Genomic DNA, 72,089 nt, shown 5'->3' on the forward strand with positions numbered 1-72,089 from the left:
ACAGAGTAAATAAGTACAAGAATTCATGCATGTCACCTATAAATAAATAGCTATACACACAGAGGGGTCTATGCTGAATACTTAAAATAATAGCATGAACAAAAATATTTGGAGAACCTTGGTATAATTGTAGTTGAAGCTATAGGTTGAAAGAAGTCACCTGGAAGGTGTTTCTAGAATAAGAGGAGCAGAGGGTCTCGAATGGAAGCACAGGGAAGCCTCAACCCTCAGGACACAAGGAAAGGACTAAAGTAGACCCCTAGAAAGGGCACTAAGAGAAAGGCAGCCAAGAAGTAGGAGATAAACTTGGGAGAGTGGTGTTATCAAAACACACAGAGTGGTGGAAATGTCAGCAGTTCCAAATACTGAAGAGAAGCTAAGGAAGAGAGGCCCGGAATGTGTCCACTTGACTTGGCAATATGGAGACCATCACGCTGCTGACTGATTGCAGTGTAGAAAGTGAGGACGACTCCAGAGCTGTGCCTGTGAAGGGAAGGAGAGAGATCAGAGAGGTCCTGGAAGAGTGTGCGGGACCGGCTACTGCAATAGTCGTGTCAGCTGCTGCAACAAATAGCCCCAGCTGTGAAGTGAGGATGATGCTAGAATACTGTGTGGACTCTTGAGGGGCGTGTGAAATAGTCTAAAGGGCTCGAGAGAAAGGGGCTGTGGGAGTCTGACTTGACACGGCTGATGGCAGAGGGCGGCACAAACACACAGTGGGCACGTATTTTGACAGCACGGTGCCGGGCACAGAGTACGTGCTCAATCAGTGTTCGCTGAATAACGATGGCCTTCAATTTTCCCCCACTGTGGCTGGACCCAGTCTGAAGTATTCCGGTGCTGCCCGAGGTAAGCCCAGACTGGTCTGCAGCAAAGCTGTAATGGACGTGTCTGTCTTTAACACAGCCCGTCGTCCATCTGGGGTCCTCTCCAGTCCTGCTGGAGTGTCACTTCCATTCCAGGGCACACGGTCCCGTTCTGTGCCCCACCTGGCCCTTTCCCCGATTCCCCACCTGAGCAGAACCTTTCACTCTGAACCTCTCCATCTATTTCATCCATCAGCATCAGCTACTCTTGGGAGCCTCATTCTTTGCCAGGTAAAAATAGGAAAATAATCTGTGTTAGGGGGTGAGCGCGCTAATGCGCTCATAGGAAATCAGCTTTGGTCCCGTCTCGGGTGAGGAGTCAGGAAAAGGGACCATGTGCAGGGGCCAAAGAGGCTTTACTTGTTATCTGGGCTCTGCTGTCTCCTATAGGTGAGGCCTGGGGCAGGTGCCTACGTCTGCCGGGTGCCGTTTCCTCACCCATAAAACGCTGATAATCATATCTAGCCTGTAGGTCATGATGAGAATTAATCGAAAGAATTCTCACAAAGTTCTTAGCATGTAATAGTAAACATGTTAATCAACCTTTTCATTCCCTATGTATTGAGCGTGTACTTGGGGCCAGGCATTGTCCCAGGCACTGGGGATCTGGCGGTGGGGGTGGTGGTGGTGGGGAGAAAGAATCCAGTCCTTGCCCCCACGGAGCCCGCACTCTAGTGAGGGAGGGAAGAGCAAACAGGTAAGTGTGTAACATGCTGTCAGATAATGAGTTCTGTGAAGGGAAAGAAAGGAAGGTGGGGCCTAGGGAATGTGTGGGAGGGTGAATTGAGGTGGGGGCTTGGCAAGACCCCTCTGAGGCCAGACGGTGAGCCCACCGCAATGGAGGTGGGAGCGCTCTAGGCACAGGGACGAGCAAGTTCCGGGGGACCTCGGCTGGGAGCACACTAGGAGAGCACCGTGAGAGTCTGTGCGCGTGCGTGCATGAGTGCCCATGCGCGTGCGTATGTATGGGTAAAAGGGGACGAGATCAGAGGGGTGAGCAGAGGCTAGATCATTTGAGTCTTGGCGGCCACGGTAGGAACTTTTGATTCGGTTTTATTCTGAAGCCGTTAGAAACCATTGGACAGTGAGAACAGAGAGAGAGGACTTGTTTTGAAGTGAGCCCTTTGGCCGCTGTACGGAGAGTGGATGGCAGGGTGGGTACGAATGGAGCAGGGCGACCTATTAGGCGGCTCTCCCAGGGTCAGGCAGGAGAGGCGGTGGCATGTGCCAGGGTGAGAAGCGGTCAGGCTCAGGGTCTGTTTTACAGTTAGAGCTGGCAACATTTGCTGACGGACGGAGAGTAGAACAGAGAGAACAGAATCGAGGATGGCGCGCAGGCTTTCTGCCTGAGCAACTAGGTCTGTGGTGGTATCATTTTTTATATTGGGCATATTAGATGTTAGCAGCGGCAGCAGGAGCAGAAGCACCTTGACCGTCGAACCTGTTTAACGACTATCTGGAACACAGCCTGGAGAACAGAAGGGTCGCAAGGCCATGATCAGGGTTAGTAGACTAGTGAATGTTGACTGATTAGTAACACCGTGGGCATAGAAGCAGGGCAAGGTGGCTTAAATACTCAGTAGTGATCAACTCGGGCCTACACCAGCAGCAGCGGCACCCGAGAACTTGTTGGAAATGCAAATTCTTGGGTCCTGCCCCTGACTTACTGAATCAGAAACTGTGCAGCCGGGCTCCGTGTTCTGTTCCAGGGGATTCTCATGCGCGCTGCAGTGTGACAACCACTGGCCTAAGGTATTTCTTTGCTGCTGGGAATCTGAAGAAGGCTGCAGAGGTCCCCAGGAATGGATCATCAAGCCCCAGAAGGTCTGGGTGACAGGAGACCTACACTTGGGAAAGGAAAAGGAAGTCAAGAAGGTGGGAGGGGGGTGGTGGGCGGGGAGGCAAAAGGAGGAATTGAAAAAGGGTACTGCTTGGGGGTGTTGAAGCCCCTGGAAATGGGCCCAAGGGCTGCGTGAAGAATCAGCTAGAAGCTTAGTAAACATAGCTTGTTGATACTTGTGTGTATATTCATTTAACTTGGTTGGCCCTTGGCATTTTAGGAGATTTTACTTTGAGAATTTGTAACCTTCCCAGCAGTCTGAATAGTTTAAAAGAAAAGGCCTTTTGAGTTGCCTGGGCGGCTCAGTTGATTAAGCAGCTGCCTCCTGATTTCAGTTCAGGTCAAGACCTCATGGTTTGTGAGTTCGAGCCCCACGTCAGGCTCTGTATTGATGGCGTGGAACCTGCTTAGGATTCTCTCTCTCTCCCTCTCTCTCTGACCCTCCCCTGCTCTCTCTCTCTCTCTCTCTCTCTCTCTCCCTCTCTCAAAATAAATAAGCATTTAAAAAAGAAAGGAGAAGGCATTTTTGGCACTCTTATGCATGCCGGTGCTAGAGTTTTAAAGGGACACCACCTCCAAGACTAGCTGCTGAGGTAAAGATAAAGGATCACTCCCCCATCCCCAAACCTATTCTACAGATGTTCCTCCTAGACGGTGGACTGACTTTGAACTTTGGAGGGGCAGAGGCCTTATTTTTATAAGAGAGGCCTCTTTTCCTCCCCCACCCCCCGAGACAAAAAGCCAAAAAAGGCACCTCTCTAAAAGAAGGTCTTAAAATTGGGAAGTTTGAAGTGTTCCGGGCAATGTCAGGCCTAGCACTGTCGGCTTCCCCTTCGTGCCACGGCCTCCTGGCCGGGGGTGGGGAGGGCTCTCTGATCCCTTACCCCGCCTGGGCAGGCAGCTGCGGGCCTTGTGATCGGCTGACCCATTAGTTCCCGTTCCCTGAGAGTGCTCACCAGATGACTGGATACATGTGCGTCCCAAGGTGCCGAGGAACACCTGGGGACGCACAAGGCCCGCATCGTCTCTTGGACCGGAATTGAGTTCAGTGTCAGGGAAACGGCTTTCCAGTCGAAAGCTTCCGGCGTGCGTTGCCGTGGACCGGGTTGCCTTCTGTGCTCTGGGCAGGGTCTCTGTGCCTGGCTCGTTGGCCCCCACGGGCCCCTGCTTTGCTTCAAGACTTTCTGCCGCTCCCGCCTTTGAGGTCGGCCACATGCCATCGGCCCTACCAGGGTCACTTTCCATTTCTCTGCCCATGTGATCCACCCCTGACCTCCCTGGCTGCTAGCAGGCTCCTCCCACTCTGGCTGTTTCTTAAGAGTTAACACTCCAGATTCTGCCCCCGGGCCCTCTTGTCTCGGTGGTCTTATCCGTTCCCGGGATTTCAACCGCTATCTGCCTATATTCTCATGTGTCCCAATCTCCACCGCCAGCCCAGACCTCTTTCCTGAATTTTAGACCCTGTGCTCCCCTGGAGTCCCATGGCCCTTTCCACTGCAGCCTGTTGAAAGTGTGTTCCTCCCCTGCCCCTGGAGGCCTGCTCCCGGCCCTTGTCCCTAATAACAATGAATTGCTCCTGACCTTGAATTGCTGCACCATCCTCAGGTCCCTCAAGCCTGACACCTGCGCACCGTCCTTACCTGCCTCTCCCTCCTCCCTCCCCATAGCCAGTCACTCACCGAGTCTGCTTCTGTGAAATATCTCCAGATTCATGACTTCTCTTGCCTCCAGCTCTAAAATCATTCAGATCACTGTGCCGCCTCCTCTCTTGGTAACCCTTGGATCTTCGCCACCTCACCACCGGCCCCCTGTGTCGGCTCACCCGTCAGCCTTCTCGGACAGAGAAGCTCTTCTCAGCAGACCCTTCCACCAGGTCTGGAGCTGGTCTGGGGTTGAGAGCCGGGCGGGTTCACACGGGGCCCCTCAGCAGAAACTCCAGGCGTACCTGCACACTCCCCACCCTGGAGCCGATGACCCCCGCGAGCTGGTGGACTGTACGTCGACCCCCATTAGCCAGCATATTATAAATGAACGTGCACTGATGAGACACGGTCCCATCTGGCTCGGTAATCTTCAGCCGTGAGCAAAGTGAGAAAATAGCACCTGTTTCCAAACCCTTATCTGTGGAGCCTGGAACCTCCTCCCTCCATCGAGTCCCTTGGGCAGCGGGTCTTGCTGCAATGGATCAGAGTGTGTTGCAAGGGCCGCTCTGAGACACGGGGCAAGGATGAAGTGGCACGAGTGGACACAGGGAGGATGCCCCTGGCCGGGGTCGAGGACTTTAAGGCGTGTGTGCTTCGGGGAGTCTATGTCAGTGTCGTGTGAGCGTCCCAAACCTGCGTGTCCTGTCTGGAAAGGAAGGAATTCAGACGCGCCACAGTATTGGGACAGTGGTAAAACTGGACTCAACGGATTGTCCCTTCACTTTGCCAGAAGGTAACTGCCTAAGCTGTGGGCATTCGGGAAGGAAACTGTTCCCCGTCCATTGAGCACGGTTCCTTTACCTAGGGATGCAGTCTTTCTGGTCGGTCCCTAAAAGAAATGAGGTATCTTAGTTTGGGTTTCCTGGGAGAGACACTTTGAGTCAGAGAGGCGCGTGTGGAAAGTCTATCGGGAGCACCCTTTGCCCTCTGCCCTCAGGAGCAACACCTATAGGGAGGGAGGGAAGCAGGATGAGGCAGAGGGATAGCCTTATAGAACTGTCCTGAATAGAGGTAAAGGGGCTGGGTCTCTGTACCGCCTCCCGCTCACCCTGCAAGGCCGTGTGACCTTGGCCAAAGAGGCCTCCCCATCAGCCAAGAGCAGTCTCCAGAGTGGGACTCGGCCTCTGCCAGTCCCGGTGGCTGAAGGCCAGAGTGCCTGGGGGGGGCGGGGGGGGCGGGGGGCGGGGAATGTGGACACCATGGTACCCGCCACGTATGGCTGAAAATGCAAACCCACCCGAGAAAAGCAACAGACTGTATTTTTCACGGCTACCAAGGAGTAAATGACTGATACCACAGTGTCTTTTGGTAAGGTTTGGATAAGGGTCATGGAAGTGGATTTGAGGTTGAGAGGAACAGGGACCAGGGTCGGGGAAGAGCAGAAGAGATCGTGAGGAAGGACAAGGAAGGGGAATCTGGATGGCTGGGGGCTTCTTGCTCATGCAGTTCTGCTAGCAGGGAAGCCCCCATCCCCTGCCCAAGGATTGGTGACGACCCAGAGTTTCAGCTTGCCTGGAGAGAGACCCTGGGCGGGAGAAGATCTCTCTGTTCCTGCTCTCCCACTTGGCAAGCGGGGACTAGTGACGGCCACCTAATCTGGGGGCTTCAGTCTTTAGGGGAAAAAAGGGGAAAATACACATCGATGGCTGCTGCGAGGGATGCACCGATAAAAACGAGCGCTTCAGTAATTGGAAGTGAGATGTAAATTATCATGAGAATCGCGGTGCTCAGGGGTGGGAGAGGTGATTCAAGGCACTCCCTTTACAGATGAGGCAACGGGTTCAGGGAGCAGAAGTGACTTGCCCGAGGTCCCCAGCTTGTCAGTGGCAAAATCAAAACTAGGCGCAAGGTCTCTCTGACTTGTGGTTCAGTGCTCATTCAGAACACCCAGCTTCTGTAGTCTTTGTGGGCTGCCTGCCTTCAAAGCAGCCCCAGGGCCCGGCAGACTTGGGGTTTTGGAAGCTCCTGTACTATGCAGAGTTCTGGTGCTGGTGCTCCTGCCAGCCGGAAGGCTGGCCAGCCAGAGAGGCCTCGAAGACATTTGCATTTGGGTGAAAGGGGCCGATGGTCTTGGACTCACAGCTGAAGGTTTTCTGGGGTGGAAATTAAAGTGGCAGCAGGAAGCAGAATGCGACCTAATTAGCAGTTTGGTCTCCGAGGCTGACCTCCTTTCGGGAAAGCTGGCACTCGTAGGAGCATAAAGCAGCTGTCGCCTCTTCCCTGCCTGGCCAGGTGGGCTCAGAGCAGTGCCAGCCCAGCCGTCACCCCACGCCAGATGCCCTCCTGGAAAGAAGTCTCACCTCGCCCCCTAGAGCTCTCCATCCTATGGCTCCAAGGGGCTATGAAAACAAGCCACACTCCCAGCACGAAACCCCTTTAAAAGGCGGGAAGGAAGAGAGGGAACAAAAGCCTTTCATGTCTCTGGGGGCAGGGGGGAGGCTGGAGGACTTGAACTGTGCTCAGGAGGCGAAGGGGTGGGGGGGGAGGAGAGAGGGGGCAGAGGGCGGCGCCATGCGTTCACCAGCGTCTCGCACCTGTTGTCTGCTGTGACCACACGTGCGGGCGACCCCGGGAGCTGCAGCTAAACAGGCGAGCAGTGTAATTAATCCATTGTTTAGCATTATTGGAGCTCACTGCTGCGCGGATTCTTCCTGGCAGTTCTCCCAGCCCCACACGGGAGGTTGGGAGGTTCGTCAGCCTGACGGTGGTGGTGGTGGTGGTGGCGGAGGCGGTGGAAGGAGCAGCAGGGAGGGAGCAGGGAGGGAGCTTGGAAGGATTGAGACGTCAGGTCCAGGGAAAGAATCCCCCCCCTTCCCCCAAGGAGGGACACTGCGTAGCTCTCCTCACCCCGCCCCCCACTTCCGACAGCTAGGAAGTCGGTTGTCTGCCTCCTGCTGAGAAAGCTGGTTTCCACCTTGGTCCTTGGAGGCCGGCTGAGCTGTGGATACTGAGTGGTTGAGGTTTGCCCAGAGGCCGGGCCGCTTCCTGCTGCCTGGCTTCTCCGCTGGTGTGTGGTCAGCGGCTTTCCCTGACATAAGTGCCCCAAGCATCATGACACGATCTTAATGGCCTCACCTGGGGGTAAGAGGCACCATTTTCACAGTTCTTACTAAGCACCAGGCACTGGTGTAAGCGCGAGGCTTCTATTATATCATTGAATCTTTACAACATCCCTACTTAGGTAGGCGCTCTCTGCATCCCCAGTTTACAGATGGGGTCAGACACACAGAGACACTAAGTCACTTCCCCAAAGTAGCACAGCTAATAAGCAGTAGAGGCAGGATTCAAACACAGAGTCTGGCTTCAGAGCCTGTGCACCCAACCTCTACAGGTACCATCCCTGCCTGGGACCGTGGTTCCTGGGTCATACGCCTAGCAGCAGTGGGGCATGAACAGTTTTTCTTGGTATCTTGATCCTTGCATCCACCCGCCACAGGACATTTCCATTTCTGTCCCATGGATTCAGGTTACCTTTAGAGGGGCCTGGGAGTTTGCATTTTTTTTAATGTTTGTTTATTTTGAGAGAGAGAGAGAGAGAGTGTGTGTGTGTGTGTGTGTGTGTGTGTGTGTGCCAGCAGGGGAGAGGCAGAGAGAGAGGGAGAGAAAGAATCCCAAGCAGGCTCTGCACTGAGGGTACAGAACCTGACTCGGGGCTCAAACTCACAAACCGTGCAATCATGACCTGAGCTGAAATCAAGTGTCAGACGCTTAGGCAACTGAGCCGCCCAGGCAACCCTAAGAGTTTGCATTTTTTTTTTAATTTTTTTTTTACAACGTTTATTCATTTTTGGGACAGAGAGATACAGAGCATGAACGGGCGAGGGGCAGAGAGAGAGGGAGACACAGATTCGGAAACAGGCTCCAGGCTCTGAGCCATCAGCCCAGAGCCTGACGCGGGGCTCGAACTCACGGACCGCGAGATCGTGACCTGGCTGAAGTCGGACGCTTAACCGACTGCGCCACCCAGGCGCCCCAAGAGTTTGCATTTTTAACCAGCACTCGGCATACCTTTCGTGAGTTAGTCTGTTTAGGAGGTCCTGGAGATACGGGATTACTTCACCGCAGTGGTTCTCAAACAGGTGTGAAGAATAAACCACCACCATGGAGGTTACTGACGGCACTGATTGCCAACCCCTCCAGCCCCCACATTTCTGGTTTTAGACCCACTGGTTGGGTTTTCTCACCCCCTTACTTTCGTGGGTAAGGTAAGACTGCAGACCTCTTCATTCCATCCTGGTGCCTATCTGTCCTGATGTGCAGCTCTGGGCTGAGGCAGCCCCACAGGGCTCACCGACCCTCAGAGGCACGGAACGGAGGGAGGCGCCCCGAAGTCCTTGCTGACGGAGCAGGGATCACAAAGCAGCTCCAGCGATTACTGCTCCTTAATCAGATGGTTATTGCATTGCCGGGGCTGGCTCTTGCTGGCTCTTAGCAGCGTGCAGCCGCCCCAGTCAGTACAGCGAAGGAGGCTTTTTTGCTTCCGTGAACCCATGGGGACAGTGGATGGTGCCTTCCTTTCTCTCCCAACTCTGGCACACTGAGAGGAGGAAAGCACATTCCTGGAACTGGACATCATCAGAGAATAAAACAGATGACCCAAGTTGGAAACCTATATACGGTCAAACCTTGGATTGTGAGTAACTTGTTCTGCGAGGATTCCGCAAGACGAGCAAACATTTCTAATAAATTTTAACTTGATAAACAAGCGATGTCTTGCAACGCGAGTGGTGTGTGATGACGAATGTCACATGATCACAACTGAGCCAATGTTGTCTCTCTTTCTCTCTCTCTCTCGCTGCAGGAGTGCGGGCGATTGTCTCCTATGCTCGGATGCTCCATCTCAGGCCGCGGCATTTGGCAGAAATCAGTGATTTTTCAGAACGTTGGAAGGTACCCACAATGGCACTAGTATATTTCTTGTCACTTCAAAGCACCTATGGACAGTCCTTTGCTTTTCCAGACAAGAGTAAGCTTAGGAATGCTCTGCTTCATTCCAGGTCAGGCTGCCTGCAGATACAGACCCTTTCCTCGGCTGCCTTATTGCCAGTTACATTAAATACAGTCTGTGACAACAGTTTATTAATACTGTACTGTGGTCAATATCTATGCGAGCGTATACGGTGACCCCATGCAGAAAAGTATTCCGTGGAGCCTACAGACAGCAGTGACTCCGTTAGTGATAGTGGAAGTCATCCTACACATTAACCCTCCTCTCCCATGTCTCCCTCACACCAGTCATGAAGGTTTTCAGAGGTAAGTGCAGGTTAATGTGTTCATTTTTCTTTACGTTTTGTATTTTCTTTACGATTCTGTATTATATTACAGTACTGTACTCATTTTTATATGAATATCTTTGGGTGGTGGAGCACACATCTGAGTCTCCATTATTTCTTATGGGGAAATTCGCTTTGATATACAAGTGCTTTGGATTACAAGCATGTCTTTGGAACAAATTATGCTGTCAAACCAAGTTTTTAACATATGTGTATGTTACCTATATATACATATATGTACGTATATACTTGCAAAGCCGTGACTCTTAGCTTGGGAGGCCAGGCCAATGAGTTGTTTTCTGAGTTAAGTGCCAGAAAGGGAAGTCCTTGGTGGTAATGCTAATTAAAACTAGCCCTTGGGATAGGACGGAGGAGTCCAAGCCCCTGTATACAATTGGTTAAAACAAGTCCCATTGTTTGTTGGTTAGGAAGGTGTCTTCAGTTAGGTCGAGTGATGGGGCTGGCATCCCGGCTTCAGTTCTGATACCTCCTGGGCAAATACAAGTATAGATCAAAAATCATCCTTTTACAACTTGCTGGGGCTGCTGGAACGACCCAAGTCTGCTCCCTGAGGTCACTTTGCGCCCTTCCTGGGCTGCGTGGCTCAGCCACCAGCAGCACATTGGAAGGAAGGGCAGCCGATCCCAGGTCTTTGCAGGCCCGGCCTGGGGGTGATCCTTCCCTAGCTACAGGCAGACCAAAGCACACTTTCCGGGTGCAAAATTTAAGGAGGCACACAGTCTCAGGGTTCTGCAAGTACAGGGTCAAGCCTTGAGAATAAGTTCCTCCTTAAGTTTTGTACTGGCCTCTAAGTCCCACTGTCTTCCAGGCTGTAAGGGAGGATGTTTTCAGTGTGTGGGTCCAGCTAGAAACGTTCTCACTGGATGAACTATGGTTTCACTCCCTCCGGATCCATGCGATTTCCAGTTGTTCTTGGTTCCTCCGTGGTAGAAATGAATAGGGGGTGTTTCCTGGGACCAAGAGAAGAGAGTGGGAAGGCATGCATCTCAGAGTGTGTCAGATTTTGTTTTTAATTTTTTAAGTTTATTTATTTGTTTTGAGCGGGGGCAGGGAGAAGCAGAGAGAGAATCCCAAACAGGTTTCCCACTGTCCACACAGAGCTTGACACGGGGCTTGAACTCACAAACCGTGAGATCATGACGTGAGCCAAAGCCGAGAGCTAGACGCTCAACCAGCCGAGCCACCCAGGCACCCCAAGGTGTGTCAGCTTTTGACCACGATCTACCTAGTTCCATGGATTTTACTCATGGCCAGGCCACAGCGGTAGAGGAAGTCTGTCCCATTATAGGGCTGACCTGAGGATTCTCTTGCTGTTCCCTCTGGGCAGAAACATTTTGTTTCAGGAGATGTTTATTTGAAGTCTCGGGCCACGCGGAAATTAGTCCTATCAGAACTTACCTATAGGATTCTCCTGGCCAGTTTCCTGACTCCAGTTTCCTCAGTTTCCAGAAAAGCACTTGAGCCCAATCCCAGGTACGCTAATTCGCAGGTAAACACGGGCCTCTGACGGTCTCCACGAGCCACCGAATCATGCATGCCCCTGACTCTGCATTGAATTGAGCCCCCATCATCCTGTTCTATTTTTTTTTTATTTTTGAATGCTTATTTTTGAGAGAGAGAGAGAGACAGAGCGCAAGCGGGGGAGGGGCAGAGAGAGAGGGAGACACAGAATGCGAAGCAGGCTCCAGGCTCCGAGCTGTCAGCACAGAGGCCCATGTGGGGCTTGAACTCATGAACTGTGAGATCAGGACCTGAGCTGAACTCGGATGCTTAACCCACAGAGAGGCACCCAGGCGCCCCCATCCCGTTCTATTTTGAATGGCCTGTCATGAAGGCCAGCTGGTATGGACAAACGTCATGGTCCCAGTGGTTATGCCTCTCACCCAACACATTGAGCCAGGGCTGACTCATGATCTTATCTTCATCCGGAGAAGAAGCAGTCATTCCTGTGTAATTGAAATTGTCCTTGTTGGTCTACCTGGCAATTTTCAGCTGTTTCTTCTTGTTCCATCCTTCAAAGACACAGGGAGGAGCCAGCCACCAGCCGCTCAGTAATAAGCCTTCTTGTGGGGCATCTGAAAGACACCCGGGAAAGTGCAGGGTTAATGTGAGAGCCTCATTCCGATTCATTCATGCAAGGACCTCAGGAAGTTTTGTTGTTGAATTTTTTCCCGAACACCAACTATGCATAATGAAGTCAGTGCAGGATGGGCTTTAAGCCCAAATTCACTTGCTTTGGGATTCGTCACTCAGGCTCCTATATTAAATTCACCTTGGGGTCTATGGTAAATTTTATTAAATGTGACTTTCCTCTTTACGGCTAGCATAAACATTTATTATACATCCTGTGATATATGTTTCCAGGAAGTAAGGAAATGCAGTTGTGGAAAGATATGATTCCCAACTGATTTGAAATATAGACGAATAGCATGTTTTAGAAAGGGGCCGGAACTTTAATGGAAAAAAGTAGTTATCAGATTTTTTTCCTTGGCTTTCTCTGTCTTCTCTTCTGGCACCAGTTAAAGGAACATTTCTCAGCCCTTCTCCCCATGCACACAAAAGATGATACCTGATATGAAATGCTGTGAAATCCTGCTTCATTAAAGCCCACAAAAGCTAATGCACAGCTCCCCTCACACTGCCCTAAAATGGGAACAAAGAGGCAGAATAATGTCAAAATAGAACACAAAGGAAAAGAGTTTGTCCTCCGGGCCCGGGAGATGAAAGATATCAGGAATCATCCGTGAATGTTGGGCTGGGCCGATGTTTCTAGGGCTCATTTCGTGGATGATGGGGGATTGTCAGACCGGGCAGCCCGTGTAAACACAGCAAGGGTGCGGGCAAGGCGCTCCAACAAGGGCCCAGGCAGTGTTCCTGTTAACAGTTCGGTCACCGGCAACAAGAAGGACTATGTGTGTCAGGATAGGGACAGATGACCAATCAGGGCAGACAGACTTCCACTCACTTGCTGCGCGACAGAATGCCCCCCGAACAGCAGTGTCGTCTAGGGAGCTTGCTTGGGGGACCAAGGAAACAGGCAGTTTCGGGCCGTGTTCTGGGTTCTTCAAGGGAAGTGGCTGTAAGAGAAAGCACATCCTCTAAGAAGCCGTGTCGCTGCTGGTAGCATAAACAACCCTGAAGACCAAGCCACTTGGCTTCGTGGCTTGACTAACGGTGGGTGGTAGATCACGGATGGGGTTGGTGCATTCCATCAGGTCAGAACACGACCCCTGGAAAGGTGAGCGGGCAGATTCCGAGTAACCTCGTCGGCACCACCAAGGAATGGTAGAGCTACGGTTTGACATCGAGCGCGATGGGACACAGTTATACGATACTGTCCGTAAAAGCAGTGACAGAACACAGCCTGGACCCTTTCCACCAGCCTGTATTGCCGCTTCACTTAGACTCCTGGACGCCCCTTCAACCTTCTTCCTCTTGCAGTATCCTACCATCCACAGCTAAAGGCAGTTCCTGGGTGCTGGCCCTGGACCCCGTGAGGAGAGAAACGATGAGGGCTGGACAGCCACTGGGATCCTAGCTTCTCTGCTTGGCAAGTGAGGCCGTGTCTTCCTTGGATTACTCAACGCCGAGCCAGAAACAAGTATTTGAGAAAGGGTAGTTCTGGAGTGGGGGGGGGGGGGGAGTGATTCCAGAGGGCAAGAGTGGGGGAGGGGGAGAGTGGAGACAGGGATGGAGAGAAAGTCAATACAAGGGAGCATTATCAGGGCCTAGATCTTCCCGCGCTTCCTAAGAAGCATATAGAATGCCTCCCAAAAATGTCTCCTAAAAGATGGGAGGCAGGAACATTAGTTCCCTGGCTCCCATCAGGCCGAGGGCTAGCCCTGAACTTCTGAGCTGTGCCTGCAGTGGCCTGGGACTCATAAGTGCCTTGGGGCAGAGAGCAAAGGCACGGTGCTCATTCTTGGTGACGCTCATGAGCCTCAGCTGACCTTGAACTGTCCACCCCGGTCACCGTTAGAATCAGAGACTGCGACCAATAGGACGTGTGACAGGGCACCAGGCACATGGACTACAGGAAGTGTGTCTGCAGCACGAGGAGATAATATGCTACCACAGGGGAGCCAAAAACTGAAGGGAGCTTGGACAAAAGTCCTCTCGGCAAATAAGCTGATCTGGGAGGATTCAAACTGACAGAAATAAGAAGGGCTAGGGAGGGTTGCTGGGAGTTGGGTGGGGGATACTGTCAGGGAAAAGGGCAGAAGTCCTTCTGGATACCCAGCATCCTGTGCATTATAATGCACTTGAGCCCTGACCCAACAGAGTCCTCAACATGAGGTCATAAAGGAGGTGAGACCATACTTTAATGAGATTTTCTGGTTCCAACCTTAATAAACCTCTGTGGGTAGGGACCAGGATGGCCTACATAGTATTGATTTGGGGGCTACGGCAGGGTCATGCCTTTGTGAGAGTATTTAGAAAGCTTGCAGTGCAAGGAATGGGGTGTCGGGAAACAGGGAAGGCTTGGACCAGAATCCTGATTAGACTTTTGGAGCTATTTGCCCTACAAAGCCAGAGTCTAGACATTGCTGCTTCTCCCTGCCACAGAGCACGTTGGGAACAGTTGAGGGTCTGTGAGGCGCTGCAAACTCAAACTTGCAAAAAGAAAGGAAACGTCCCTCGTGCATGTATATGGTAAACGCTTCGAGAGAGAATCTGAAGATTACAAGCCTCTGAGATGAGTAGGATGAAGTCTGTCTGGTTGAGCTGATTAAATATTATGAAAGGACCACAGAAGATACACACGGCCAAGACCCATTAAGTCGTCCCTCAGCAATGCACTCGTGCCTCCAAATACCACAGGCTTGGAAGTTACAGTGGCCGTATATTATTGGCCTTTTCAGTGTCCCTCCTCTGGAGAACCGATTTCACCTCCATTCTAGGTGGTTCTGGTAGGATATTAATCACACCTGCCCACCTCCACCATCACCTGCTCCAGCCGCAGAGGGGTCGTGGAAGGACTGGCCAATCAAACACTTCCATTACTCTGATCACAGCAATGCCTTCCACGATGGGTGTGTGACTTACACAGGAACAGTCGAAGTGTTCACTGAGATTTGATATATGAATGCTGGCAGAATGAGGGCTTCTCATCTGCTTGACGGTGAAGCTTCTTGAAAATAAAGCAACACCAAGACGGAAGAAAAGTTGAAAGGTGGAGAGACTGAAAGATACCGTGGAGTCCAGGATCCAACCGTGTGTGATGCCACTGTCTCTTCCAACCTCCCGGTTACGTGAACAAATAAATTCCCTTTGTGCTTAAGCTAGTCTGGCTTGAATTTCTATCATTTGCAATGGAGAGACTATCTCATACGGTGTTTACTGAGCACATAAGGTGGTCCCTGCTAGATATAGTGAGTTGAATATTGGTTCCCAAAGGCTATATCCCTGTCCCGAAGCTGTGAATATGGTTTATTTGGAAAGCGAGTCTTTGCAGACTTAATTCCTTTAGGGATCTCAAGATGAGATCTCTTGGATTATCGGGATGGGCCCTAAATCCAATGATGAGTGTCCTTATAAGAAACACAGATTGGAGACCCATAGACATAAGAGGAGAAGATACAGACACACAGAAGAGGAAGCCGTATGAAGACAGAGGCCGAGATTGGAGTGATATACCCACAAAAAATGCTGGCAGCCCCCAAACGCTGGAAGAGGTGACGAAGGATTGTTCTCTAGAGCCTCCAGAGGGAGTGCACACCTGCTGATACCTTGATTTCATACTTCTGGCCTGCAGGACTGTAAGAGGATAAATTTCTCATTATTTGAAGCCACCTAATTTTTGATAATTTGTTATGGCAGCCACAGGGAACTAACACACTTGGTGCTTGCCAACAATTCAAATTTGAAAAGAAAGCATTGCTGCTCTGGAGATAGGGGCATACCTTTATTTATTATTTATTTTAAATAACTATTATACAATAACCGTGTTAGTGAACTTACAGGCGAAGAAGAATGGCTCATGCAATGGGGTCATATTATAGATGCAGAACTCTCTGATAGTTAAGATTTGATAATATGTGTTCAAATCCTGGCCCACTACTTGCTCCACCATATATAGCTGTGCAACCTTGGGTAAGTTGCTTAACCATTCTGGGCCTCAGTTTCCCAATCTGTAAAACAGGAATGGCAATAATACTTTATTCATAGCATGGTCATGATAGTTAAATGAGATACATTAATTTCTTGGAACAGAGCTTCACACATGGTAGGCACCTAATAAATGTTATTCTGGAGGAACTACCTTGTAACGTAACGGCCCCAGGGAAATAGAAAAAATGTGGGGAAATCACAGAGAAGGAGAAGCTTGTGAACGTGACCCCATAAAGTTGTTTATGAATTTCTGTGATCATCCCATACCTGTGCATGCACGGATGTGATCCTGAACAGTGTACTAAAGATATCGAGAACTGAACAAAGAAATAGACCAATGTGCAGGTCAAAGACTGGCCTATGGGTCAGGCACACATGAGACAGGTCCACATCGTATAGCAAAAGCTTTGAAAACAGAACTGACATTGAAACCACAGCCCAGGGGCACCTGGGTCACCCAGTCGGTTAAGCGTCCAACTCTTGATTTCGGCTCAGGTCATGATCTTGCAGTTCTGAGATCGAGCCCCGTGTGCTGTCAGCACAGAGCCTGATTGGGATTCTGTCTCTTCGTCTCTCTCTACCCCTCCCCTGCTCTCACATGTGTTCTCTCTCTCTCTTAAAATAAATAAATGAATGTTTAAAAACAAAAAAGAAACCACAACCCACGGGAGGCTGGTCAAAATCGGCAGCCGGAATGCAACTAGGTTTATTGTCTACTAAAACAAAACACAGCAACATTCTCCACAAGATTTAAACAAGAACCAGAATCTGATAACATTCAAAACGTCTAGATGCAATCCAAAAATGACTCAGTATACAGAGAACCAGGATATAATGGTAAGATGATACAAATGCTGGAATTGCCAAACTGAGATTTGAAAATAGCCATTGTAAAAAGACTTCAGGAAGTAAGGGCAAACACTATCGAAATGAATGGAAAGGTAGAAAATCTCAACAACATCAAAAATAGAAGATATATATAAAAAAAAACAGTGGGAGTTTTAGAACAAGAAAATACAATAACTCAAATAAGAAAAAAAAAAACCCGCCTCACTGGATAGGCTCAATAATACAATGTAGATGGTGGCAGAAACGATCAATAGAAATTAACCAATCTGAGTAATAGATAAAAAGACTGAGAAAAAAATGAACAAAGCCTCGGGAACTCTGGGGAAATACCAAAAGGCTTTATAATTGTGCCATCAGAATCCCAGAAGAAGAGGAGAAAGAACTCTATGTTGAAGAAATATCTGAAAAAATAATGGTTGAAAATTACCGTTTGATAAAATACATAAACCTATAGATTCAAGAAGATGAGTGAACTCCAAATAAGATAAACGCAAATAAATCTATAGCCAGACACAGCATAATCAAACTACTGGAAATTAAAAACCAAGAAAAAACTGTCAAAATCAGTCAGAGAAAAACAATGCTTTATTTATAAGAGAACAATTATTCCAACGACTGTGAATTTCTCCGCAGAAGCCACAGAGGCCGAAAGAAAATGACACAGTACTTCTCAAGTGCTGGAAAAACAAGAATAGTTAACTGAGAATTCTATATCCAGTGAAAAGTATTCTTCGGGAGTAAAGGTGAACTAAAGATATTCTTAGATGAAGGAAAAGTAAGAGAATTCATAGCCAGCACACCTGTGCTGAAATAATTGCTAAAGGAATTTCTTCAGACAAGTGAAATGATACCAAGACGAAGCTCGGGACATTAGGAATGTGGGGCGAGCAACAGAAATAGTAATGTAAATAGTAAATAATTATTTACTATTACTAAAGGATTTACTGAGTAGGTAACATTGACTATTTCTCTCCTCTTGAGTTTTTAAAGATATGTTTGACAGTTGAAAGGAAATGTATAGTGTTGTCTAATGGGGTTTCCAGTTTTTTTTGGATGCAATATATAAGACAATTACGACATAAATGTAAGAGGGTACAGGGACCTATTCAGTGTTAAATTTCTTCATTCCACTTGAAATAGTCAAATATTGATTCTAAATAGAATGGGGAAAGCCAAATACGTATATTCTAATACCTCGAGCAACCAAAGATCTCCCAAAAGAGATATAGTAAACAACAAGAGATGAATTAAAACATATATTTAAAAATGTTCAAATAACCAAGAGAAGGCAGGCAAGGAGAAGCAAAATAGTGAAAAACAGAGGGAACAAACAGAAAATGACATTGTAGAAGTCAAAACGTTTTCATAATTATATTAAATACAAATGGTCTAAACATATCAATTGAAAGAGACGGTCAGCATGGATTCTTTTTAATGACTGAACTGTATGCTATTTACAGGACACTCACTTCAAACATAATGATATAGCTAGGTTAAAAGTAGAAGGATGGAAAAATACATGGACTGATCAAGAGAAAGCTGGAGTGGCTACACTAATACTGATAGACTTCAGAGCAAAGAAAATTACCAAGGGTGAGGGAGGGAAGCACATACTGATAAAAGAGTCAGTTGCCGAGAAGACAGGGCAACACCGTATGAGTATGTGTCTAATGACAGAACACCATAGTACGTGAGCAAAAACTGACGAAAAGGAGAACGAGACGAATCCGCAACTATAGTTGGAGACTTTGACACTCCTGTCTCAGAAATTGACAGGCCTAGTATACAGAAAATAAGGCTATACAGGAAGTGAGCAGCACCATCAACCAACTGAATCTAATAGACATTTTTAGAAAATGTTACCGAAAACCATCGGAATACAGATTTTCAAGTAAACGTGGAACATTCACCGACAGAGACCATGTCCTAGGTCATAAGATAAATTTTAACAAATGTAAAAGATTTACAATCAGAGTATGCTCTCCAACCATAATGGAATGAAACCATAACTCAACAGAAAGGTAACAGGAAATTTTCAAACATTTGAAAATTAAACACACACTTCTAAACAATCCTATCAACCCCAAAAGGAAGTCCCAAAGGGAAATTAGAAAATCTTTTAACTGAACATAAGTGAAAATAAAATGTTCAAAACAAACAGTGCTTCAAAGGAAATTTCTAGCATTAAATGCTTATATTCGATAAGAAAAGGGGCCTAATTAAATCTAAGCTTAAACCTTAAGAAGCTAGGAAAAGAACAAAATAAGGGCAATGTAAATGGACAGAAGAAGATAATAAAGGTAAGACAAAATAATGAAAATGAGAACAGAAAAACAATAGAGAAAATCTGCGAAACCAAAAGATGTTCTTTGAAAAGATTTCCACAATGATAAATCGCTACCAATATTGACAAGGAAGGACAAAAAGAAACCAATTGCCAATGTGGGGAATGGATGAAGGGTTATTGCTATACACCCCATGGCCATTGAAAGGATAATAAGGCGATATTATGACCCGTCCCACCCACGTGGATTTGACAAGTTAGTTGAAATGGGCCAATTCCTTACAAACCACGAATGACCAAAATTCACCTAAGATGAAGTAAATAACTTGTATAGTCCTGTAACACATTAAAATATTAGTGGAAAATCTTTCAGAAAAGAAATACAGAGGCCTAGATGGTTTCACTGGAGAATTCTACTAAACACTTAAGTAAGAAATAGCACCAATTCTATGCAATCTCTTCTGAAAATATAGAAGTGGGGATTTGGAACACTTCCAAATTCATTTTGTGAGGCCAGCATCACCCGATACCAAAATCAGACAGAAGCAATGTAAGAATAGACAACTACAGACCAATATCTCACATAAACAAACACACAAAGAACCCTCAACAAAATATTAGAAAGTTGAATCCAGTAGTACTGACTGCAATCCTTCCAAGAGCCCCAAAGAACTGGTGGGTGCTTCCTCCATATTCTCCCTCTGACTCACCCCAATAGTAAAATCAAGTTGGCAGAATTTCCCTGGAAGGAGCTTTTCTACGCATCTAGCTGCCACCGGAGGGATGGGCCCCCAAATCACCTACTTTTTGATAGCCATTGGGACTTGTGTTCATGAGTCCTACAGGATCACAGCAAACAAAGAAGCAGTTTCTAAATGAGCACAGAAACACCCTCTGTGGCTACGTACCCAGATTCAGCACAGAGGAAGGAGAAGATATGCCCATGTCTTAGCTGCTGCCTGAGGGTCCAGCTTCTAATCACCACCCATCTAGGTGCTGATGACGAGCCACCTGTTTGGGACACTAATGAGTCTCGGCACATCCTCAACTACCAGATGCCACTAAGAGCAAAGACGGCAGATTGGACAATCACAAAGGTTTGAGGAGCAACCAGGAACTCGGGCCAGGCAGACTGATAAGGTTCACGTCCAACACGAGACCAGTCTGTCAAGACTGGGAGAGGTGGCTATTTTATCTAATGCGCAGAAACCAACATAGAGAATCAAGGAAAATGAAGAAGAATATGTTCTAAACAAAAGAACAGAATGAATCTCCAGATATTGATCTTAATGAAATGGAGATGAATGATTTACCCAATAAAGAGTTCACAATAACGACCATGAAGATGGTCACTGAGGTCATGAGAACAATGCATGAACAAAGCGAGAATTTCAACAAAGAGGAAGAAAATACAAGAAAGTACCAAACAGGAATCATAGAACTGCAGAGCACAATAACAAATGAGAAATTCGGTAGAGGGGTTCAGCAGAAGACCAGATTCAACAGAGAAAAGAATCAGTGAACTCAAAGATACGGCAGTAGAATTCATCCAATCAGAGGGACAAAAAGAAAAAGAATGAAAAAGTGAAGAAACCTAAAGGAATTAGGGGATGCCATCAAGGCGACCAATATATGCATTACAACACAATAGCAGTAGCCACGATATGGAAACAACCTACATATCCATGGATGGATGAATGAATAAAGCAAATGTTATACACACACACACACACACACACACACACACACACACACATACACACACACACTGGAGTATTATTCAGCCTTGAAAACGAAGGAAATCCAGTCATTTCCTTCCTAGATGAACTTGGATGAACTTGGGGCCATTATGCTAGGTGAAATAAGTCAAACAGAGAAAGACAAATACTGCATGGTATCACTTATATATGGAATCTAAAAAAAAGTGAAACTTATGGAAACAGAGTAGAATAGTGAGTGCCAGGGGCTAGAGGGTGGGGGAAATATGGGAAGGTTGGTAAAAGGGTATAAACTTTTGGTTATAGATGAATAAGTTACAAGGATCTAATGTATAACTTGGTGACTGCAACTGGTAATATTGTATTGTATAATTGAAGTTTGCAAAGAGAACGGAGCTAAGTGCTCTCACACAAAATCTAAATATATGAGGCCATGAATGTGTTAATTATCTCGATGGTAGGAATCTTTTCATAATATGTACATGCATCAAACCACCATATGCTTTAACTATATTATCATTTTTTAAAGTTTATTTATTTATTTTGAGAGAGAGCACGAGTTGGGGAGGGGCAGAGAGAGAGGGAGAGAGAGAATCCCAAGTAGGCTCTGCACTGTCAGCGCAGAGCCTGATGTGGGGCTTGAACCCACAACCTGAGCCGAAATCAAGAGTCGGATGCTTAACTGACCGAGCCACCCTGGCACCTCTATATTACCCTATGTCAATTATACTCTATAAAGCTGAAAAGAAACACAAGAAATGGATAAGCAAACTGTTACTTGCATACAGTAGAACATTACTCAGGAATAAAAAGGAATAAAAACACAATTTGTATGACTCAGAGGGTGAGTGAAAGAATCCAGTCTCAAAAAGTAACACACTGCATGATTTCATTTATATGACATCCTCTAAGAGATAAGACTGTAGTGGCAGGGAACAGACCAGCGGTTGCCAGGGGCTAGAGGTAGGGACAAGGAATAGCTAGCTACAAAGGGATTTGGTGAGAGATGTTTTTCTGGCCATGGAAATACTCTGTATCATGATATGGGTGGCAGTTACATAAAAATAGGTGTTAAAATTCATGGAAATGTATGCCTTCCCCCTAAAAATCGATTTTGCTTTATGTTAGTCTAAAAAACAAAATCAGGGTGCCTGGGTGGCTCAGTCGTTAAGCGTCTGACTTCGGCTCAGGTCATGATCTCACGGTTTGTGAGTTTGAGTCCCATGTCGGATGAGCTCCAGCCCCGCATTGGGTGAGCTCGAGCCCCGCTTCAGGTGGACACGAGCCCCGCTTTGGGTAAAACACGAGCCCCGGGTGAGCCCCACTTCTCTCTCTCTGCCCCTCCTGGGATTCTCTCTCTTTCTCTCTCTCTCTCTCAGCCCCTCACTTACTTGTGCCCTCTCTAAATAAGTAAGTAAATAATAATAATAAAAAAAAACAAGATAAAAAAAAGAACAATCTACTAATCATGAACGCAGTGTTAGCATCCCTTGAGATAGAACTTACTGTCGCTCTGTCTTTTTTTTTTTTTTTTTCCAACGTTTATTTATTTTTGGGACAGAGAGAGACAGAGCATGAACAGGGGAGGGGCAGAGAGAGAGGGAGACACAGAATCGGAAACAGGCTCCAGGCTCTGAGCCGTCAGCACAGAGCCCGACGCGGGGCTCGAACTCACGGACCGCGAGATCGTGACCTGACTGAAGTCGGACGCTTCACCGACTGCGCCACCCAGGCGCCCCACTGTCGCTCTGTCTTAACGCGCATGTGGAAAAGAAGATGCAGTGATTTGCTTAAGTCCGTGTTTCTCAAACTTCACCTGGGGATCGTGTTAAGATGCAGACTCGAATATGAGAGGTAGGTGGATGAGTCCTGAAATTCTCCACGGGATGCCAGTGCTGCTGGTCCACGGCCTCCACTTCGAGTAGCCAGGGGCTAATGTTTTCCACCTTGTAAATCAAGACCAAGATTCACATTCTGATGGTCAGAGACAGAGCCCAGTGCTCTTTCTATCCCACTACTGTTATCTCCAGAGATTTTTTTTTCCTCCTGCTGCAGTTTGATAGAAGGTAACGCGGCAGTTAATTACAGGCTGCCAGTTCCAGCGTGCAGTGCTGTGCAGCAGGAAACAGAAAGCACCCTTTTTCACAGTCAGCTCTGGGTAGTTGTCTCACCTCCGGCAGATTTAACCGCAGGCACATTGTGCTTCGGGATTGAACTTGTAAAAAATAGTGGGTTGAGACTGATAAGCCATTGTAGGCATCGCCGGGGCCCCTTGGAGGAGAAAGGAGAGGAGAAGAAGGAAGTGAGCGGGCTTAGGAAAGAGAATGCATGTAAACTGGACGAGGATGGAGGTTGGAGGGGGGAAATGCCTGGACTCCTTCTGCGGTCGGCTAGGGAATGATTACTATAATAAGGGAATCACAAGCATGCTGCTGATGCTTCCTGGTCGGGAGCAAGCCACAGCTGCCCAGGTGGACTGCCGAGCAGCGCCTGTGCTGAAGAAGCCTGATGATGATTATTTATTTGCATCACGGAATCCTCATTTTGCAGGCCTGGCTGTCTCAGCCTGCACGCTGACTGGCTGTCCAGACATGCGGCCATCCCTGATGATGATGGATTTCGGAGTTAGCCCCGCTCTCTTCCTTTGCTGAAGGCCCCATGCTCTTTAACAAGCATGCTGTAGAAACGTGTGTGACCGTCCTGCTCCTGGGATAGGGGGCCAGGGACTAGTGAGAGGCTCATAGCAGCGGGGCTTGGAATATTTGAGATGTGCACAGGACTCCTTCATGCTTCCCCGGTTTTGGTTTAAAAGGATATCCTGGGTTGTACTGGCAGAGGCTCCTTTCCTTTCCTTTTTTTAAAGTTTATTTATTTATTTTGAGAGAGAGAGAGAGAGAGCACAAGTAGGGGAGGGGCAGAGAGAGAGAGAGAGAAAGAGAGAGGGGGAGAGAAAGAGAATCCCAAGCAGGCTCAGCACTGTCAGCGCAGAGCCCCATGCGAGGCTCAAACTCATGAACGATGAGATCATGCCCTGAGCCAAAACCAAGTATCAGACGCTTAACTGACTGAGCCGCCCAGGAGCCCCTCCTTTCCTTTTTAATTTACTTTTTACAATGAGATATAACTTACATATAATAAAACAATAAATCTCAAGTTTGACAAATTTATATGTAAATGTGTATGTAACCTGCCATAGAATCTTGAAACTCTTTATCAACCCTATAGACAGAATATGGCCAGTGCTCATCGCACAGTGGACATGCTAATGGGAATCACCGTCATGGTAGTGAATCAAATTCCACTGGCTTTTGTCCCATCACTGATAGAGACCCTCTCTCCAAGTGGCCCTTCCGGAGATGTTCTTTATGTGCTCAGGAAGGAGTCTTTCTTACTGCATCAGCTATTTGTGCGGTGTGGCTGCATAGCTTATCAACTCAAAAACCTCCATGGCATTCAACTGCGTTTATGGTCCACGCAACTGGGGGGTATGATGAGCACTGGCTGATCTAGGCTGGGATTCTAATTCTTCTTGGCTAGAGATTGGCCAAGCGAGGCTGGGTCCAGCTGGGATAACGGCTGCATTCCACGTTAGACCATGCTGTCCCGGACCCGTTTTTCTCATGGCGATGGCAAAAGAATGAGAAAGGAGAATTGGAGCCGGCACGCTATCTCTTCTGCCTTGTTCTCTTGGACAGAGCGGTCAATGGCTGAACCCAGGATCAAGGAGTACACTCCGCCTCTCGATGGCAAAGGGTGCGGATACGAGGAATGACATAGCATCGTGGTCATTGACGCCATGCGTCACACTTGCCGAGAGATGCTGCTTTCCCTCTTTCATCGGGCGCCAGAATCTCCCACCAGGTACCACCACTGCTCCACGCCATGAGCGGGCCCACAGGGGAGGTGCCAGACTCATGTCAGGCCCCAAGCTGTCGGGGGGAGGAGAGGAGAATGCAGTGCTCCCTTCTTTGTTATAACCTGGGTCATAGATGCTTATCACCCTGAATCTCTTAGAAACCTTAATAAAATGGTTTTTTACTTATGGCCCTTCTCTCTCTAGGAACGGTGTCACCCTTAGTGTTGGGATGGGAGGAATTTAAGTGAGAGCCCCTAGGTGTACTCAGAACGATTGCTCTCCTCCAAGAATGTGGTCAAACTGGAGTCTGTCTTCTTCTCCAAGACAACCTCGGGGAATACTAATGAGGTCGTGTCAAGTTTCTTTGCTTCGTTAAGAGATCTCCAGCCATTTCAGCACGGTTTGGGCCTAAAATATAGAAATCTGCTCTCATGATGACTGTCCAGTTAATGACTTTTTGTCATAACAGCTTTTAGAATTTATTTATTTATTATTTATTTTTATTTATGTTTATTTTTACTTATTCCAGCTTTATTTTATTTTTATTATATATATACAGTATACTGTCAAGTTAGCTAATATACAGTGTATACTATGTGCTCTGGGCTTCGGGAGTAGATTCCCGTGATTCATCACTTACATATAACACCCAGTGCTCGTCCCAACAAGTGCCCTCCTCAGTGCCCATCACTCATTTTCCCCGCCCCCCACCCCCTTTCACCCTCAGTTTGTTCTCTGTATTTAAAAGTCTCTTATGGTTTGCCTCCTTCTCTGTTTGTAACTATTTTTTTTTCTTTTCCTTCCCCCATGATCTTCTGTTAAGTTTCTCAACTTCCACATATGAGTGAAAACATATGGTATCTATCTTTCTCTGACTTATTTAACTTAGCATAATATCCTCTGGTTCCAACCACATTGCTGCAAATGGCAGGATTTCATTCTTTTTCATTGCTGAGTAGTATTCCATTGTACATATAAACCACATCTTCTTAATCCATTTGTCAATGGGTGGACATTTGGGCTCTCTCCATAATTTGGCTATTGTTGAAAGTGCTGCCATAAACATTGGGGTACATGTGCCCCTCTGTATCAGCACCCCTGTATCCCTTGGGTAAATTCCTAGCAGTGCTATTGCTGGGTCACAGGGTAGATCTATTTTTAATTTTTTGAGGACCTTCCACACTGTTTCCCAGAGCGGCTGTACCAGTTTGCCTTCCCACCAACAGCGCAAGAGGGTTCCCGTTTCTCCACGTCCTCGCCAGCATCTGTTGTTTCCTGAGTTGTTAATGTTAGCCACTCTGACCAGAAATTTTTTATTTTTTTAAGTTTATTTACTTTGAGAAAGAGTAAGCACAAGCAGGGGAGGGGCATAGAGAGACGAAGAGAGAGAATCAGAAGCAGACTCCGTGCACTGTCAGCGTGGAGCCCTATGTGGGGCTCGATCCTACAAACCGTGAGATCATGACCTGAGCCGAAATCAAGAGTCTGCAGCCTAACCGAGTGAGCCACCCAGGCACCCCAACAGCCTTTTCTTTTGCCATTATTCATCTATTTTATTTTGTTCTGATATAATTTTCTCACCTCAAAAACACAATAAATACACTTTAATCAAAAAGAATGAAATCTTGCCATTTGCACCTACGTGGATGGACCTGGAGGATATTATGCTAAGTGAAATTAATCAGTCAGAGAAAGACAAAAATCATATGACTTCACTCATATGAGGGCTTTAGGAGACACAACAGATGAACATAAGGGAAGGGAAACAAAAATAATGTAAAAACAGGGAGGGGGGCAAAACAGAAGAGACTCATAAATATGGAGAACAAACTGAGGGTTATGGGAGGGGTGGTGGGAGTGGGGGGGGCTAAAGGGGTCAGGGGCACGAAGGAATCTACTCCTGAAATCATTGGTGCACTATATGCTAACTAATTTAGATGTAAATTTTAAAAAATAATAAAAAAAAAAGAAGTGATATTTTGACCCAATACTTCCGGGGAATTCAGCAAATTAATTGAAACATCAGTTTTTAGTCAGAGTATATCATATGGCACACATTTGTATCGTATACCACGTTTGGATGAGGCCAAAATGTTTGGCCTTGCATCCGTAGACTTATCGGCTTTTCTCTGTTGTCCGTGTGCATTGCTTCCATGTTTCTAAAACACTCTTCTGCTTAGTCTTTATTTTGTCCTAGAGTGTTTTTGTCTGTGCTGTAACATTACTTTTAAGGCACTTTAAATGCAGGATGACCATGAGCCCAAGCAGGTTGAAAAAGTGAACAGAATGGTAGAGAAAGAATGCATCTTCCAAAGAATGACTCCCTTTCACCGTTCCTCCGGCATTGACCGCTGCTATCGAATCTTCTTCCCTTGACAAGAGCAGGAAAGTTTCAGGATCTGACATGTATGTACCTACTGTGCTTATTTTCTTTCAAGTTTATTGGTAGAAACCTATGTTATTGTTTAATCGATGTATGTTATCTCTCCATGGATATTCTTTCCGTATATTAGGTTGAGATGGAACACTTAATCTTCCTTATTAAAATAAGTGGGATTTCTGGCATTGGGCTTTCAGACAAAATGGGAACCCTGGAAAAACTACATGAAGCAAGACACTGTGTCAGCAGAAGACACTGAAAAAAAAAATTTTTTTTGACACTGAAATTTTTTTTAAAAAGTGCTTTGTTGGAGTGCCTGGCTCAGTCGGTTAAGCAGCTGACTTCAGCTCTGTTTGTGATCTCACGGTCTGTGAGTTCAAGCCCCGTGTCAGGGTCTGTGCTGACAGCTTGGAGCCTGGAGCCTGCTTCAGACTCTGTATTTCCCTCTCTTCCTGCCCCTCCCCCCCAAAAGTAAATGAACATTTAAAAAAAATTTTTAAGGTGCTTTGTCTAGGAATCTTGGTATTTGAGACCTCTATATTCTGGCCTGGATACCATAGAAGCTCACAAGCCAGAAACGCCAAGCACAGAGAGGTCAAATCAAATCGATAAAACAAGGGAGGCCTTTTCTCTCTACCTGAAAAATAGGGAGAGTGGAAGCCTTTCCAGAATAAAACCTTTGTGACACATGAGCCTTATACCATCCGAACACCGCAAAAAGCATGTGTCGTCCCCGGTGCCACTGTGCATGACAGCCAACACCAGGACTGTGTGAGAACACCCCTCTCAACCATCCCAGTCTGGCAGTAATATGGCAGCAACCCTGTCTCCTGATACGTAGTGATCAACAGAGCTTGTGTGGGAGCAGAGCCCTGACTACCGTCCTGGCTTAGTAGCAATGAGGCAGGACCCGCCTCATTGCCACTAAGAAAAATGGATAAGTTTCCGACATTTAACTTGAAGTGGTAAAATGGTGATACTAATAGACTGTGGTAAGTTACATATTTATATTGTAATTCCTTGAGCAACCACTTAAGGAAACTCTACAAAGAGATATACTCAAGCCTACAGATAAAGCAAAATGTAATACTAAAAACATTTAAATCACCTGAAAGAAGGCAGGAAAAGGGAAACAAGCAAAAGCCAAATAAAACAGATAAGGAGGGCACTTATTATGCTGAGCATTGGGTGTTTTATGTAAGTGATGAATCTTTGACTTCGATTCCTGAAACTAATATTGCACTGTATGTTAACTAACTAGAATTCAAATAAAAATTAAAAAAAGAAAACAAACAATAAAATGTCAGACATAATTCCTAACATCTCAATAATTGTATTAAACATGAATAGTATACGTATACCAAGTAAATGATAGTAATTGACAGAGTGGGGAAAACAGTGACCCAGCTCTGTGCTCTCTATGGGAAATTTATTGCAAGTATGCTGATATAGATAGGTTAAAAATAAGTGGAATGGAAAAAAATATACCACGGAAACACTAATCAAAGGAAAGCTAGCTATACTAATATATTGGTATCCATATTATCCCGATATCAGATCAAGTAGACTTAAGAGCAAAAAAAATGACCAGGGACAAAGATAGATACTCCATGATGATAAAAAGATCAATCCACCAAGACATAACAATTCTAACTGTGTATTGCCAAATCACGATGCTACAAAATTCATGAAACAAAAATTAACACAACTGAAAGGAGAAATAGAAAAGCCACAATTATACTGCGGGATCTCAATAACTCTGTCTCAATAATTGATAGAGCCACTACGCAGAAAATCAGCAAAGATTTAGAAGAACTGAAAAATACTATTAGCCACAGGATTTAACTGATATTTAGAGAACACTGCATCCAACAAGTGGAATTCGAATTTTTTGCAAGTATACATGAACAGCCACAAAGATACACCATATCCCGAGTAGAACAAAACATAACAATAAATCAAAAAGAATTAAAATCATTTTTTAAATGGCTAAGAAATGGAATATCACTCAGCCGTAGCAAAGAATGAAATCTTGCCATTCACAACACGGATGCTGAGTGAAAAAAGTCAGAAGAAGACAAATACCATACGATTTCGTTTCTATGTGGCATCTGAGACACAAGAACAAACAGAAACAGACTCATACATGCACAGGACAAACTGGTGGTTCCCAGAGAGTAGGGGAGTGGGGGAATGGGCAAACTAGGTGGTGAGGATTAAATGGTAGAAGCTTTCAGTTATAACATAAGTAAGTCATGGGAATGAAAAGTGTAGCATAAAGGGTATAATCAATCATATGTAATAATATTGAATGTTGACAGATGGTGGCTACACCTATCATGGTGAGCACTGGGTAGTGTATAGAATTGTCAAATCACTATGTTGTACTCCTGAAACGAATACAGTGTTGTATGTCAACCATACTTCAATTAAAAAAAAAAAGCATGGAAATCATATAGAGTATCCTCTCTGATCACAATTGAATCAAACTAAAAATCAACAGAAAGACAACTGGTGAATCTCCAAAAAGTCGGGAATTAAGCAACACAATACTACGGGCGCCTGGGTGTCTCCATCGGTTGAGAATCCAACTTCGGCTCAGGTCATGATCTCAAACCTCGTGAATTCGAGCCCTGCGTCAGGCTAGGTGCTGACAGCTCAGAGCCTGGAGCCTGTTTCAGATTCTGTGTCTCCCTCTCTCTCTGCCCCTCCCCTGCTCGCTCTCTCTCTCTCTCTCTCTCTCAAAGATAAACATTAAAAAACAACAACACGATTCTAAACAATTCATGAACAAAAGAAGTGGTTTCAAGGAAAATCAAAATCTACACAGAACTGAATGAGAATGAAAATGCAACATATCAAAACCTATGGAATGCAGCTAAAGCAGTGCATAGAAGGAAATTTATAGCATTAAATGCGTATATTTGCTAAGCACAAAGGTCTCAAATCAATAATCTAAACTTTCATCTCAACAAAGCAGAAAAAGAACAATAACCCCAAACCAAGCAAATGGAAGCAAATAATGAAAGCAGAAGTAAATGAAGTTGAAAACAGGAAAACAATAGAGAAAATTAATGAAAAGAAAGCAGATTCTTCAAAACTATCAATAAAATTGACAAGCCTCTAGAAAGACGAACAGAAAAAGAGAAGTCACAAGTGGGACTAAAAGGAAATATCACTGTGGACACCGAAGGCATTAAATAATAGTTAGGTCATATTACAGACAACGTTGCACACATAAATTTAACTAAGTACAATAAAAGAAAATTACAAACCAATATCCCTCATTTACACATACACAAGAATTCTCAGCAAATTAGCAAACCAAATTCAGCAATATATAAAAAGAATCCTATACCAAAAGTAAGGGGACTTATTCCAGGAACGCAAGTGTTGTTCGGTATTTGAAAATCAATCAGTGCAATCCACCGTATATTAACAGGCTAAACAGGAAATACCACACAATTATATTAATTGATGCAGAAAAAGCAGCTGATGGACTCCAGCTTCCATTTCTGAGAAACACTTAGGAAAACTAGGACTTGAAAGGAACTTGAACATCCCTACCCTGATGAAGGACACTAAGAAAAAATGGATGCCTGGGGTGCCTGGGTGGCTCAGTCGGTTAAGCATCCCACTTCAATCCAGGTCATGATCTCATGGCTCATGAGTTTGAGCCCCGCATTGGGCTCTGTGCTGACAGCTTAGAGCCTGGGAGGCGCTTTGGATTCTGTGTGTGTCTCTCTCTGCGCCTCCCCCATTTACGCTCTGTCTCTCTCTCCTTCAAAAATAAACAAACATCAAAAAACGTTTTGTAAATGTATGGCTAACATCATACATAATGCGAAAGACTGAATCCCTTTCCCCTAAGATCAGGGACAAGGCAAGGATGTCTACTCTTACCAGTCATACTTAGCTGCAAGCCTTAGCTTGTGCAATAAAGTAAGAAAAGGAAGTAAAAGACATAGCAATTAGAAGATAAGAAATAAACTCCTGCTATTTGTAGATGACATAAGCCCCAATAAATGTATAGGAAAACTCCAGACTAATCAGCGATTTTAGCAAGGTGAACATACAAAAGTTAGTCACATTTTTATATGCACATGTTGCGCATGTTTATATGCAAACAACAAAGTATCAGAAAACCAAACGAAAAATACAGTACCATTCAGAATTGTTTCACGAAAAGGAACACCCCGTTATAAATCTAACAAAACACATATAGATGCTATGCTAAAAACTTCAGAACTTTCATGAACGAAATTAACAAAGATATGAATAAATGGAGAGAGAATACTATGTTTATGGATTGGGAGACTTGACATAGTAAAGACATTAGTTCTTCTGAAATTGATCTGTATATAGATTCAACAGAATTTCTGTAAATATCCCGACAATATCTATGGAAAGACCATGAACCAAAATAGCTAAAACAATGTTGAGAAAGAAAAATAAAAACAGGAATTACACTATGGAATGTTAAGACTTACTATATACTTACAGTAATTAAGACAGTGTGGTATTAGTGGAGGGAAAAAGAGGGAGAAAGAGAGATATGGCTTGATCAGTGGAAAATAATAGAGAACCCCCAAATAAGCTCATGTAAATATGTCCAACTAATTTTTTGTGGGAAGGCACTAAAGCAGTTGGGTGGAAAAAGAATGATCTTCAACAAATGGTGCTGGAACCGTTGGCCATCAATAGGCAAAAAAATGAACCTCACCTCCTATGCAAAAATAACTCAAAATGGATTATATATCTCAATGTCAATGCAAAACTATAAAATTTATAGAAGAGAACAAAAGAAAACACCTTTGTTACCTAAGGAATGCTTAGATGGGACCCCACAATAAACCATCCATAAAGAAAAGGCACACATTCAGAGAAAATATTTAGAAATCACATATCTGAGATAGGACTCATGTCTAGAATGTATGAATAATTCTTTAAACTCAACAGTGAGAAAACATACAAACCACTTCAGGAGATCAGGTCATGTGTATAGGAGAACTCCTTATTATTTTTGCAATTTTTGTGAGCCTATAATAATTACAAAATAGAAAGTTATTATTCTTTGCTGTCATACTGTAAATTACAATCTCTCCTATCTTGATATATTTTCTTTATTTTCATAGTAAGGAAGTTTAAAAAAAATGTTTTTATGTATTTATTTTGAGAGAGAGAGAGAGAGGCAGAGAAGGGAGGGAGAGAGAGAATCCCAAGCAGGCTCTGTACTGCCAGCCCAGAGCCCAATGCGGGGCTCAGTCTCACAAACTGTGAGATCATGACCTGAGCCGAAATCAAGAGTGGATGCTTAATCGACTGAGCCATCCAGGTGTCCCTTAAGGAAGTTTTTGAATGAAAGTATGCTTGCACGAAAATTTGTTCATGGAATAGTATCACACTAAACAACAGGGCTTTCGGGAAGTAAAGTCATTAAAGGAGAACAAGAGTATAGTCGTGCATCTCTTTTGGGTGAACTGACCCGTATGGTTCAGAATGTGTCACATTTTGGGTAGACCCTTGGGACATACCTGCATCCAGTTCCGTTACAAATCATTCTGTTACAACTCTACAGAGAAGTTCTTGTACCCTGTTTCAGTTCACTTTCGCCGCATGACAAATCAACTTAGTTTTCTATCGCCATGTAACAAACTGACCCAAGATTAGGGACTTGAAAAATCCTCATTTGTTAGCTTAGCAGTTCTGTGGGTCAGAAGCCCAGCACAGCGTGGCTGCGTTCCTCGATCAGAGTGTCACAAGGCTGACGTCATGGTGACAGTCTGACTTCTAATCTCAAAACTCTGGGGGAAAACTTGGCTTCTGAGATCATTCTTGCTGTTGGTAGAATTCAACTGCTTGAAGGTGAGGTAGAATTGAGGCACCATTTCCCTGTAGGCTATCAGCTGGGGACCATTCTTGGCTGCTAGAGGCCACCTGTAGTCTTTGCTATGTGAGCTTTTCCACCTTCAAGCCGGCAGCACGTCATCATCGTTCTTGTGCTTTGAATCTCTGACTTCTGCTTCCAGCCGGAGAAAACTCTCTACTCTTACAGGGCTTATAAGATTAGGTCAGATCCACCCAAGATAATCTTCTTTCCTTTTTATTTATTGTGGCGAAAAACACATAACATAAAATTTATCATCGCAACCATTTTTAAGCGCACAGGAGAGTGGCGTTAACAAAGGCACATTGCTGTGCAATAGCTCTTTAAAACTCATTCATCTTGCAACACCAAAACTCTATATCCATTGACCAGCAGTTCCTCATTTTCCCCCTCCTGCTGGTTCCTGGAAACGGCCATCCTCTTTCTGTGTCTAAGAGTTTGACTACTTTAGATACCTCATGTAAGTGGAATCACGCAGTGTTTTTCTTTTGTGACAGGCTTATCTCACTTAGTACAATGTCCGCAAGGTTCATCCGTGTTGTAGCGTATGACAGGATTTCCTTCTTTTTCAAGATTTTATATTTTTTTAAATTATTTTTTAACATTTATTCATTTTTGATAGAGAGAGACAGAGTGCGAGCAGGGGAGGGACAGAGAGAGAGGGAGACACAGAATCCGAAGCAGGCTCCAGGCTCTGAGGTGTTAGCACAGAGCCCAACGCGGGGCTCAAACTCACTGCAAGATCGTGACCTGAGCCGAAGTCGGACACTTAACCGACCGAGCCACCCAGGCGCCCTTAAAGATTTTGTTTTTAAGTAATCTCTACAACCAATGTGGAGCTTGAACTTACAACTCTGAGATCAAGAGCCACATGCTCTACCAACTAAGCCAGCCAGGCACTCCAGGATTTCCTTCTTTTTTTTTTTTTAAGTTTATTTATTTATTTTGAGAGAGAGAGAGAGGCAGAAAGTGAGTAGGGGAGGGGCAGAGAGAGAGAAGGAAAGAGAGGATCCCAAGCAGGCTCTTCGATGCCAACGCAGAACCCAATGCAAGGCTTGAATTCACGAACCGTGAGATCATGACCCAAGCGGATACCAACAGTCAGATGCTTAACATGACTGAGCCACCCAGGTGCCCCTTTCCTTCTTTTTTAAGGCTGAGAAACATTCCAGTTGTGTTTGCATGTGCACAGGCATGTGTGTGTGTGTGTGTGTGTGTGTGTGTGATCAGTTTCTTTATCCATTTATCAATATGGTTGTTTCCATATCTTGGCTACAGTGAATAATGCTGCAGCAAGCATGTACGTGCAAATATCTCCTCAAGATCCTGTTTTCCATTATTTTGGGTATATAACCAGAAGTGGGACTGCTGGATCATATGGTAAGTCTATTTTAAATTTTTTGAGAAACTTCCATGCTGTTTTCCATAGCAGCTTAAACGTTTTAAATTTCCACCAACAGTGCACAAGGATTCTGATTCCTTCGCATCCTCACCAACACTTGCTATTTTCTGTTTCGTGTTTGTTTTTTCCTAGTGGCCATCCTAATGGGCGTGAGGTATTATCTCATTGTGGTTTTGACATGCACTTCCCTGATGGTTGGTAGTGTTGTGCATCTTTTCATATACTTGTTGGCCATTTGTGTGTCTTCTTTGGGGAAATGTAAAATGTGAGGTTCCGTGGCTATTCTCCAGGCTGCTGGGTTTTAGGAGGCACTAGTGGCATTCTTCTTTATTCTGGTTTCCTGATCCTTGGATCACAGTTACGATGCTCTGTTTTTTAAGTGTATTTATTTATTTATTTTGAGAGGGAGAAAGAGAGAACACGGAGGAGGGGCAGAAACAGGGGAAGAGAGAATCCCAAGCAGGCTCCGTGCTGTTGGTGCAGAGCCCGACGTGGGGCTCTATCTCATGAACCGTGAGATCGTGACCTGAGCTGAAATCGAGGGTCAGGTGCTTAACTGACTGAGCCACCCAGGTGCCTCTATAATGCCCTGGTTTTGAACTCAGGATTCCTGTGGTAACCTAAAAGCTGCACTAGTCTGATAGGCCAGTACTGTCACAGTGATTCCACAAATCATTCATGGGGGTGCAGCTTATGAAGCACTCCTTCAGGCATTCCAGTGATATTACAAGCCTGCAATCCCCTATATTAAATTCCTGCTTTTGCATAACACAGGGGTTTCTGTTTCTTGCAATGGATCCCAACTGTTACTTCTTCTAAAACACCTATCAATGAAGCATACGTGCTTCTGCCAAAATAAGCAAGGACCTCTTTGGATGTCAGCCCTACCCAGGCATTTTCCTCCTCTTCACCCTGCCATCTTGGTTGTATCTTTAGTCGAGCAGCCATGGAGGATATTGGGAGGACCACATGGAGAGGCAAACAGGAATCTCCCATGTGGCTAATTCCTTCTAAGCCTCCAGAAGGAGGGCTTTAAAACAAAGATCTGGACCATCAAACGTTTTACAGGTTCGAGTTTGTGGCCACATGGGGAAATTAGCACTCTCACCTTCTTACGTTGTTAATTTCTTTTCCAAAGTTTTTTTTTGTTTGTTTTAACTGACCTCTGGTTAAGCAATGTTTCTCTAGAATTTAACTCAAGAGGAGGGATGGATATGAGCCAATGCTTTGGTTTGGCGATGCTAAGTGACTCCTGAATTGGGGTGTGAAAAGCCAGGTGTTTACTTTCTACCTTTACCTGTGAATCTTTTTTTTGTCTAGCCCCAGATTTCAGTAAACAAGAGAAACTCAAAATCTGCATCTGAGGAGGAGATCCCATCAAGGCGACTGTTGTATTTCCATATATCACAGAAATATGTGTGGCTACGAGAACAGGAGGTGTAGGTAGGGCCAAGAAGCCTTGTTATGAGCGACAGGGTTCTTGGCCGTGGGAACACACCGTCAGGGAGAGACTTTAGGGAGAAATCTTTTCGATATTCGATGGCTAAATGCCTTTGGGTGGTTTTTCAATCAGACCTCTTCCTTCAAACAAATTTCACTTTGTGATTAATGGCTCCATAGAAAGGATTCAGCAAATTAATAAGAGGACTAAAATATCTTAGTAGGCTAGAATTGTTCAAACTTGCTCTTGCCTATTTTTTTTTCTAAAATCGGTAGAGAAAGGAAAATGATATGGGCTATATTTGGGTTCTAGAAATAGTGATCAAGGGCTTTCTTTTAAAGAGTGGCTTGAAAATGGGAGGAGCTAGACACACATACACATCGTTGGTGAGAGTGTAAATTGGCACAAGATTTCTGGAGGGCAGTCTGGCAATCTCTATCAAATTCTAAATGGGCCCCTCTTTTTTTATTAATTTTTAAAAATATTTTTATTTATTTTTTGAGAGAAAGAGAGACCGAGTGCAAGTCAGGGAGGGACAGAGAGAGAGGGAGACACAGAATCTGAAGCAGGTTCCAGGCTCTGAGCTGTCAGCACAGAGCCCGGCGCGGGGCTCGAACCCACGAACTGGGAGATCATGACCTGAGTCGAAGTCGGATGCCTAACCGACTGAGCCCCTGAGGCGCCTCTAAAATGGGCTGTTCTTGATCCAAAAGTTTAAGCTGTAGAAATGTATCCTAAGGAGAGAATGAGGCAACTGCCAAAAGATGTATGTACAAGGATGTTCATTGAGGGGTTTTTTATAAAATATAAAAAATGGAAATAGCCAAGAGGTCTGTTGGTGGAAGATTACTTTTCAATGGGCTATTATGCTGAGTCAGGGGGATTCATATGTTTTAACATAAAAAGATATCTTTAATAAGCTGGGTATTGATAGAAGCTAGCTGGGGAGTGTTTTTTGTATAGCTGGTATATTTTTAATGATTTGTGTATTTTGGTACCTTTTATACTTGACTCACGACAGATGCTTAATAATATTTAGTGAATTAATTCATGTGAATCTATTTTTATAAACTCTTACATGCATTATACATTCTGGAAGGATATATGCCTCCCTGTTAATGGTGGCTATTTTTATCGTTGGGTGGCATTGAAGCCTGAGGCCATAGTGGAGATTATTAGAAGCAACTTTTACTTTCTAATTTCTCTTCTTTTGCATTATTTAAATTTTCAATAAACATGTGTTATTTTAAAATTGTATTTCCATTTTGAAACAGTATGGAGTTTTCAAATTTTGTAACCGGCAAATTTCTAGAATACACTAGAATTTGTGCAAGCCAAATAGAAAAAGGGAAACAACCCGATAGAATGGGCAAATCATACAAACAGGTTACTAACGGAATAGAAAACCTGGAGGACCCACAAATACATATCAAGGGGTCAACGTGAAATAACGGGGTACCACTTCTCGGCCAGTAGACTGGCACAACTTCAAGTCGGACAACATCACAGACTTTCAAGAATGTAGGGAAACAGGGCCTCTCAGATGCTGCTGGCGGAACCATGAATCCGCTCAAGCACTTTGGACCGCGCCTGGGACGATGGAAGCTGCACGCTGCAGGAACCAACAATTGCACTAAGTGTATACCTTAGAAAGAATGTCTGCAGAAAGAGAGGCGCACATGTGTGAACCAAGGTTGTTTTGAATGGCTGTGCTCTCAGAGTGTCGGAGTGATTTGTGAAGAGAGTACCTCCGCCCAGGAGCCAGCAAGGGGGATTTCGAATCAGGTCCTCACAGCCTCAGCTGCCCCAGGAGGGGAGCTCTGGGCTTTTGTTGCCTCGTGCCGGTCATTGGCTAAGGGCCCCCTTGGAGGATAGAAATGATAGGTGCAAAAAAAATATCCTGGAATCTTAGATAATAAACTCATGATATTCACTGAGGGGTGGGACAAGGAGTGGATCTTATCTATAACGTTTTACTGTTTTTTTTTTTTTAAAGCTGAAGACAATATAGCAAATATGAATACTAGCCAATCCCACGTGGTGCAAACATGAATGAAGCCAGGGTCCTTGTCAAGGAGCCGGGGGGAATCCCCAAACTTGACTTGTGGTGGGAACCAGGGGGCTTCCTGGGCGTGTCACCCGCCTGGCCCTCGATTCCCCGGTGCTAGCCCAGAACTGGCAGCTGGCAGGTGCTCAAAAAATAGCTAAGGATCCGTGCAGCTTTGGGACGCCTTAAAAGATTGTCACACAAATGACCGGGAGGCCTCGCGCCACTTTGCTACAGACCGCATCTTAACTTGGGCACTTTGGGGATCTTCTGTCTTGGTGGCCACACCCGGCAAAGATTTCAGAGTTTGAGAGGAACAGACGTGTTCATACACACCTGGGAGACACCCTCTGTACATTTCCAGAGAGGCCTGGGGTGGGGAGGCAGCTAAGGATGGTCATTTGTTAGTGGCTGAGACAGCTCCCAAGCAGGAGTGGGTCAACAGTGAGCTCTTTTGGGGGTGGGAGAAACATCCAAAAATTTGTGCTACTGGTGGTGCAACTGTAAATATCCTAAAATCCACTGGATTGTTTACATGAAGGGAGCGAATTGCTGCTACGTCAGTTATCCCTCGATCGAGCTACTTTTTAAACATTGAGTTGTTCCTTAAGACCTTCATAGGGAGCAGACCTGGGATCGACCAGGGACCTGTGGCTTCTGAAGAGAACCCCCATGCTTTTGTCCCATGGCGTGGCTTTCTATAGCATACACTCAAAATAGTTGTTGATACAGGCGGCATGTCACAAGTGGGTTACCGACGTGCTGGGACATTCCGGAGCCTCACAGCCCTTGGGAAGGCTGCCCTGGGGGCTGGGTGCAGAAAATCCTCTATCGATTGCCTCTGGCCAAGGGCATGTTCTACCATCTGCCCCAGCATGTTAGACAAAGAGTATTAATTGTCTTTGGGTGCTATGATATGGAACAAAAGAACCCAGAAAGTATTTCCCTAAAGAAATGCCATGTTTCTCAACCTTTTCTATGTTTCTTAGTAAGAACCTGGGCCTTGTGGAGGGGAGAAGGGTGCTGTTGGTGGATTTGGGGCTTTATGTAAGAAAAGGGTGTGGAGCTGGCTGGCTAGGAAAGGACGCCCTAGGTAAACGTGAGGGCGGCCAGCACCGACTATGGGAATCCACTTGGATGTTTCCTCTACCCCTGCAGAGAATTATGTTTATTCACCTGGAAAGCAGAAACTGTTGCTAACTGGAGCAGAAAAGTAATTTCCATTTGGATGTGGCAAAAGAAGTCCAGGGCATCAGAAGAGGAAGCCTCCTATAGCAGAGACAGGATCACCTTTGCCTGCGTTTCCAAAGGCAGAAACCTGGTCCGGGAGGAACTCTAAGACCCGAGGAGGCCACCTGGGAGGTACTGGAGGCGTGTGGAAATCAGAGTATCTTAGACCTGTCTTCGGTCAGATTTTAACCGCCCCTTACTAGGCTGCTCAGAGCTTGTCTTACTTCCACGACCTAACTATCTTTGGAAAAGGTTAGGACATCCATCCTTCCCAGAATCCAGAGATTGTGCAGGTGAGGGGCGTTTCTCAGGCACGTGCACTTTGCCACCAAAAGTCCTTTCTGGTGTCTTCATTCGAGTTGCCCATGGCAGGCCCTAAGACAACGGATTGATTGTCATTTCTCTGGGAGGGATAGACAACGGATTGATTGTAAGTCATTTTTTCGGGAGGGCCAGGGAGTGAGGCAGGGAAGAGAAGGAAGGAGGCGACTGAAGGGTACGTCACCAAGCGGGTTACCACTCGGGGCAGTGGGAGCTGCTCCCGCTGGGGGATGTCTGGAGACGGCACGGAGCGGCTCAGGTCTTCCGGTGTTCTGGACACCTGCTGCCACCTCTCTGGAAAGCCACAGAACCGGCAGCCATCAAGGGCACCGCGTAAGTTGGCCGTTCCGATAGCATCATTCGTGGTCCACCCAGAGAAAGGCCGCGGCTGGAGGAGCTTTGCGCTGCCCTGCGAGAACTGGCTCATCTGCACCCATGCACTGTCTGAGGCCACCCGCGTCTGACAACAGAAGCCAGAGCCTCGGACCAGAGCCTCTGGCCACAGCCGTCACGTCTGATTCCTAGGCCGCTCTGTCTCTAATCTGGAGGAGACTCAGTGGCCAAGATGTTTCTCAATTGTCTGGACGTCCTCACGAAATGACAGTAGAGGCTTTGGTCCTTCCTGCCTTCTCACCCCTGAGACACATGCTCTGGCAAGGCAGTGTAGCGCAGCGATTAAGAGCATGTATGTGCAGGGGCCCCTGACTCTTGCTTTCCTCTCAGGTCATGATCTCATGGTTCGTGAGTTCGAGCCCCACGTTGGACTCCGTGCTGTCAGTGCAGAGCCTGCTTGGGATTCTCTCTCTCTCCCTCTCTCCCTCTGGCCCTCCCTCTCTTATACTCTCTCTCTCTCAAAATAAATAAGTAAACTTTAAGAAAAAGAGTGTGTGCGCGCGCGTGTGTGCGCGCGTGTGCGTGCGTGTGTGCGTGTGTGTGTGTGTGTGCACGTGCACTTCCTCTGGGGTTAAGCTGCCTGGCCTCAAATGCTAGGTTTGTTACCCATGCAAGTCACTTAACCTCTCTGTGCCCCGTGTCACTCTCATGATACCACCTCAGAGGAGTGGTGCAAGCGTAAAGTTATAGAAACATCTAGAACCTTCTAAGGGCACCTGGCGAATGCTTGGCAAATGTCGACATTTTCATTCTGCTTGTGAGATAAGGAAAACCCTGGAAGTGGGGAGATGCACCCAAGGTCACAGGCAAGTTGGATTTGTAGCAGAAAAGAACTGTGCCCGGCGGCAGCCCCTGGCCAACCCCTAGCCCAGCAGCCCCCCTTCCGCACACATTTGGAGTCACCCGTCATTGTGATTCTCGTGGTTAGCCCCCAATCTCTGTAACCGCTCCAGCTCCAGAGCCTGGATTTCTGCATCAACTTCCCTGAGGCCAAACTTCCGATCATATGACCCAAGCCGGACTCTTTCCTTGTTCCCCAGTCCCAGCTCCACACCCCTGTGCCCCAATTCCCAGGTCTCGGCTTTCTCACACGGGCCCCGTCCCCCTTCCTTTGTGCATTCAGCACAGTGCTTGGCAGCGGGTAGGTAACTGGGCAGGGGGCGTTGGCTGCACTAGTCTCTGCTTCGTGGCTGAGTCTAAGGATTGAGACCAGGACCCCTACCTGGAACCAAAGCCAGTGACAGGAGACTGCCCCACACTGCTGGGCCCCTGGTGGCATATCCCGTTTTCTTGGAGCTTCCACGCACAAGCCACCGCGGCTTCCTGGGCCCCATACTTTGTTGCAGCCTCATTGTTCCAGTGCCCGGGTGTTTGCCTGGCTGGAGACCAGAAGTAGCTGTGACTTCTGGTGCCAGACTCAGCCTCCGGGATAAACCTCCTCTAGCTGCACCTGCAGCCTGGCCAGCACCCCGAGAATTACCCTGGGCCAGTGGGTGTGTCTGCATCCTATTCTCTTCGGGGCCAGAGCTCCTGGTCCAGCAGGCACCTCAGACCACACCGGCCGCACCCTTTCCATTTCTTCTCCGGAAATGAACAGCAAAACGCCTCTGATTTGGCGTCCAATTCCAAATTCAGAAAACTCTTGCCCACCCAGCCAGACACTGGCTGATTCTGAAACCACTGCGTTTATAGATTAAGTTCAAACTAGAGTCATTCTCGAGGCCCTACAACATATGTCTGTTTAAACTCACCATTAATTTGTTTCATCACCAATTCTAGGCGCCAGAGGTACGAAAATTAATAAGTCACATCCGTTATCTCCTGATGGAGAAGGCAGATGTGTAAGCAAATAGCTATTATACGAGGTTATAAACGCTAAAATACAAGTATCATTAAAATGCTGTGGGAATGTCAGTAAAGGAGGAATTAATCCTATGGGGAAGGGTCAAAGAAAGCTTCAAAATGGAGACCATGCCTCAGCCAAGCTTGAAGCCCGGGTGGGAGCATGTCAGCTGGAGAAAGGAGAAAGGGCATTCGACTCTGTTTTTGCTTTCCTCCGTTTGCACCCGAGGTCAACAGGGCTCCCTCCGTTAACCACATCTCCGTGTTTGCGAACCCCACCTGCACCAGTCTGCCCAACTTGTCTCTTTTGCTATTTCTCTCCTTCTTCTCTTCAATCTCCTGGTTCCCCATCGTCCCCTGGAGGCACCCTCTGGAAGGTTTGTATAAACGGTATCCTTAAATAGTCTTTTGTTTTTGTGATATACACAGCGTCATGTTAGGCATGTGTGCTCTTAATTTACATAAAAGGTATTGTGCTGTGTCATTTCCTTTCTAACACTGTTCACTCAGCACTCTTTTCAAAGATCAATGCATTTGCTGTATGGGCATTTAGTTTTTCCTTCTAAGTGCAGCATAGCGTTCTATGGTGTGTGCATACCTCATTTTTCCCATCATCTCCCTTAATAATGGACACCGGGGTGGCTTAATAGCTCTCTTCTTCCATAAAGAACATCCCCACATATGTCCTCTTACAGACCTGTGCGGGAATTTTTCTCGGCGGGATTGCTCAGTGATGGGCCATCCACATACTTAGTTTTACGACGGGTTGCCAAATTGCTTTCAAGGTGCATGTCCTCAGCCAAGATTCATCGAGCACGAACCTCCTGCCAGGTGCTATTCTATCCACAGAGGATTTAGCCGTGAACGGAGTCCTTGCCTTCAGCGAGCTTACGGTCAGATGAGGGAGACAGCAATGAACTCTTAAGTGCACAATGAAGAACCACGCAGTGAAAAGTGCCGTGAAGACACTGAAACGGTAGGTAGGGGACAGAGAGCGACAGGGAACGCTATTTTAGGTAAGGTCATCAGAGGCGTCTGAGGGGTGCCATTCCACGGGAGGTCTGAAAGAGGTGAGGGAGTGAGCCATGTATTCGGTCTGGAGAAGAACATTCCGGGCAACAGCAAAGCTCCCAGGCAGGAGCGTGTCGGGTGTGCATGAGCAGGAGGGCAGTGTTTGGGGTTGTTCAACCATGGGTTCAAATTTGACGATAATGCTAGTAAAATGCTTAGCACTGTGCTCAATTTGGACAGGCCATCACTATTATCAGATCGCCATGATTAGATGGGAAAGATGCCTTCCAGTGCAGAAGGAAGGAAGATGGGGGGATTGGAAACTGGCGGGAGGGGTAGGCGCCTGGATTGCGATAGCGGTAGTGGGATGTCGGTGTAAACAGTCCCAGAAAACTTTTTCATTGTTTTTGTCCTCACGAGGGTTTTGTGAACAGCTCTGGGGACCTGATGGCCGTCATCCATCTTCGTCACCATTAGAAAGCGCACCCACAGTATGGTCCCTGCAGAAGGGGGAGCTTCCTCAAGGACTGAGGAGGCACTCAGAAAATAAGCTGGACCAACGTGCATCCTTTGCTTCCCGGGAGCTTAAAGAGAACAGCATTTTGGCGAGGTGTTCGAGCTAAATGCCCAAACGATCAGCTAATTACTTGGGTCTGAGCACAGCTGAACAAATCCACCTTTCCAAGTCACCGCCAGAAGTTCAAGCAACTTCATTCTGGCTGGATTTCAGCACTGCACACCAAGAACCAGATGACCGGGGCCAGGAGGGGCATTTCTCACTTACCTGCTTCCTTCTGTTAAAGAAAAAAAAATACTACAGTGTAATCAGTTTTCTTGCCTACTGATCTGGTGAGGGATGGAGACAATATGAAGCACATTCGGCCTCACTAGAAATCACAACCGTGCAATTATAAACAGAAATGAGAGACCGCTCTTTATCCGCCAGGTTGGCAAGCGTTAAAAAGATAGAAGGATCAACGATATCTAGAGTTGGGGAGAGCAGGGGGAATTGGGGACCGCTGGACACTCTCGGTGGGAGTTTTCATTGGCAAAGCCATTTCGGAGGCAATTTGGCAGCTTCCAGCGACATTTAAAACGGTCATAGTCTTTGGCCCGGCAAAGTCCTCTTCTAAGCCAGCCTGAGAAACTACCTTGTAGATATGTCTGCACATGTGTACCCAGATATATACATATCTAGCTATAGCTAGCTAGCTAGCTAGAGTGAAGAATGCAATCAATCTAAATGCCCATCCATAGGAGTGTTGTTAAATAAATAAATCATGGCATGCATGTACAATGGAGTCTTTGATGCATGTATTGCCGGGGAAAGATGTTCAAGATATACGATCGTGAAATAAAAGCCAGCTCTGGCTGATATGCAGGATAGAATCTCATTAATATAAAAAAAGAAATCTATATATGTTCATTTGCGTGTGTAAAGACTTTCCTACGGGGGGGGGGGTCCGAAGGGACACACTCCGACTGTTAACCCCCAACCGCTCCCCAGGGAGGGCAATGGTAAAGAGGGAAGGGTGCCTTGAAAGGTTTCTCTCTGTGTACTTCTAAGTTAGCGTTCACGTATGGCACGTGCCTTTAAAGGCAATTTTCTCAGAAAAACAGAAAATCGGGGGGCCGATCTGCATTTGTATTTCATATGCCTCATCTTCCTCCTCTTCAGGACCCATCCTGATCATCACTTTCAAACCCCTGAGCCTTTTCTCTTCCTTGGCGCATGACAAAGCCTGAATCCTAAGCATGCTCTTACTGTGGCTGATAGCTCTGTCAGCTGTTAATTATTCATGCTAATGGAAGGGGCTGGAGGCACAGATAATGCAAAATCAAGAGGAGTAAATCTTTCCGAGCCTCTGTCGACTCCTCTCCTGGATCCCCTGGGAACACCTTGCATACTGTAGGTATTTACTCAGCAATAAATATTGATTGATATGGATTGATATTTGTCTCTGCAATTTCACATCGCCCACATCCTCAGACGGGTAGATACACACCCCTGGGCAGTGCCTTCCCCACATCGGTACCGGCCCGGCCTTGCTTGCCCACGAGGACTAGCCTCTCTAGTGGGTTTTCATCCAGCTTATGCTCAGCACGAACAAGCCACCCACAACCAAGATTTCACAGCCATGAAAGTGGCTACAATAAAAATAGGTACCCATAACCCCAAATACTGATGAGGACGAGGAGCAACTGAAACCCATTTGCCGGTGGGAACGTAAAATGGTCCAACCACTTCGGAAAACCGGCCGTTTCTTACAATTATCCGTCTTAACCCTGTGACCCAGCAATTCCAGTCCCAGGCTCGCACCCAAGAGAAATGAAAGTAGAGGTCCACCGTAAGACTTGTACACAAACGCTCGTAGCAGCTTTCTTTCCGAGAGCCACAAACAAGAAGTACCTCCAATGTGCGTCAGCAGGCGAACAGGATTAAGAAGTCCTAGAACCGGCAAGAGTGCCGTGCGGTGTTGTTTAGGGTCGTGGGGAGAATTGATTGGAAAGGGGCATGAGAAATCTTTCTGGGATTATGGAAATGTTCTGCATCTTGACAAAACTCATCAAACTGAACACGTAACGTGTGTATAGTTTGCTCGGGCCACAGGCTGGGGTGGGGGGTGGGGCGGGTGCTTAAACAGCAGTAATTTGTTTTCTCGCAGTTCTGGAGCCTGGAAGTCCAAGATCAAGCTGTGGTCGGCACTGGTTTCTTCTGAGGCCTCTCTCCTTGGCCTGCGACGGCTGCCTTCCCACCGTGTCCTCACCTAGCCGTCCTTCTGTCTGCTGTTGTGTGTGTCCTAATCTCCTCTTCTTATAAGGACACCGTCATATTGGATTAGGGTCCACCCGAACAACCTCATTTTAACATGATCGCCCTTTGAAGGTACGATCTTCAAATACAGTCCCATTCTGAGATCCTGGGGGTTAGATCTTTGACATATGAATGGAGAGGGGGTATATAATTCAGCCCATAATAATAATAGTGCATTTTATCATAGGGAAGATGGTCCTCGATAAAAGAGGAATAAAACACAGGGAAGTAAAACCCCCCATATTCCTGGAAGCCGAGGAGGCTGAGAACTGGTGAACGGTGAGGATGTCTGCCATGCAGCGTTAAAGGCACAGTAAGTGAGCTACGATACCGTAAGAGCCAACATTTATTGCATGGAGACCCTTTACCTGTATCAACTGATTTAATCTTTGCAAACACACTATGAGGTATAGGCACCATTATTATCCCCATTTTATAAATGAGGAACTAAGGCCCAGCGAGCCTAAGTAACTTACTCAAGGTCACATAGCTGCAAAGTGGCCAAGCCAGGATTTGAACCCAAGCAGGTTGTGCCCAGAGCTGGCACGACCGTCACACGGCTCTGTGTCCACTGGCTGCAGAAAAGATCACTAATAGATGGGTACTTGGGAAAGCAGATGTGTCCTGAAGTCATGAGGTTCTCCTAGAGGAGGACAGAGGTACTCCAGGTTACAGACTGAAGGAGGTCCCTGGGAGAAATTAGCCGATCACTGCGTTACCTAAGTGCTTGACACATGGTAACTTTTTAATATAATTTTTTTTAAGTTTATTTATTTGTTTTTGAGAGAGAGAGCAGGGGAGGGGCAGAGAGAGAGGGAGACAGAATCCCAAGCACGGTCTGCACCGTCAGCACAGAGCCCGACATGGGGCCCAAACCCGCAGAACAGTGAGATCATGACCTGAGCTGAAATCAGGAGCTGGATGCTTAACTGACTGAGCCTCCCAGGTGCCGCAATATTATTTTTGAGTATGCTTGACAGGTTTCTCTGCCTGCTACATGCAGGTCTGTTTCTCAGGGAATGTGGCCCCATCGATAACCAGAAAGTCCCTAAGTGTGTGTGTGTGTGTGTGTGTGTGTGTGTGCGTGTGTTAATGTTTCGTTGAAGTGTAACGTACACACAGAAAGGTGCGCAAATTCCCCCTCCCACCCCCTTCCAGACATCACCCCTGCCACCAAGGGTAACCATGGCCTTACTTTTAAAGAACATGGATTGGTTTTGTCACCTTGTATCAGTTTCCCAGAGCTGCCATTACAAAATACCACAAACGGGGTGGCTTCAAACAATCGTGTCACAGTTCCGGAGGCTGGAAGTCCAAAATCAAGGGGTCGACAGAACCATGATCCCTCTGAAACCTGGACACCACTCGTACTGGATTAAGTGTCTTCCCTACTCTGATGTGGCCTGCAACCACCCTATTTCCAAATAAGGTCACAAGTTGAGCTGTTGGGGGTTAGGACTCCAACGTGTATGTTTCTTCGAGGGGACACAATTCAACAACTCATAACACCATCCAGAAGGAAAATGAAGTTGTACGGTATGAAGTCTTGTGGCTGGCTTCTTTCGCTTGGTGCAGCTGGCGAGATTTGTTCATGGGTATCATGTGTACTTGTCGTTAGTTCGCTCTCGTTGCTGTATCGTATTCCATTTGGTGCATATAGCATCATTTAGCTATCCATTCTACTGTTGATGCGCATTTGGGTAGTTTCCTATTTGATGCTGGTGTGAATAGTGTTGCTCTGGATATTCAAGTGCGTGTAGTCTGGCTTAACTGATGTGTGCCTTCCTGTTGGTGTCTGTGTGGGGCTAAAATGGCTGGGTCACAAGGCAGGCATATAGTCACCTCTTGTAGATACCGGCACACGGCATTCCAGAGGGATTTGACCAACCTGCCCCTCACCAGCAGTGTCTGAGAGTCCTGATTTCTCCCCCACCGGCACTTGGTATTGTCTTTCTTTTTCGTTTTAGCTCTTCTGATGAGTGTGCGTTGATGTCGCGCCATGTTGTTAATTTGCTTCCTTTTGTTTTTCATTCCAGCTTCACATCTCTCTTTGATCATCTTGTTTACTTCCTGGTCTCTTCATCGCCCGTTACCACAACTAGCATCTCAAAATCCCTTCCTTACAGTCAGATGTCTTGATCTACAGGGAAACCAGTGTCTTTCCCCGTTTATCACCCTCTTACAGAACAATTTCTCTCGCAGCACCTTTGAACAGCCTCCGAACTCATGTTGCAAAAGAATCCATGCCTGTTTGTTGATTATTTGGGTGTTTTTTAATGCCTTCAGAGCACAACTGGAACATGAAGTTGGAGGGCAAGACGCTTGCCATAACAAATTTATAGAGTCTGTAGTGCATACAAATCTACTTGTAACAAAGTAATCCCCCAACTTTGCTCTACGGCTGTCTTTCTTATTGTATGATTGTTAAATGCATTTCATGGCGCACTTATGTTAGAGTGTCAGATGGCTAATGGAGATAAAGCAATTCCTGAACAAAGAGGCTGGATATGAGGAGGCAGCCATCCCCTGCTTAAATTGCTACCACTGGCCCCCTTTCCTTCCTTCTGCCCCCGCTGTCTAAAATGTAGCAAGTTTGCATCTACTGTGATTTTACAAGGAAGCAAAATGGTATCCTGGAAAATACAGGGCCGAGGGGAGGGTCAGTCACCTTAACTCCAAGCCCTGTCCTGCCACTTGCTGGCGATATGAGAGAGGGGCAGGGAGCTGGGCAGCTGGGCATCCTTGAGGAAGCAAGTGACTCAGCAAGACTGGAATGAGTCAGGGCCAGAGACCAGAAGCCAGTGAGGGATTGCAGTTTTTGTTTATTCTGGGCTTGTGCCCTTTTTGCCCCATCGTGTTCTGTGAAGTCTCTTGGAAGAGGCAAGTCTGCCTGGGTACATTCGGGACTTGGGTTGGAGATATAAAGAGGAGCCACCCTCTCTGGGGCCGTGAGTTACTGTGGCCTAAGGGTCCTGGCTTCTCGGACCAGCTGCTTCTCTATCTGCAAGTGTCACCAGCTGGAAGTGATAGAGAAGGAAGGGCCATCACCTACCAATTCTCAGTTTTGAACCTGTATTGTTTCCAAAACTGGCCTCGAATAAGTCAGACTCTTGATACTTGACATTTTTTTAATGTTTATTTATTTTTGAGAGAGACAGAGAGACAGAGAGAGACAGAGCACGAGCAGGGACAGAGATGAGGGAGAGGGAGACACAGAATCCGAAGCAGGCTCCAGGCTCCCAGCTGTCAGCGCAGAGCCCGACGCAGGGCTCGAACCCACCGACCGTGAGATCGTGACCTGAGCCGAAGTCAGATGCTTAACCGGCTGAGCCACCCAGGCGCCCCGAGATTTGATACTTCTTGACTGTCCCAGAGCATTTGGTATGATAGAGATTGCAAGGAATAGATCCTAACCTGGCCCCTTATGGACTTTTTATTAAGCATTTACCAAGAACCTTACATCTGTGAAGGGAATCTCAGAGCCATCCACACCCACCCACAGGGCTGACAAATGAAGACTGCCAAGCCTTAAGGTGAGTGAAATGAAGACTTCCCTCAATGGGCCCAACAGACCAATGCCAGACCATGATCGTAACGGAGAGTTACACTCCTTCTGCCATTTACCTTGGCTTTAGCTTCCTGTCTGGAAACAGCTGGTCTCTGTGATTTGTTTAGGTGGGATTTCCCCAAGCATTGTGTTCTTGTATTTAGCTTCCAACGGCGGGAGAATAATGGAGTCTGAAGAGAAGCTGCGTAGCAGTGACCCGTCCATGGGGGAGGGCATTGGAAGGACGGTTTGCGGGCTTGACTTGAAGGTGCGGGGCCAAGAGGGAATTGCGGAGAGGTTGACTGAGGAAGAGAGGAACCAGAGAACATTTAGGCTTATCTGTGGCTTGTTTCAACTCTAAGAAATTTGGTGGCTATGCAAGAAGCATCCCTTGAAGGGAGGGAATGACTCAGGGCCATTGTCATATTGTGGCTGATAGAATAAGGTGGAGAATGAACAACTGGGTTAACTTTTCAGCCTACAAACCGAGCAGTGCCCACCTGGCGTGAGACGGTGCCAGTTTTTCTCACTGACGTTTTCCCGTGATTAACTCAGTGATTAGTAAGTGGACTAAGTTGTAAGAATCCACGTTTGCGTTTTCTCTCTCTCTTTCTTCTTTCTTTCTTTCTTCTTTCTTTCCTTCTTTCTTTCTTTCTTTCTTTCTTTCTTTCTTTCTTTCTTTCTTTCTTCTTTCTTTCTTCCCTCCCTAAACTGGCAAGAGTTTGTTCATCCCTGTTCTACTCATCCACCATGGACAATGGTGGCCACTCTGGGCCTCTACTATCGTTACTAGAACAACCAAGAACAACCACTTATATTTTCTGAGTCGGTCACCGATCTAAGAGCTTGCGGTAGATGGCATGGTGGTTGCCAACTCTGCACCCCTCCACGTAGCCACGCCTTTTGCCATGTGACTTGGTGGTGCCTCCCCTCTCCACTGATAACGGAATCGGCCCTGTGACTTGCTGTGGCCAAGGAGATCCTGGCAGACGTGATGCTCACAAAGGCTTGAAATGGACCGTGCTCTCGGGCTTGCATTCTCGTGTGGTGGCTGCAGCCCCTTTATCCTGGCCTCGGAATTAAAACATGTGGAGCAGATTTGATTGCTCTCCTGTAGCAATACATTCAAGCCCAGCTGAACCCGAAGCTTAAAGCGGACCCACTCAGCAGAGCCTAGCCTGGGTCCCCTGGTCCACAGACACTGCGGACGCATAAATGTGAGGCGGGCTGGTCGTTTTGTTGGTCATTGAGTTGAGGATGTGTAGTAATAGCTGAAAGTCCCAGAACTGCTGTTTTAATGTTTGTTTTATTTATTTTGAGAGAGAGAGAGCGCAAACGGGGGTGGGGGGGGGCAGAGAGAGGAGGGAGGAGGGAGGGAGGGAGAGAGAAGCCCAAGCAGGCTCTGCACCACAAGCACAGAGCCCGACGGGGGGCTCGATCTCACGAGCGGCAATATCGTGACCTGAGCTGAAGTCGAGAGTCAGACCCTCAGCTGACTAAACCACCCACGTGCCCCAAAAGTCACAGAACTCCTTAAGCACTTTTTCCACTTAACTCAATAATGCCATACTCGGGCCCTCCTGTTATTCCCATTTGAAAGATGTGGAAACTGATTCTTAGGTTAATGAACTTACTCAGGTTCACATTGCTGAGAAATGTCAGAATGGCAGCTCGAACACAGGTGTGTGGGGTTCCAAGGCTTGTGCTGTCAGCAACTATGTTTTCTTTATCAAGTACAAACCTACAGGGTCCAGGGCAGAGAGAGAACAGATCCCTTCTTCATTTCCTATGCCACTTAAATGTCAGCCAGCTGACTCGCTGTTTCCGTATCACTGGACAACTGGAGACCCTGAGATACAAAATCTCCCCTCTTCTCCCCAGCAGATGGGTCCTGTGCTTAAGGAAACTAGAGCTTACAGTGCTGGTGACTTTTCAAAGTTTGGGGAAATTCTTTGATGATGTATTGGCTTATAGAATATTAGCCATTTACTTATGAAGAGATGGAGGGGTGAGGAGTTTATATCCCCTGGCAGTTGAAGGTCAATCAGAAGAGATGAGGAGCCTCTGGATCCTTAATCCAAATCAGTGGAAAACTATGATTTGTTTTACAATATATCCATTTCACTATGATTTTCTAGGAATTTGGGGAGTACGTAAAGCCACCTGGCTTTACTTTTATTGGCTTAGAATGTGGGCTTTGGAGACAGATGACTGAATCCAGTAACTACATGAATAAGTTACTTAACCTTTTAGTGTCTCAAGTTTTCACCTACACAATGGAGATAATAATACTTCTGCCTTCTGATAAAATGAGGTAATGCACATAAAGTACTTACTTAACACACTATTTGGCTTTAAGATAGTTTTGGCTACGAGTGACAGAGATCCTGAGTCAAAATGGCTGAAACAATTAGGAAATGTACAATCTCACATGGTCTGGTGAAGGAGGAGAGTTTCCGGTGTGATCCAGGATATCCAGGGCTCTGGCCCTGATATATCAGCCATGCCGTGTGTGTGGTTTTTCTCAGGTTGGGCCCCGTAGACGCAAGATAGCTCCTGGCCCCAACTGGAGCAGTGGGATTGCTTGTCCGTGGCCAGTGGAAGAGAAAGAACAAACCACTCTCAAACATGAAAAAAGAAAACTTCCTTCCTTTAAATCTCATCGAGCCAACCTTCGGTTACTGTCCTCCCCCTGAATCCGTAGCAATTGCCGGAAGAGTGTTCTTTGGCAAATGGATTTAGCTTGGGTGTGCGAACCAACCCGGAGAAAAGAGGAATGGATTATGGTGATTGATCCACATGAGTCAGGATTCATCTATGTTGCTGGAGGTAGGGGCCGCCTTCTCTTAAGTTACATGGTATGGGTGGGGAAGGAGTGGTTACTTGAACAAGAGCAAGATCTTACTAGAAAAGAGGAAGAGGGGAATCGATTTGAAGACATTCAGCAGTGGGGACCACAGCAAAGTAGGCGCTTGATAATTGCCAGCTTTGCTGTTCTGCTTTTGCAACCAAAAGTTACTTTTTTTTTTTTTGTCAGTCAGATTTGGTGTTTTACAATAGGGCAACTGATATCTGGCTTTTATCCACACGCTGAAAGATAAATTTGGGAACTCTGGAGTGACAAATTATTTACATTGAAAGCTTGTCTCGCCTCTTCTTTTTTGGAAATTCATCTACCTGGAAAACATGGTTGGTCTAAACTCCATTCTTCATGTCAATGTCACCTTGAAAAGGCGAAGTTGATCATGCACAGCAACTTTTCCCTCCTTGGGCCAAGCAATATTTTCCCTCAAAAATATTATACTTCAACAGTTTTTGCACAAAACCTTGGCACTCTATGGTGGACATCTATTGTTTCTGCCCACCCACCTACCTTTCCCTTTTTTCCATGTCCTATCGGAAACCTTTTCTATGTGATTTGGGTAAAGCTGACCTCATCTATACACACACACACACACACACACACACACACACAGGAGCCAGGTTGAGCAATTGGAAAACATCATCTCTTCCTTGGCTTGAATGAACAAGTTATCAAAGGAGCCACAGCTAAGTCTTTATATATAAGCCAGTGCCTGGGAAATATAGTTCATGCATTCTCTTTATTTACATCCAGAGTTGACATGGTTTCCATCAGTCACAGGTTCTGATTATCTTGATTAGTTAGCTCTGTGAACTACTCAGAATTTCTCTAATAAAAACTGCTGTGGAAACAAAAAACTGCTCTGGGATGAATTGCGGCTCCCCAAAATACGTATGTTGAAGCTCTAACCCCTCAGTGTGATTGTATTTGGAGATAGGACTTTTAGGAGGTAATTAAGGTTAAATGAGGTCGTAAGGGTGGGATCCTAATTGAATAAGACTGATGGCATTCTAAGTGGGAGAGAAGAAGAGATATCTCTCCATAGACACACACTGAGGAAAGACCATTTGACCACACAGTGAGGAGGCAGCCATCGGCAAGCCAAGAAGAGAGTCCTGACCAGAACCAACCATCCAGGCACCGTGATCTCAGACTTCCGGCCTCCAGATCTGTGAGGAAGAAATTTTTGATGTTTAAGCCACCCGGCCTGGTACTTCATTATAGCAGCCTGAGCAAACGGAGACAAATATCATTTTCCTTCTTCGGTATCAATGTCTATTCCTTGCCAAGCAAATAAGTCCTCATTTTGGAGTGGCAAAGCCGCTGGTGAAATTGTCACTCCCTGTATCTTCAGATACAGGCAATATGCCTACGCACACCAACTACTGGGCTTAGTGGGAAAATATCAGGATGTCGTAGTGTGGGGGCAACTTTTTGTGGCTTTCCCCGAGGTCTTACAAGAAAGCCTATTCTATCTGGAAGCCAAAAAAGGAGGAGCCTATATCTCTGGCTAAAAAGCATGATCCAGAGCCTTGGTAGAAGTGAAAAAAGTCCTATTTTATGCTCCACACTAAAGTTAGAGCTCACTAAGGCAAGGAGGAGGGAAGCACAGTGGGGGATAAAATTGGTCCCAGGAAGAGATCTGCAGAAAATGGGAAAGTCTTGGCTCCTTCCAAATATCTCCAGATGAGTACTCTTTGCCTGACAAAGGTAATAATTATCCTCGGTGTAATGAGTCATTCACTCAAATTGAATGGAAGCTTTGAACTTGGAAGCAAGGGGCAGATTAACTGGGCTTCATAACCAGGCTGCTGTTTTTATTGCTGAAATGCTGAGGCCCAAATGGAAGCTGTTAGATTAAGAATGAGGGGTTACCTGCTCGCACACTGAGACTAATTATGAAACAAGAGGTGCCACAGGGCTGGGGTTCGGGTTCAAGCACCATAACTCATCAAGGCTTTCGGCTTTGATTAGGGTTACCACTAGGTTTGTGGGGGCACCCCCTCAAGGCACGTTTTGGAGGGGGAATGGGGGCGAGCGATAGGTACAGGTTAATGTTTTAAATGTGCTACAAAGTTCGGGGGCTCGTGCCAGGTGTAGTGATTTATTGGTGAAGATTTAGGACGATGAGTATAGAAGAGACGCTTAGGCATTTATTCACTGTCCAGTCAGTGCCTGTGAAGATTCTTCCGGGTGTCCCGGCGTCATCTCTTCCTGTTTCTGACCCAGGAACCATTCTTTGCGTTCTTGGTTGCCGAATGTGTCACTCCTGGGTAATTTCGTATCTCTCGCTACAAGAAAAAGGTAGCACTACTGTTATTACTCCCAACAGCGGAGCTCTCCGGAACCTGTTTGTATGGAATCATGCAGATCTTCGTGCCTTTTCAGTTCCCTCATACCACTTACTCCATCTATGCAAAGCTGGTTATGGTGCCCGGGATGCTGCGTCACCCACAGTGCCGCCAGGAACGCTGGCTTCCAGTGACTCTCCCAAAGGTCACCGCTGTGTTTCATTGATGACCGTCACAAATGCAAGTCTTACTGAGTATGCAGGAAAATGCAAATGATAATCCCTTGTCTGCTCATGTTAAACTTACTGTTTAGAATTATACGGCGTACACAAGAGACTCTTAAATACAGAGAACAAACTGAGGGGGGGTGGGGGGGTGGGGGAGGGGGAAAGTGGGTGATGGGCATGGAGGAGGGCACTTGTTGGGATGAGCACTGGGTGTTGTAGGTAAGCCAATGTGACAATAAATTATATTCATAAAAAAAGAGAGCTGTATGGTTTAAACACCGAACAGCACATCTTCCATCTGTATTTTCCCTTGATCTCTTTCGGCCGTCATCATTGCATTTCTAGAATACAATCTCTTTTGACGTTGGCCTCACCCCTGCTTTTCACACCTCATGGCCAGTGGGGAGGATAGGTGAGAGGCCCACAGGCAGATGGAGAAGAAGTCTCATTCGTGCAAGAGATGTCCGTCCCTTACCCTGCGTGGCTCGAGGACAGCCCAGGAGAGCATGGCGTTTCATCGATTGAAGGTAAGAGTGGACCTAGATCAGAAAGATCTGTTGACATCGCAGAGCACCAGTCTAGGGAGCCCTTGGAGGAGATGGGCACGCGTACTCCTGGAGGACTAGGGATGGAGCCTGAAGCAGAGGTGGGTGATCACCCTGGGCGCCAGCAGCAGGAGGCACACAGCGCGACGGTGCCGTAGCCAGGACAAGGATACATTGTAGCTGACACATGGCTGGCACCCATGGCTCAAACTTAAGGGTAAGCCGTGGACTGTTGGTAGCCCAGAGCCCCGAACTCACCCTGTATTCTGTGTAAATGGGAGACACCAAAATCAACGGTGCCAGCGCCACACTTTCGGCCCAGTCTTTGCGATTCTGCAAGAGGGACACTGCGCCTGCAGAGAGGATCTGCTCCCCAGACTGCCCTTCTGGAACCGGCCCTAAGACAATGCCATATGACAGAGCCTCAGGGTTCCTCAGAGCATCTGATCAGTCCCTCCCCGGGGGTTGGGAGGGGTGTAGATGGTTGCAGAGTGCCCCGAAGGGGAGAAACAGAGATGCAAGCTCATGCAGGCCTTGGTCTGGGCTCAGGCGGCCTCATCCAGACAGATGCTGCTGCCAGCCCTGGAGGGTGGGTCCTAGTCACTGTTAGAGGACATAGAAAATGTTCGAGTAGCTGCTTCCAGTGACCAGGACCCATGCAGACCCAGGGTGGTAAGATGAGAGGCGGTGCCCAGACAGTATTCTGGACCAGTTCAGGCATTGGAAGGGAGGAGTTAGAAAATTTCAGGGAGGGGCACCTGGGTGGCTCAGTCAGTTAAGCGGCCGACTTCAGCTCAGGTCATGATCTCGCGGTCCGTAAGTTCGAGCCCCGCATCAGGCTCTGTGCTGACGGCTCAGACCCCGGAGCCTGTTTCAGATTCTGTGTTGCCTTCTCTCTGACCCTCCCCCATTCATGCTGTGTCTCTCTCTGTCTCAAAAATAAATAAACGTTAAAAAAAATTGATAAAGAAAACAAAAGAAAAAAAATTTTCAGGGAAAGGACTTCAAAGCTGAGGTCCCTTGAAGCACTAAGATCAGAGTAGAGGTCCTGCTTGCCCACATCTAAGGCCCACACTGGCTTTGATGACTAACCAGTTGTCTTGTTGAGAAATCCGATGGCTGGTCATTAATCAAGAGTTTTAATGACGCTGCTTTGCCAGAGTACCCGCCCCGGGTTTGCGAAGCAGGAGCGTATGATTGTTTAGTTCCCAGGCAATCCCAGGCCCCTGTAACTGTTCTGACAGGTGTTGAGCTGCCAAATGGGCATGTCCTCCAGAACTGAATTGTTTCGTATGCCCTCCTTAGGGAAGTCCATGGAAGACAATGGTCAAATGAGTTCTCGCAGGGCTCACAACTCTGAGCCATGGTCTCACTTCCCGGAGCATGGGCTTCTGCCGCCCATCTCCAAAAGGATATCTAACATGGGCTATGGTCCTCGTATGTTGTTCCCTCCTCTCCTCTTCCCAAAGAGAAGGAGCTTTTCTTGTGATTTTCTTGTTTGCCTTTAGAACTGATTATGGTGTACATTGTGGGTGGTTACATTTACCATTTAGATGTGGGGTTCTTGACCTGGGGTCTATCAATGTAAAGGGACTGTGAACTTGAGTGAGAAAAAGTCATGTTTATTTTCAGTACTCTTTAACTAAAGTTTAGCATTTCCTTCCGATATCATTGCGGGCAACAGGCCACGATAGTATTAGTACTTGTCACCAATGGATCGTAGATTTTTTTTTTTATCATGTGATGATTGTGGTAGATTCTCAAAATGTCATTCATGGATGTCACTTTTGAAATTGTGCTAGTTATTGGACCCACCCGTGGAACTATAATGTTTTGCTCAATACACTTCAGTATGATTCTGAGGAGTTTGTAGGTTCCTGAGGTGTCCATGGTGTGAAAAAAGTTGAAGGGAAAGGTTCAGATGGAGGTGAGCAGCCTATGAAGAGCTACATCCAGATCTGTCTTGGGGAACAGAAACCCAAGACTTGGATTTGAACTGAGTATCCAGAAAAGACCTTGGTTTCTCTTTCTGAGGAGAACTGAGTGGATGTCTGTTGTAGGGGAGATTGATGCATTCAATGGTGTAAGGACATTTTTGGCAAAGTGTATGTATTCTCGGCTGCCAAGGGGTGGAGTGTAGTGGGAATATGTCAGTCCTACTTACCGAGACTCTTTTCCTCTTTCTACTGGAAATGGAATCCCCATTTCCTTTGGGGAACTAAAACTTAGTTGTGTCTAAACCCACCCTACTCTTCCCCTCCAACCCCTGCCCTGGGGGTGTGCATGTGAGCTAGGCTTGCCTAGTCACAGTGTTCCATCCTATTGGCCACAGGGATTGGTTTAGAGCAGGACACATGTCCCAAAACAGACCAATCAGAGTCTTCCCTGAGATACTTCTGCTGAAAACATCTGGGTCACTTTTTGAGATTATGAGTTGCAAGGATGGAAAAACTAGAGCTGCTTGAAGAAATCTGTCCCAGCTCAGGCACAAAGGTATTGTCAGTGGGAGGGAATGAGGCCAACAAATAAAAAGCAAGGACAAAGAAAGTGGTCAGAGAGAGACAAGTAAGTTCAGTTCAGTTCGGTTCCTTGAACTAATAAATCTCCCTTGGTTTGTTTCTTCCTGGTTGAAAATGGATCTCTGTCATTTATAAGCAGAAGATTCCTGACTCATGTGTTGAAGAAGGGAGGGAGGGAGAGAGAGAGAAAGAGAGACAGAGAGAGAGAATGTGTGTGTATGTGTTATCCCAGCAAGTGTTGAGAATGATTGAGGATTGCACTCCTATGTAATGGGTAGTAAGGTGTCTATTGTTTTTGTTTTTCTTTCTTTCTTTCTTTCTTTCTTTCTTTCTTTCTTTCTTTCTTTCTCTTTCTTTCTTTTTAATTTTTAAAAATGTTTATTTTTGAGAGAGAGAGAGAGAGAGAGAGCACGAGTCAGGGAGGGGCAGAGAGAGAGGGAGACACAGAATCCGAGGCAGGCTCCAGGCTCCAAGCCGTCAGCACAGAGCCCCATACGGGGCTCGAACCCACGAGCCGTGAGAGCATGACCTGAGCTGAAGTCGGACGCTTAACCGACTGAGCCACCCAGGCGCCCTTCTTTTTGTTTTTATTGATTAAGAAATGACACAGTGATTATATAATCCTCCCGTGGTCACGTGGATAGAAAGTGACAAAGCCAGGAAAATAGGATTTGATCTATTTTATCCCCAAGCCCACATTCTATATGAACTCAAATAGGACAATGAGATAAGAAATCCATCCTTTAGCACTTGGATTCCTCAAACTTTCCTGGTGTTTTGCTTGGTGCATGAGAGGTGAGTGGACAGTGGATGCCTTCACCATCTCAATCCCCTTCTTCCCTTCTGACTTTCTCCCGCTAACCTAGTGCTGACAGCCTGCTCTTACAGCGTCGTGCTGTCTTATGTCTAAGGGCTTTGGAAGCCTAGGCTCTGTGATGTTTATGGCCACCCTTTCAAAAATTAAAATGTTTTTCTCTATTTATTTGCTCTATCATTTCTTCTTTGGGTCAATAAATGCTGCTAGTTGAAATGGAGGGTTCCTTTGAGAACCTGGGGCTTTCTTTATTTTATTGTTCATTCCTTCTGTCTTCCCTTCCTTCCTTCCTTCCTTCCTTCCTCCAGTTCAAGCTGTGTCCTTATTTATTTTTTTCATTATGTTTCATCAGATATCTCTGTGTCTTTGCCGTGGGAGCAAGTTATTGAGATACCACATACGTTTCCCACCCCCGCCTTCGTTGCGAAGTCAAGGAAACCCGTGGTGGGGGTGACAGATGTGATACCACGGTGAGTCTGGAGAGGAGGGGTTGCACTGGCCTGAGACTGCCTGAGGACAGATTGTGGTCCGGAGATGGTGAGTCTGGTCCTGCCTCCGTCCCGGGAAGCATCGCAAGTATCAGAGAAGTCTTTTCCGTTATGAGGAGCCCTAATTAATGCATGTGCTGATTTGTTCTTCCCTGCTGAGGCCTGCAGATTAATGCTTACTGGGTGCTACATGTGTTACCTCTTATGTATCTTTAATAAAAATAACACTGGCTACCATTGACAGTGGCCTTACGGTGTTTGGGGGCCTATGCCAAGCCCTTTGCGTTCGTTCTCTCGTCCCCCTTCCCACCACCCGATGGCACACTCTTGGGCATCATTCCTCTTGCCGCGTGGAGGAAGGAGCTGAGGCTCAAAGAATCTCAGTAAATTTCTCAAGGTCACACTGCTAGAAAGAGGCAGGGCGGGTTTCACACCAAGGCTTGTTTGATTTCATAGCACTTAACCACTTGCCACTGTGCTGTTATGTTTTAATGTTAAGGGGAAGTGAGAAATGTAATAATAGAACTTTGGCAAGGTGGCAATAAAAATGAGGTAGGGCTGTTCATCCCTCTTACAACTGCCCTTCTCCCGATCCCCTTGTCTTTACGTGCCGGAGGTGCTCGGAATACTGATGGGGCGGGGGGGGGGGGGGGGAGCACGGAGGGCGTGAGTGAGGAGCCAGCAGGCTCCTGGGTCCAAGGTGGACCTAGTCAAGCAGCAAGTGCTATTTCCGCTCCAGGGTCCGCCAAGTAACTATCGGAGAGCCTTTAGGGCCGTGGTATGGAGGGGACAGGGAAAGAGGATGAATAGATGCCTACCAGCTCTGTGACCTTGGGCAACTTACTTAACCTCTCTGGGCTTGCTTCTGGTTTGTACCGCAGGGAGGTTAGGCCATGTGTGGGGCTTGGTCAGGCAGTCTATAACACCCTGGTGTGAGGCAGGGCAAACAGAGAAGGCCGTCCTGGATGACACGGGTTTAGGAAGTTTCGGAGCCTGCCAGCCCCACCCTTGGTTGCTCACCCTTCCAACGTTGTGTCTGTTGCTCTCCAGCTTGCTTGCTTGCGTTCTTTCTTTCTTTCTTTTAATTTTTTAATGTTTATTTATTTTTGAGAGAGAGACAGAGCATGAGCAGAGAAGGGGCAGAGAGGGACACATAGAATCCGAAGCAGGCTCCGGGCTCTGAGCTGTCAGCACAGACCCTGACAGGCTGCACAGAGCCCGACATGGGGCTCCACCTCATGAACCGTGAGATCATGACCTGAGCCAAAGTCGGACGCTTGCCCGACTGAGCCACCCAGGGGCGCCTCCCCCCCCCCCCCCCGGGCTTTCTGATGCTGCCTGGTGTCACCACGTGGTTCCTCTTAACCCTTGGTAATCAGCTCCCCACTGCATCTCGCGCTTAGCTCCAGCACGATGGTGAGAAGCTCGGGCTCAGGAGTCGGATTGCCTGACCTCCTCACTCCTCCCCGTTCCGTGCCTTAGTTTCCTCAGCTGTAAAACGGCAGCAATAATGCTGCTTTTCTGGTGGGCTTGTCTGAGGACTGAAGGTCACCTTCGTGTCAAGTGCTCAGTCTGCTTCCCTTGGTGCCAGGCCCACGGATCTGCTCCTTCGATGCTAGCAATGACAAGCAGTACTTAACCAGATGGGCAAACGCTCGCTGAGTACCCTCGCTGAGTACCTCGTAAGAGCAAGCCCCACAGGTGAGTGCTGTGGGGTAACAGAGCAGCACGGCCATGGCCCCTCATCCCAGAGTTCTGGGTGTGCTCACCAGCTGTGGAGGCAGAGACCGTGTCTGGGATGCGAGATGCCTGTTGAAAGTAAGATTGTACAGAGCAAGAACCAGAACTGTGATGCGGGCCCGGTGAAACTTCAACCCAGCAGGGAGCTCTATCTAGAACAAGGGTTGTCCCTAAGATGGTCCCATGTTGGACCCAAGTGGCCAGGCCTTCATAGTCCTCCCTCGCCCGCTCACCACACGTGGGCCACCCCAGAAAGGGCGTGACCTTGGATGAGGTAGCTCTCGGCAGTTCAGACAGACGCTGAAAGGCTGACCCCTGGGGTTGGACAATGAGTCTTCCTTTGGAGGGGGGTCTGGATAGTACTATGGAGCGTCCACCACTCGAGGAGTTGATAAATGACCGAGGGCATGGATAGAGGACCAACACGGACAACAGACTGTCCAGGGAGAAGTTCCCAGAGATTGGCCAAACCAAAGAAAGCCTTGCTGTAGGGAGAACTCAGGTTCTTGTAGAGCACTAGTGAAGGCCTATATGGGGAAGTTAAGCCCTGGGCCAGAAACCTGTGAAGGTTCATTGGGAGCCTGGGAGAAGAAAAGGCCAAGGCAAATGGGCCTGCTCATATCCTGCCTAACATAAGGGCCGTGGATGGGTGTCAGCTGTGGGGTACGCTGGGGAGCTTGGGTAAAGACCCGATTAAATAGTTGTTACGAGGGAGAATCCAAAAACATTCTGTGGTCCCCGTAATATAGCTGTAAGTAGAAGAGAGGCCAAGTTCTAAAATCAGAAAGATCTCTCACTTTCTACCCAGGGTGTCTCATTATCTGCCTACCACGCCATTGTCTCTTGTCTGTTGCCTTTTACATCGTGATCTTAATCACCGTGATGATCTCAGCACATTAACGTGGGCTGTTCTCGGTGAATGAGCTCGGTGGAAAGAGGGGACGGTGGTTTCCCATCTTGACCCTCTTAGAACTGTGGAGATATAGGCCGGAGGCATGTTGGGAAGGGCTTTGAATACCCAGACCAGACAAGCAAGGTGGATTTACTGTGGCAGGAATCGAGGAGTTGCTGAAGACTTGGAGATCCGGAGAGTGCTAAAGAGATTAGACCAGTACTTTAGCAGGATGCATTTGCTAGCAGTGTTCTAGATATTCCAGAACAATGGGAGACAGGAGGTGGACACATAATGCCCTCAGGTTTATTGTCTTAGTCCAGGTGAACGCAGGGGGCCTGATCTGAGGGGTGGGGTAGGAGTAGGGAAAAGGATTGGGTCAGAGAGACACTGCAAGGCCCCCACGTTTCTGAACTTGGTGACAAGAACGGTGGTTCCCTTTAATAGCAATAGGGGGTCTGCAGGAGGATCTGGTTGAGGGGCAAGGGAGCTAGCGAGAGAGAGGGTGAGCGTTTCTCTTGGTTATGAGATACTAATGGGAGGTCAACAGGATTTTTAAAAAATTAATGTATTTATTTGACAGAGAGAGAGAGAGTACACACGGGTGCACACGTGTGCATGTGCACGTGAGTTGGGGGGAGGGACAGAGAGAGACAGAGAGGGAGAATCTTAAGCAGACTCCACATCCAGCTCAGAGCCTGATGCAGGGCTCGATCTGACGACTGGGAGATCATGACCCGAGCTGAAATCAAGAGTCGGATACTCAACCAGCCGAGCCACCCGGGCGCCCCCGCGACAGGACTTTTCATGCACAGCCCATGTCCAGCTGCCCGGAAGCTGATCCCAAGGCAAGGATTTGTGTGTGAGCAGTTCAGCCAGGAGGGAGGCCCTTCCAGAGGAGACCTGCAGGGGAAGGGGGGAGGCAGCAAAGGGAAGGAAAAGAGGAGCCACGCAGGGCATGTCCTTGCCTGGCCTCACCCGTACGACAGCTCTGGAGGGTGACCGCTTCTGAGTCCGCATGGCTAGGGGACCTAGATTTTCACACCCCTGTCCCCATCGGCCAGTGACTGAGAGCCACAGTGGGGGGGTGGGGGGGTAGTCACCTCCCAGGCACTGCCAGTTCCCCGCACCGGTGTGCAAAGCGGCTCCCTTCTGGTGGCCCGAGGACTGACCTCCCAAAGCGAAGCTGGTGGAGCGTGTGAGGTGAAAGCAGGAGCAGAGTGCACGCGCCAAGCGTCAAAAGGGATCCCGGGGCACCTGGGTGGGGCCGCCACCCTGTCTGCTGTCACGGGGAGCACCGTCTTGAGAAGGAACGGTGGCTTGCCAGCGACTCTTCTGGCCGGGCTGGTCGTCCTCCTCCCCGCCATCTGCTGCTTCCAGGAACAATGTGGAATCCTCGGCAGGGCGTCTGTTGCAGACTGCACCTCACGTTCACCTTTTTCCATAGAAGACGGGAGGCCAGAGAGCGCATTTCCTTGACGCTCTGGCTTGGGGGCAGGCAGCCGTCCAGCCCCGCGGAGGGCTCTGAGTTCCAGCTTGGTATCCATCCCAATGCCACGGCTTCTGAGCCCGCCGCCAGACAGCTCTCTCTAAGGCGGTCACTTGTCAGCAGTGGGGCCACCGGCCTCGACCCAGTGGCGGAAGCTCCCGGCCCATCAGGACTTGCCCGAAGACTCCAGAAACCTCCGGTTGGAGGACACAGGTGCCACCGTCACGTGTGAATTGCGTGGGCCGGAGGAACACTGAGCTTGAATCGCAAAGTGAATTAAGCCAGGCCCCTGGGGATGGGAGAGGGGAGGGATGCGGCCTCCTTCCTCACAAGGAAAGAAATAACAATGGAAGCGAGGGAGTACAGAGCAAGACCAAAGAGCCTCCTTGTCACACCCTCCTGGGTTCAGGCCTGGCGTGGTGTGCCAGGCGCAGGCCGGGGCCCCTGAGAGGTGAACCCTGAAACAAAGGGGCTGGTGAGGATTCCTCTTTCCCCCATGGCTGCCTTCTGTTCTCAGGGGGCCGTGTGGGGGCCATGCCAGTTGTTCAACAGTCCGCGGCTCGTCCCTGCTTCTATCCGCCCCTTCTGCCACCCCCGTGGCCCCCTCTGCTGTGCTGTCAGCAACCCCTGGGCGCGTCACCCTGAGGGAGCGAGGGAGGCAGGCCTGGCTTTGCCCTCAGCTTCCCAGCAGCCAACAAGAAAACACTAGACGGGTGGGAGTCCGCGGTCTTCGCCCAGAAGCCTCGCCTCCACGTCTCTGTCCCCCTTCCTGCCCGAGAGCTGTGCACCAGGTGCCCCGCAGCTGCCCCTCAGTGGGGCTAGCCCCGCGCTGTCGCGAAGGTGGCGCCTTTTCCCTGTGTGGACCGCGCTGCCGTCTCGGAACCCCCACTTACCCAGGTTTTCTCAGGTTTGGCATTCTTCCAATCCCACAGGAATTCAGCTGATAAATGAATTCATACTCAAAGGTTATTGACTTAATTTGTCACCCCCATCCAGGAGCTATTTGCACTGAGAAGAGATCCACCAGGGAGAAGGCCATGTTTCACTGCAAAGAATGCCTTTCCAAGGGGAGGTTGCCGGGTGGGGGGGGGGGTGGGGGTCGGTTCAGGCGCTGTGGCCTTCGGGCAGCCCCTGTCACCTCTGAGGTGACACAGGAACTTTTGGCTGCAGGCATTTCCCAATTTTACTGTGTCCTGGGCCCTGGAGATTGGATTTAGTGGGCCTGCGCGGGGCCCAGGAGTCTGCATTTTAATCTGCTCTCTACTTTCCGACGGAAGTGGTCCGTGGACCGATTTTTGAAAAATGCTTGGGTATGAGTCTGCTCCCGCCGCCACAGACTCTCCGTGGCTGAAACGGCAGGAATTTATTCTGTTCTGTTTGTTCAGCTCTAGAGGCTGGGAATCCAAGATCAAAGCATGGGCAGGTTTGGTGTTTCCTGAGGCCTCTGTCCTCTGCTTGGAGATGACTGTGTCTCTCCCTGTCCTCACGTGCCATGTCTCTGTGTGTCCCCATGTCTCGTTCTTATAAGGACACCAGTGAGATTGGATTAAGCCCACCCTAAGGGCCTCATTTTATCTTAATCACCTCTTGAAAATTTTTTTAAAGTTTATTTATTTACTTTGAGAGAGAGAGAGAGAGAGAGCACAGAGAGAGGGAGAGAGAATCCCAAGCAGGCTCCGTACCATCAGCACAGAGCCCGAAGTGGGGCTTGAACCCCCAAACTGCAAGATCATGACCTGAACTGAAATCAAGAGTCAGATGCTTAATGGACTGAGCCACCCAGGCACCCCCTTAATCACCTCGTGAAGGGCCCCTTCTCCAGAGGTCCTGGTGGTTAGGGCATCAATATACAGATTTGGGGGAGGGATACAATCGGCCCGTCGTGGGCACGTAGAAACAACAAAAACGAAGGCAGTTTTGAAGTGGTTACCAAGTTCCCTCATCTTTTCAGTAACTGCAGGAGAGAATATACCCAGGTTTAAAGAGATTATGCAGAAAGCACTGGCCATTGGCCGCGGTGCCGGAGGCTGCTGGGCCTCGGACAGCGACCCCCGTCAGCACTGCTGGCCCCTGTTTGGGCAGGCACCTTGGCTCACCCTCTCTCTACATTGCCTTTCCTGTTGTTATTCCTCCTAGGTTTAGAAACAGCCTTTCTTCTTTCAGCATCACGGGAGAGAAGTCTTTGGCGCTGGCACCAGCGTGGCCGCCCGAGGCAGCCCTTGCTTCTGCCTCCGAGGGTGTTTCTTTCTCCAGAAAGAAGCTAGGACCCTTCACCCTCCCCATTCATCAGCACCACGGGTAATCTAATTACAGCCTTGTCTTAAAAGAGTGACTCATTTACAATTGAGACTTCTTCCTTATGAAAATGTAACATCTTGAACTATGTTTTTATGGCCCCCTTTTTTCAAAAATAAAAAAGGAAATTAATTAATTTCCTTGCACACGGGAAAAACTCATGAGGTCTTGCCGGTCGTGCGAGGAAAAGATTCTCTCTCTCTCTCTTTCTCTCTCTCTCTCTCTCTCTCTCTCTCTCTCTCGGCCTCCCACTGTGTGACAGTGAAATGCTAAAATGATTTTGGCAGGAGAATATTCTCAAAGGCTGTTTTTATTTCAGCAGCAGAAGAGTATCTCAGAACGCAGGCTGCACCTCTGCCCTGTGGGGCTGTTTCTAATTGCACGAGGTGAGCTGTAGAAATCCTTCCCCCAGCCGGGTGGGGAGAAAGCGGCAAGAAACCTAAGAAAGATAATCGTGTCTGCCACACTCAGTGCTCACCACTTAAAGGAATTAACTTGTTGGAACAAAATATTTCTATGGGTGCAGAAAACTATGCATTAGAATAATGAGGCTGACCCCTTCCTTCCGCTTTGCAATCACTGGGGTTTGTTGCTTGTCTCTAATCACAACATGCTATGTTCCTCCTTGCTCACACCTCTGTCTGCGAGACTGGCTGCGAATACTTTAGATTATCACCTTCTCATTTTCAGTGTGAAATAATTGCCCAAGGATGGAAACTGACAAACAAGAATGTGGATTTCCGAAAGCAGCCCACTCCTTTCTTAGGATACCATTATGTGTCATCACCCTCTCCCATCGTCACGCCCACCCCTTTAGAAGCCAAGTTGTGCTTTTGGAGACCTGGATTGATCTGAAATACGGAAGACAGTGAGGGTACTGATATGTTTAATTAAAAACCTATTGGACGCTGTGGCGTACGGGTATGGAGTTCTGGAGGTAAGCCTTGTGGGTTTCACTCTCGGTGCTGCCACTTACTGGCTGTGTGGCCTTGGGCAAATTGTCTAACCTCTCTATGCCTCAGTATTTGCACCTATAAAAATGAGAAAATAATAACAATGCCTTACGGGATGGCGAGGGCAGAAAGAGCACGTGTAAAGTGCTCAGGACCATGATCAATATACAGCAAACACTCAACAAATGCCAGCTATTCTCTTTACGCCCTGGGAAAAGAAAGAGTGGATGCCTTCTTTCTCTCCTTCGGAAATGTTTAGTAAGCACTGTGCCTGGGGATCAGGAAAAGTAATCTAGGTGCCTGTCCTCAAGGAGCTCCTAGTTTTGTGCATGTGCCAAATGTGTAAACAACTTACTATAATACTGTATAAGAGAAATTTGAATAAATGCCGAGTAAGGATAATAGAACCATCGTATGGGGGCATAAGAGGAGAAGCGCTTAATTGGACTAGAGGATCATGGATGGCATCATGAAGGAAGTGACATTTGAGCTGGACCTTGCTAGGATAAAAGGTCTCTGTAAGTAGAGAACAAAAGAAAGACGCCCCAGGGGGGAGTACAAGACCCCTTCAGAGAAAGGCAAGAGTGCCTGTGAAATTGAGACAATGGAATGGAGGGGACCTGGGGCCGGAGAGGGAGTCGGAGCCTTCATCTATCCTGCAGCAATCTGGCATCCTGATTTTTTTTTTCCAGGTGAAAGAACTGGAAATAATATTGTGGCATGAAGTTTTCCCCGTATTTTTTCCCGTGGAAGAGTTTGGGAAAAAACCGTAAGGACGAGCAAAGTCCTACAGTTACCAACTCTTATTGAGCCACAAGACCCCCCCCCTCCCCAATTCTGTCCATACAGGTCACTGATTACACCCAGAGAAATCTTTGTAGTCGCCACAAAAGTGCAGCTACCTCTGGGGTACGGTGCAGCCGTTATTTAACTGTCACGTAACGTGACGACCGAGTGTCCTATTAGAGCTAAAATTTAATTGTGAAGACGGGTACCATATTTAACCGCAATCCTGGGGGGCATGTGGGTTGACAGGCTGTAATTACCCAAGCTGGAACCTGGCCAGGGCACACCTACTCTTTGCCAAAAGAGCTATGGGGGGGGGGGGGGTTCAAGGACCGCAGGCCCACTGAAGCTGCGGGTTCTGCAGGGTAGGGAATCGGCACTTGCGGCCCCACAGCGCCCCCTAACAGAGCTCAGGGCAAGCTCAGGAGCTCCGGGCAGCAGGCCCCTTCCGACCCTCCACACTTTGCCGCCTACCCCCAAGCCCTTCCCTGCCTCCGCCTGGCTCCAGTCCATCCTGGGTTATCAGAAAGTTTCCACTTAGGGTTGCGTGGCTGTGGGTCCTGCAGTCAGGTTTGCGCTGGGTCTTATCTGTGCCTGTCTGTCTGTCTGTTTGGCCCTCTCTGGGTGTCTCTCCCCGGGTCCTGCTGTTTCTCTCTTATCATGATGGAAGGGCTTGTGCTGATAAAACAATCACCCACCAGAGCACAGTGGTTCTGATGGCCAGCTGCTGTTTCTACACAGAGATCAATTAGAGACATCTTTTCGCTGGGGCAGTGGGCTGGTCAGGCCAGTTTACTAAAAAATCCCATTAGGAGTCCTGACTGTGAAATGCATTATATTTTGGCTTTCCAATGCAGTTACTACCAGAAGAAATACAAAGTGGGCCAAGAAGAGGTGGAAATGTGGCTTGCTGATGTCACTGTAGGGTTAAAAGGGAGAAAGTTCTGGGCTGCGAGCAGCCGTGTGAATAAATGTGGTCTTAATTTAAGGTTATGGATTTTTTAAAAAGCCTTGCTTTTTGTCTTCAGAAGTCTTGGCATTCATATCAGTTAAAAAATAATTTAGACAGAAAATAAATGTTGGAGCAAACTCAAATTATTATGTGCATTTTAAATAAACCTGTGTTTTCAGCTGCAGACCTAGCATATGAATAATAACATTAATAGTGATCACCGTCATTTGTCAACTGATGATCTTTTCCCTCAGACCTTCCAGGCCCTTGGTTCCTGGCTCTGCTCTTCAACTGAGCCCAAGGCCTGTCCTTCCTGAGGGGGGCTCATGATAACAGCCCCCCGCTCCCTCTGCAGTGTGGAAAGGTATAAAAGCCCGGGGTTCTGGTCCCAGCTCTGCCCTAATTAGGTGTGTGAACGTGGGCAAGTTGCTTCATACCTCTGGCCAGTTGTCAAAGGATGGAACGATCTCTAAGGATGAACGGTGGAGCCCATAATGTGCAAAATCAAAAAGCAATACAGGAGTGTCACCTGGGAAAAATTTTTCCCCTTTCTTAAAGATGAAAGTTCTGAAAAAAAGGAACAGATTCAAACAGCTACTTCAGCAGAGGAATTATTGAACAGGGCACGGGAGGAAGTTAGATTAAGACTAATTTTTTAAAAACGTGCGGGGCGGTTTTCTACTTAGTTTCCAAGAGCACACACACATACATACACACATAGGTACCCTTCGGTCAAAGGCAAAGCCACGTAAAATGCTCACTTTTCTCCCTCTCTGGAAACAACAACAACCTCAGGATATTATGTTCTGTCTAATTCTTGTAGTTGTATAAAACTGTCCAGATACTATCAGCAGAACGGTAATATGCAAGGTTGAACCATATGAAATTTGTCATTTCTAGAGGCCAAAAAGAGTTGAATATAAGAAATTTCTTATGATTCAAACTAATATTATATATGTGTATCAATATACATATTTATATGTAGGGTATATATATACTACACATCAAAAGGTATATATATATTATTATGTTTATATACAGTTATATATATTATTACATATCAAAAGGTATATATGTGTATAATACATAAACCATTATAAATTATATAAGGGGTGCCTGGGTGGCTCAGTCGGTTTGGCATCTGACTCGTGATTTTGGCTCAGGTCATGATCTCATGGTTCGTAGGATCAAGCCCTGCGTGGGGCTCTGCGCTGACAATGGAGCCTGCTCGGGACTCTCTCTCTCTCCCTTTCTCTCTGCCCCTCCCCCCTCTTAAAAATAAATAAGTAAACATTAAAAAATAAAATAAATTATGTAACAATAATGTAGTCTAGAGAAGAGTGATTCTTCTATATTCTTATTTTTCTAGCAAATACTTTCCCAGCCAAAGACTGGTACATTCTTCATATCCCTATCCCTAACACAGAAGGGGATGACCTAAGACTTATTAACAAAACACGCTTTGGCATCCCACGCTACATTTCTAAACATGGGCTCAGACCCTGATTTGGTCCTATAAGAATATAATCAGAAGTTGACATGTGGAAAGGTCACTTAGAGGCACTAGCAGGGATGTTGGCTCCTGGCAAAGGCGAAGGGGGCCCTGGGCACCTGGGGAGAGTGATCCCAGTGGAGCTGGGTCCAGAAGGACCTCTACACAGCTTTACTCAGACGTCTGAGGTCATAATACATATCCCTGGGGAGAGATGTGCTTTAGCAGAGTTTATTGGCAATTAATTTTTATTGGTGATTTAAAAAATTCAAAATACAAGTATTATTATACCCAATAATGATTTCAGGGAAAGCCAATGTGATAGAATGTTCCAGGATATTTTCAAAAGAAAAAGATGAGGCTACTAGGAGTAGGGAAGCTTCCTGGAATAAAGCGAGTGAATTCCAAAATGAATAATGAAATAATGATTCCAGAGAGAAACGATCACATTTTTCAGTGATGAAAAATTTCACTTCCTTATTTTAGGTACTCATGTCTTTATTTGTTGTTTCTTCCACTTCCATAAAACAGCCGGAATAACCAGACCAAGTGCTCCCTAAAAGGTATTTTTCAATGGAGATAACTGTAAATTTTCATTGTGAAAAAAAATCAAGAAATTATAGAAAAGTATAAAGGAACAAAATAAAAATCACCTGTAATCTCATCATTCACAAAGTATGATTGCAGAGCACACGATGTTTTTCTGAAGACACACATTTTTAAAGTGCTAAAATACCAAATCATCCCACACCTTCTGTTTCCAACTTTCTTTTTTTCATTTAGTGACATCTATGTGTCACAGACATCCTTCCATATCAATAGATATAAAGCTGCTCGTCTTTTCAAAGTGATTACATGGTATTCCACTGTATGCTTAACCAATCATCTATTGATATGCACTTAGATCACTTCCGGTTTTGCTACTATAAACCTCACCAAGGTAACTAATCTTATCATTATACATCTTCGTTTACTTGTTTGATTATTCCTTAGGATTCTTTCCTAGAGGTGGAATCTGTGAGTCAAAAGACAAGGCTTTTGTTACGCCTTGCCAAGTCGCCCTCCAGAAAGGCTGTACCTATGTACAGTCCCATTAGTGGCGAATGTAAATGCCCATTTCCCCTCACTTTGCCTGGGGAGGATCAATATGTTTAATCTTTGCCGAGCTGATAAATGAAAAATTATACTCTACAGGTTCAGTCTCGCTGGTAATTAAAGAGAAACCAAATAAAAAAGCACCTTTTCAGTCTTCATGTAGAATGGACTTGTATTTCTTCTTTGGTGGATTGCCTACTCATGCCTTTTGCCCATTTTCCAATTTGGATATTCCTCATTTTCTTATTGATTGAAAGAGCACTTTATATATTAAGGATACTCTTCTTTCAGTTGCTGTCTATGTAAAAAATATTTTTCTCAGTTTTTCACTTGTCCTTTAATTGGTTCCATTTTTTTTTCTTTTCAATGCCAAACGTTTGCCTTGTATGTGTCAAAACAGTTCACTTTTTCCCTAAGGGTTTCAGTCTTCAGCGTCACTCTAGCAAGGCAGCATATTCCTCTGTATTTTATTTTTCCAGGCATACTGAATTGCACTGCTTACAACTGTCTTTTCCCTCCAAAGCACATTTCTTGTTTCTTTCCGGAGGTTCTGGAGTGAAAACGGAAGGGACCTTCCAAACCAGACCAGAGGAAATATGACTATTAATAGTAACACTTGACATTTCTATTTTCAGTGTGCTGTAGGAACACTAATTAGTAACCCCCTTAGCCTAGCCCCAAGGGTCACTCTGGCTGCCATTCACTCACCCTACAGGATACCGTGGCATAGGGCAGGGAATGCTGTGGCATTCGTCTGGTGGGCAGCACTCTACCTGGCCAAGACTTCAATCCAGGCTCCTGATTCCCCATCTGTGCTTAAATTAAGGTAAGGCAATTTCCTCCACACAGGCTGGCAGCTTTCCAGAACGCACTCGGCCTGCCAGGACGAGTTCTCTAGCTGAGAAGCCACTGCTGTTCCTTCCCCCTTCCCAGAAACGGGAAATCCTATAATCTATAGGATGGTTTGCAACCTGGGTTTCTAACTTTGTCTTGGACCACCGAGGGGATTGTACCGCTACTGAATTCACTCCTGATTTTTGACCATCCGGATGCTTACTGCAAGAGTTAGGGAAGGCAAAGTAACATGGAGGAAATGCGTGGGTGGAAGGTACCTTCTAAGTCAGTGAATGGTGTGATCCCAAGGCCGCCTTATGTGGAACTCACTCACACCATGAAGGGGGATCGGGCTCCCTCCAGTGCCAGGCACTGGGCTAGGGGCTGAGGGGACAATGAGGCTTGGCAGCTGCCACGGAATCTGGTGTGGACTGGTACGTCGAAGCTATGGACAGTATAGGCCTCTAGGGCCTGACGGAGGAGAGGTTCCTGAGGAGTGGCCTCTCTGCTGAGATCCAATAGACCCACAGGAGTTTATCAGGAAAGGGGGAATCTGGGCGCCTGAGGGAGATGAAGGCAACGTGTAAGCTTCTGAAGAGTGGAGTAGGAGGAAAGCCGGGACAGTTGGATTCGGAGGAGGTAAGGGATGATAGCAGTGTTTCTTACATTATCTTTGGAGAAGGGTTAGGGATTCGCCCCGCGCCCACGTATCCCAGACCAACACTTTTGTGATAAAATGCAATAAAATGGATTAACAAATGTTAGCGCCTTCAAAATACAAACCCCATTTTTTTTTTTTATTACTAGATTCAACAGGCAAAAGCTCCTCTGCCGAATTGCCATAAAAGTTCCCCTGATTCTTCGTTTCTGTACTCAACCTCGTGGCCGACCAGCAACAGTTTGCCTACTGGTCCCGGTCCGCAAAGCCCGCTTTTGGAGCGGCGCTGAGCCAGAGCTTTCTAGGAAGGGGGGTGGGG

At 46.8% G+C, this 72,089-nt stretch overlaps 1 long non-coding RNA gene across 1 annotated transcript; it reads left to right on the forward strand.

Moving 5' to 3' along the window:
* The first annotated feature begins 41,982 nt into the window (after positions 1 to 41,982).
* LOC122476930 lies at positions 41,983 to 43,769 on the forward strand. Its single transcript, XR_006295626.1, has 2 exons — positions 41,983 to 42,440; positions 42,896 to 43,769. It is a non-coding gene; the product is annotated as an uncharacterized LOC122476930 (long non-coding RNA).
* The last annotated feature ends 28,320 nt before the right edge of the window (positions 43,770 to 72,089 follow it).

Source organism: Prionailurus bengalensis, chromosome X, assembly GCF_016509475.1.
Source record: "Prionailurus bengalensis isolate Pbe53 chromosome X, Fcat_Pben_1.1_paternal_pri, whole genome shotgun sequence".
In the NCBI taxonomy this organism is placed as follows: domain Eukaryota; kingdom Metazoa; phylum Chordata; class Mammalia; order Carnivora; family Felidae; genus Prionailurus; species Prionailurus bengalensis.